This window comes from Lepisma saccharinum, chromosome 2 (genome assembly GCF_977018435.1).
Source record: "Lepisma saccharinum chromosome 2, izLepSacc3.1, whole genome shotgun sequence".
Lineage (NCBI taxonomy): Eukaryota > Metazoa > Arthropoda > Insecta > Zygentoma > Lepismatidae > Lepisma > Lepisma saccharinum.
The window spans coordinates 180,320,892-180,392,980 of NC_139230.1; the positions used below are offsets into that span (position 1 = coordinate 180,320,892).

General features: G+C 37.6%; 2 protein-coding genes across 2 annotated transcripts; one reads left to right on the top strand and one right to left on the bottom strand.

Moving 5' to 3' along the window:
• Positions 1 to 15,221: 15,221 nt before the first annotated feature.
• Positions 15,222 to 34,563, bottom strand: LOC145980737 (battenin-like). The gene is made up of 9 exons (XM_083113802.1): positions 34,401 to 34,563; positions 29,778 to 29,929; positions 25,250 to 25,383; positions 24,078 to 24,236; positions 22,502 to 22,645; positions 21,344 to 21,812; positions 20,314 to 20,463; positions 19,128 to 19,268; positions 15,222 to 15,949 (listed from the first exon to the last, which is right to left on the bottom strand). The coding sequence occupies exons 1-9, from the start codon at positions 34,420 to 34,422 to the stop codon at positions 15,821 to 15,823; spliced, it is 1,500 nt and encodes a 499-aa protein (XP_082969928.1). The 5' UTR covers positions 34,423 to 34,563; the 3' UTR covers positions 15,222 to 15,820.
• Positions 34,564 to 36,339: 1,776 nt separating this feature from the next.
• Positions 36,340 to 36,789, top strand: LOC145983775 (protein GVQW3-like). Its single transcript, XM_083116824.1, has one exon. The coding sequence runs from the start codon at positions 36,340 to 36,342 to the stop codon at positions 36,787 to 36,789; it is 450 nt and encodes a 149-aa protein (XP_082972950.1).
• Positions 36,790 to 72,089: the final 35,300 nt, after the last annotated feature.

The following is a 72,089-nucleotide window of genomic DNA, read 5'->3' on the forward strand; positions in this document are numbered from 1 at the left end:
GACAAAGTTGCAATAATTTCTGCCACTGGTTTCCCTGTCAAATGATTGATTTCTGGCGATGTAGGGCTAGTGCGATAGCAGTGCCGAAGCGTGACATTTTTACCTAGTCATCGCAAGACTTGCCAAACGTCAGGGTCAATCTCTCAACCAGGGCGAAGGGGGGAATTCCCACATTGATACATGACGTGAAGTAGAGATGACCAAATCCATTTTTTCCCCTACGGAGTATATGATCATAAAATAATGAAGACAAAATTTTCTTAAGTCACCTCTCTTTTCTGCCTCTTCTGCATTTTGTTCTAAGTCCTCTACCCATTTCCTCTTATCTCTCCTCACACACTTCTTCACCTTGTTATCTATTTCCGAGTGCTTTGTCTCTGTTCTAAGTAGCGTAACAGGTTCCCCTGATTAGAGAAAAGTAGCAAGCCAAAAGCAATAACCTTCTTTGTCAGCCGTTACTCTCTCAAGCATTCAAAGAATGCTAGGTCAGTATCAAATCAATCCTCCTGGTTGATTGGAATTAAGTTGCTGATCAACTGGTATTTAGGGGGTAATAACCAGGTGGTGGATGAAAGGATAAGTTAGAGTGTAACGGGCAACGTGGGGGGTCTTTTGCTTTGGATCGAGGAACGAGAAACATCGGGGAGCTTGAGCGAGCCTGCATAGCGCAATTCTAAGAGTCTTCTCTGAGAAACTCTTCATCATCGAATAGACAGGTAATATCCTTCTCTAACCATGTTGATCTAAACTAGAAGATATAAACCCAAATTCTTAGTGTTGTGCCATTTCATGTGTAAAAGTAACCTCTCACCCATTACCATCAAGTTATCTGCCAAGGGCGAGAGCTCACCAGTGAGGGTGAATGAATGACAAAGCTACATCACCCAAGCATAATGGTTAAGATTCTTGGTAAGATCCCACGAACACAGAAGTTTGTTACGTGGATGGAGGTGCTGGAATTTTCATTCATTTCAATTTGAAATAAATGAAAATTAAGAATCTAGAACCAGGATTTCAGTCATATATTTTTTTTATTCATTCTCGTCTGATCAGTTATGCTTAATCAGGACAAGAATGGATGAAACTCATGATGAAAATGTTAAATCGTTTACTGTTTACGTATGCATTTAAAATAGAGAATTCATAGGGCGGCATGCATTTTTTTTTTTTTTTTTTTTGTAATGTTAGAGGTCAGGGAAAATTATTTTTGTTATGAGAAATGTTGAGTTCCAATTGGAAGATGAATTAGCCACCCGCAAAATGTAAAAATGCGGAGGAAAAGAAGGTAGGATGTTGTCCTCAGTAGCCACGGGAGAGCAGGGAATAGTCCTGTGCCCTAGTTCCATTGCAGTTATCCACGTCGGGCTTGCGAAGTGGTATCAGGGGTGCCCATCATTCCACATGGCAAAAGGTTTGATGGTGGATTTTAGGGAGGCCCATTCCATCTAAAATGTGGTCAGTCCCGGGACGTCCGTGGACTTGTTTTCATCAATTTGCTCCTGGTAGCGCTGTGGTTCACTCGCGAACCCGGTACCCTGGCTATGAAAGATCAACCATCTGGAAAATTTTCACCATTTCCAGGATTTAACTTAATTTTGAACAATGACATTAGAAATTACACAGTGATTCTGGTTTACTTTTATGTATTTGATTAATTAAATTTTTAATTAAAAGATGGATAATAAGATTATTGCTAAAGACGAAAATAACTTTAGTCTTGACTCTGACTCATTTGCACTATGTATTCACTGAGTCCAGCAGCGAGTATGCTAAGTCAAATTTTGTTGTTATTTATTAATTAAAGTTCTAAAAGTTTTAATTTAAATTTTGTTTAAAACTGATTGTAACTTGTAAACGATTCGAATGCATGAGGTATAACTATTAAGTTTATTGCAATGAGGATATTAAATTTTAATAAATATAGTTTTGGGAATGAACAAGGTCCTGTGGTCGACACATTTACACTCCATATGACTGAAGTCTCCTAGCACCTCAAGAAGGGAGCTTGTATTAAGGAGATAGTCGAGGAATTCACGAGTCAGTCATATTGCCTTATGTTACCCTAATTAAGAAATAAATTATTTACTATCAAATTCATGTTAACATGTGAAGAGATGAAATGCCAATTATATTTCTAGGAAAGTGTAGCAATTATGTCCGCTACTGCGCTAAGCGTAATAATGTAGTAAGAGTGGCGCTACCAATCATATAGAATTTAAACCGCTGATTAATTAAAAGTTCTAGTTTAGGAATAATAGGTGTTTTAGTGGCATTCATAAATAGGCCTTAGTGACGTCAAAGAGTTTATACACATTATATATATATATATATATATATATATATATATATATATATATATATATATATATATACCGTGCGTCCATTTCGATCTGCAGCCGAGAGATCGTGAGAAACGTGGCGGGCGGCGCTGAAGGAGGTGCCGACATTTGCGGCCTGTAATGCCCGCATATTTTTATGGACATATGCAGACATTTATATAAATATTGCAAAACTAGCACTAACCTGTGTTATAAGAGTTGTTCAAAGTGATGTCCACCTACATTCACACATTCCTGGCATCGTTTGATGAAATTTTGATTCACACGCAAAAGTTCTTCTTCCGTAATTCTTCCTAGTTCTGCCCTTATATTGTCTTTTAGTTCGTCGATGCTATGAGGGTTATTTCGGTAGACTCTATTTTTCAAGGTTCCCCACAAATAATAGTCACACACGGTAAGATCTGGCGAACGTGAAGGCCATAAACCTCTTGAAATTATTCTGTCATCAAACACCTCCCTTATAGCGTCCAAAGAATCAGCGGCGGTATGGGCTGTGGCCGAATCTTGTTGAAAATACCCATATTGTCTCTCATTATCTGATAACAACTGAAAAAACGTCGCGAGTATTTGTGTGCGGTACCTCTCTGAATTTATTGTGTCTTCAAAAAATATAGGCCCTATTATTCTTTTGGCACTTACAGCACACCACACACCAATTTTTGCATCGTGTAACGGAACTTCGTGTATTATTCGGGGATTTTCAGTGCTCCAGTATCTATTGTTCTGTGAACAAACATGACCACGCAAGTGAAACCATGCCTCATCCGAAAAAAATATTAACTGTGTATCAACAATACCATCTACAATATTCTGCAAAACCCAATTACAGAAATTTACTCTACTTACGTTGTCAGGGGGCCGTAATTCTTGCACTATAGAAACTCTGTACGGTTTTAATTTTAGTAGCTTAGTGGCTGTATGTGCTGATGATTTTGACACGCCCATCTCCTGTGAAACACGACGTAGAGGTTTGTTTGGAGAACGTACTAACGCTGCACCAATTTCATCGAGTTTTGCTTCGGTTAGAATCCGTCGTTTTTGCTTAGGTGTTTTAAAATTTAACGATCCAGTTTCTCGTAATTTAAGGACAAGACGTCTAACCGTATCTCTATGTGGAGGTGAAACGCCTGGGAATTTCTGTACAAATTGCCTACACACGTCTCGACACGAGTCTGTTTTCACGTAAGTGTCATACATAAAAATTCTTTGTTCTAACGTGAACCTTGCAGCTGGCATTCCAATCGTCTGACTGACACAACACACATACACACTGCAATAACACAAACAAGTAACGGCAAGTAACCAAGAATAACACTCTTACGCACAGTACGAAATTAACACGCTCTTGGTTTACATCTGCCTGCCAGTATATTCACTGCTTTGTAGTCGCGAAGGAACAAAAAACTTGAGCTAGGAGATTTCGGATTGCAAGGAAGCTCACGAACACCATTAGCTTTTAACGGTTCGTCTGCAGCGTAATCTTGATACAGTGTTGCACATTCGAAACCTCCAAACGATCCCCATCGACACAAAACTCTTTCAAGGATATAAACTTAAGCAGGACGTTACTGGTCAAAACTATGATTAAAATGTTTTACAGAGTATTATCTGTGGCTCTTAATATAATTTCTAAAGCGTATTTATTTGTGTATATAAGGGTGGAACTTGGAAGAATTACAGAAGAACTTTTGCGTGTTATAACACAGGTTAGTGCTCGTTTTGCAAGATGTCCACAAAAATAAGCGGGCATTACAGGCCTCAAATGTCGGCATCTCCGTCAGCGCCGCCCGCCACATTTCTCCCGATCTCTTGGCTGCAGATCGAAATGGACGCACTGTATATATATACAGGGTCTGTATTTTAAGTAATGAGAATAAATCCAGAAAACAAAATTTATTACAGATATCGCTACAAATCTTTAGTAGTCTTCAAAGTATGCCCCTTGAGCGTCAACACACTTCTGCAGGCGAGTTTTCCACGCGTCGTATGCTCCCTGTAAGCCAGCAACTAAAACAGCCTTCAGAGCACGCGTGCAAGCCGCTTTGACAGCATCCAGGTTTCCGTGGTGGTGTCCTTTGAGGGCTGTTTTCACTCTGGGAAAGAGGAAAAAATCTGCAGGGGCAAGGTTGGGGCTGTAGAGAGGCTGAGGAATCGTTGTAATGCCAGATTTCGTCAGGAACTCTCTAACCACGAAGCACGTGTGACATGGCGCATTGTCATGATGGAGCTTCCAATCAGCGGAAATTTCTGGTCGCACTCGGTTGACCCGTCTGAACCGAGCGGTTGTGCAATTGCTCGTTCGTCAAAACTTTCGGGACGAGCTTGGTGCAAATTTTTCTCATCCCAAGATCCTCGGTGATGATTTTGAGAACAACCATTTTATCGAGTCCTAGCGTATCCGCGATAAACCGCACACTGACACGCCTGTCCGCGTTCAGCAAATCTCGCACACGTTGTCTCTGGTTCTTGAGGTTGACGGGCGCCCTGCGCGGGGTTCTCCACGCTCTCCTGGCCTTCTTTGAACATTTTGTGCCACCGAAACACTTGCGCTTGTGATAAACTGTCACTGCCGTACGCTTTCCGAATCATTTCCATCGTTGCTGCACCAGATTTTCCAAGGCGCACACAAAATTTGATCGCGTACCGCTGTTCCATGCTTTGCTGCATTTTGCTCTTGCACACACTACTTTGCAGACGTCCACGCCACGCGTGATCATGCCTCAACGGACGCCAACAGGTCACACACCCCACTACCAACTCCAACCGGTCCCAGCGGGCTCTGACGTCTAGTCGCGGCAGAAAAAAAATACTCTCATTACTTAAAATACAGACCCTGTATGTATATATATATATATATATATATATATATATATATATATATATGTGTGTGTGTGTGTGTGTGTGTGTGTGTGTGTGTATGTATATATATATATATATACATACATATGCTTAAAGCACCTCAGTTAGGCAAAGCCAACTTAATAGGATAGCTACATAAAATTAAGAGAGCAGTATACACGGCACGGATGTTTCTCATATGTTAACAGAATTAATTTTTTTGTGTATTATTTATATTCTTTTTCTGCTCAGCTATTGTATTCATAGCTTAATATCCCTGTTTAGTTTTTATAGCTTTAAATTTTAAATATTTAAACTTTATCTGTTATATTTTAAACCTTAAAATATAAACATCGCAATTATATTTCAAGTTATGGCATTCACTAATATTAAACAGGTCCTACATGACTCAAGTGTGCATAAAAAAAAGTTTTTCTTAAAGGCATTAGTTTATTAATTTATTTAAATGTTACAATATGCGATAATATATTTTTAAGTGGTATAATTTATACTACTTTAGTCATCACATCACAAAATTATAGTTTTTTTTTAATAGAAGAAGGCAAACCTTCATACTAGCAAAGTTTTGTATTTAGCGCAAAGTTATTGAGAATATTTATTTTTATGTGAATATGTATACATATATGATAAGATTTTATTACGCCCAAATAAGTATTTTGCTTTGGATATTGGATCCGGACCAATTCTTGGAAATCCATTTTGCTATCGCAGAATGTTTATGGTTAAACCACTAAAGGTTTTAGTTTTAAGCTTTGCCAGAATAATATGCTAAGCATATTTTAGAATGAGTTGAGAGAAAAAATAGATTCTCCAGTTTTAGTGATGTTAGTATTCAAATGCATTTAAATATTACATAAGTAATAATTATTATTTTAGTTTAGGTAGTCAAGAGTGAATTAGTGTTATTGTTCATCACCTTGTACTTAAGTACAGTTTGACTGACCTTTTAAGCAAGTATAAATAAAGATAACATTTGAGATTAAATAAGATAAGTTTGCAGTAATATTAAAATATGATAAGTCCATAAATAGTGCTTAAAAATAAGGGATAAATAAATTATATTAGTTAAATAAATTCAGCAGATAAATTGTGCCTTGTAGAAATTTATTGCTGAATCCCGATTGTATTTCCATGTAAAGTTTATTAGCTTTTATTCTTGCTTGCATTTTCTCGAGTCATCGCTTTTGCAGAAGCACGGGGAAGCATTTAAGACTTGCAACCGCTCGTTGTATGCCCGTTAACCCCCTCCCACCTTTTTGCCATGTTTGCATTTCAAGGTCCTTGGCATTCAATCCGCCCAGCCTAGTTTACTAAATCTTGTCCATAGTAAGGGAGGTTATTTCAGTCGTTCACCGCCAGCGTGACGGCCGTTCCGCGGACTCTTCATGCAACAGGTCGCGGCAAATTGCGTTCAGGAAGTCCGTAACAGAAACCGCTTGTTTTGTAATGTTTCCACTTTTCACAATTACAGTTACAATTACAATTGAAATAAGCACGTACCTTGTCGCACGGATGCAGGAAAAGGTGTCCTCCCAAATACAAATATTTCCGGCACCTTATTTCTGACATCTAATCTTAGATTAGACATCGCTACTTTATCCTCAGTTGACAGAAAGGGAAGACAGCATCCCGGCGCATAAAGCAAACCGAAAGCGTAAAATGATATTTAAAAGTAATAATAATGATGATCACTAACCTCCTGTGTTATAAGAGATGTTGAAAATGACTTCCTTCAACAGCAATACAACACGTTTCTTAGGTTCAAGAGATCCTGTCTATCGTAATCCCTGACCACTTTTCTGCAAGAATTCGTTTTCACGTAATTATCGTACATAAAAACTCTATGTTCAAGACTATATTTGTTTAACGACATAAGTAATGAATGAATAACAATTAACACACAATAAAGCACTGGCCACGAGTAAGCACATTACAATAACACAGTATAAGCAACACGCGTACTGATAAATGAACAGAATTGAACATGAACGAACACTGACGTCTGGTAGCCGACAGTGTTGCTAACCATTTTTCGGCAATGTCCCTACAGACGTAGTCAAAATGTCCCTACAACTGACCAAATGTCCCTACGCCAAGTAAAGTGACTAAAAAAAAAAACACCTCATGAGCATGCAAACAGAAGATAAAATATACACATTTACTTACCAAATCTTTCTGCTCGGTGCTTCCACAATTAATGAAGGAGCGAATTTACAATACAGGACCTCTCCCCGATTTTTTGTAATATTTCGCATACTCACTAATTGAGGCCTCCTAATCACGAATTTGAAGTTAAAATTTGGGGGGTCACGTGTAGAAATTGCAAAATAAGTGACATTGAGTGGTCCGCGATCGGCACGATTGCTTATTATTTACCGGAAGATTTTGTGTTTCCAATACTTAAAAAACGAAATATACATTCCTGATATTACTACGACCCCAAATTTTAACTATGTTTGCCTATCCTAACCTAACCTAACCGTACCTGAATGGTTCGTGGGGCTATCCGTCAATGGTTTGTTGGGCTACCCGTGCATGTTTTTTTCGAGCCCAAATTTTAACTGTTTGCCTAACCTAACTTAACCTAAACTTACCGAGAATGGTCAGTGGGGCTATTCCTGAATGGTTTTGCGGTAATTGTGATTACGAACCCATAAAAAATATTATTTTCGTAGCACTTTAACGGCAAACGTTCATCATCGAAGACGCCATTTTCGTATCCTGCAATTTTATGATTGATGTACTGTTGCCAAATTTACCTGTAATCAAATCAGTTCTTCTACATCGTGATTGTCGCTGTCACATGTAAGCACGTTCTTTGGGCAATATACTGAAATCCATAAGTTTATTAATTAGCCCACAGCCATCCTCCTGCACACTCCACCTAACAATCTGTACAACATTAACAACTTTTTTACTGTTCTCTTCCGCCATTCTTACACGATCCATGCTCTCCAAGTATGAAATCAACAGTGTGGCAACGCTGTAGACAGCGTAACTAATTTTAATTTGTTCATATCAACAAATATGGCTACCATACTTGTATACGGAGAATCATTGCGAGAATTGAAAGGCTTATTTTACAACTTCTACACGTTAATGAACATTTTTTCCCCCTCACCACAACATGTTAACTTGAGATAAATAATCACGAATAATTATTTCGTGAGTATAAGACGTAGCATAGAAATTACAGAAGGGTCCGGTATTGTAAATTCTTGCCTTAATGAATAATAGGGGTGTGCTGGACAGAATTTTTTGGGTCGGGACGGGATCGGGACGGTAATTTTTTTAAATCCCGACATTCGGGACTGAAAAATTTGCAATTTCCCGACCAAGTCGGAAAATTTTCTGGACGGGAAATGTTCGAAATTTCCCGAAGCACTGGAAATCTCGAATTTTACAAGTCATTTTCACTTTAAGTGATTGTTTTTGCATTTCTAGAATAAAAACTTACAACTTTCGATAAGTTCCAGAAACTTACAAGGCAGAAAACGTCGAGAATTAACGACTTTTTAAAGTAAAGAATCCAGCACACCCCTAATGAATAACGTTGAGTCGTTTACTGTTGATTATGTTATTTGAAGTCATACATGCTGCTGCTGTGAAGAGATAGATGTTGGTTGGTGATGCTGTATTTCCTGCATTCTTTAACAATTTTGGTCCCATTTTATTTCCCTTTTTTGTTTTTGTATCACTTAACATTGAAAATATTCTTTCCGTTTCCGCGTTAGAATGCGGCAATGTTAGCACTATTTTCGCGAGAGTGGAAATGTTTTCAAAAAGGAACTTGCCTTGAAAGTTTTTGGTAACCGATAACATGTTCCAAAATTCTGATGGAGATCTGTTAGTTAGTTCTTTTTTCTCCTCCTCGCTAAAGTATCCAGATAAACTAATTCATAAAATGTAATTTACCAAGATTGAAAAAAGTACCTACGTTTTCCCTCATTTGGCAAAATCTGTCCCTACGTTCCTACGCGGGCGAAATTTAGTGAAAAGTCCCTATGCGTAGGGACATGTCCCTACGGTTGGCATCACTGCCGACACGTGCAGTATGAAGCGCCCTCTCGCGGCTGACAACTCACCCAACCCCCGATAAGCTGCAGGCGCTGTCGCGACAACTGAGAATAAAGTAGCGATGACTAATCTAAGATTAGATGTCAGAAATAAGGTGCCAGAAATATTTGTATTTGGGAGGACACCTTTTCCTGCATCCGTGCGACAAGGTACGTGCTTATTTCAATTGTAATTGTAACTGTAATTGTGAAAAGTGGAAACATTACAAAACAAGCGGTTTCTGTTACGGACTTCCTGAACGCAATTTTCCGGGACCTGTTGCATGAAGAGTCCGCGGAACGGCCGTCACTCTGGCGGTGAACGACTGAAATAACCTCCCTGTAGTAATGTCAACATGTACGCGTCACGCGACGCTTCAGCAAATCCTAGCCAACTTTCTGCCCGCACTGGCCAAAAAGGCAAAGATCTTCGGGAACGATCGGCCATCTTCAGGAATTGTCGGCGCAGCCACGGAACGAAAAACCTGCCTTAGTTTAAAAGGCAAAATTATATTCATCTCGAAGCGGCCGGACCCGGAATTTGCTATGTCAGCTTTACAACCCGCGCTCTCCGTGCATCGGATTAAGTACCGACAAGCGGATAATTTCAGTCTCGGGAGACATGTACTTTCTCAACAGAAAGACACGGGACGAAAACACAATTCAGCAAATTCTTTATGTGGCACAATGGTGCCAGATTTTAAAAGTGTTGCCAATTTTAATGTTCAAATTCCGAGAACTGTCTTTATGACACAATCTTGCATCCACGCAAAGGGAGCATTAATACATGCACGAAAGAATATTTATAAACGACAACACTATTAGCATCACTGCATCTATATATATAACACCAAGGGTTATTTCCTCTGTTATTCTTCATAACTTGAGCGAGTTTTAGATAAATTTAATGCTATTAGAAATCAATAATAATTAGGAATTTTAGAATGATTTATTCACAATCTACGGCAATTTTACTAATTATTTTGTGACAATGTTGATTATAATTAATTAACTCTAATTGACAAATCACTCGAGACTATTTTTTTAAGGGGGCACGCAGAGTCAGCAACCCCCCCTTTCCTTTAACGTTATTTTCAAGTAAAATTATGGTCAGTTCATATTTTTTATGTCCATTGGCGAGCACTTTAAGAACAATCAAAATAAATTTCCATCTAAATGTTCAACAATTTTAATAATTTTCGGTGTGGCAGAAATTTCAAGGTTTTAAAATAAGCAAGCAAGTCAAATTCAGGACACAACAGCATCACTTCCATGCATACGGGGTAATCGATATGTATTATCACATGTATTTGGACCAGCAGTGAACCATCACAAATAGGCACCGTGACTAATTGTTACGATGTTTTAAAGATCACAAATTAGCACCTTTTGGCATGTCACTAAATAAATTCACTTTTAAGGTATACTCATTTTTCTATTGACAACAAGACTTTTTTCATAGCATGAGGGAAATAATGTAATAGTTTCGAAAAAATTTAACAAATATTTCATTGGTTTCTTTATGAATTCTCACATAAATGTGACAAAACTGATTTATTATAAGCTTACCCATATATTTTATTATTCTAATAGTTATTAGTCCTTTTTAATTTTGCATTTTCATGGTAAATTATAAATGTTCACACAAGGTATGGCACAGCATTGGAATCCTGATGGTTTAGCTTTCCAGGAAAATAGCATGCAACAGCCATGTGAGCCAGCCAGCCAGCCAGTATTTTAGTACATGCAACAAACCCTTTCCACCCTTTCTATAAGAAGAAACTCCCACGCCGGACAAAATTCTTCAGTCCCTTTCCCCATCAATGCTTCCGCAAAAGAACAGAAGAGATGCAGAAAAGAAGAACAGAAGACATGAAGAGGGAGCAGGGAAGAGAGCAGAATATCAGGGAGAAGAATGCACACCTTAGTTTTGTCCCCACAAACTACACACAATATGCTTCTGTTCCGAAAGTGCATTGCTTTCCACAAATATCATGCTACTTCCATCAAAAGTGCAGTTTGCATAATCCAAGTCATCATTATGTGTAAACTTTCCCCCAAAATCTGCCAGTCTTTATAGATTTTACCCAATGAAGAATTAGAAATTCATCATGGAAGTATCCTAGTGTTTCCACTTCTCACCTCTGTACACGTGCATTACAAAATGTGCATGACCCCTCCTACAAGGTCATGCCGCAGTGTTTACAAAAGTGCATTTTATGTGACACTTAATAAGTCACATTCAACTCTACAACTTTCATGTAAAGCAGTTTTACACCCACAAAAAGAACCTTCCAGTGTGTGCAACCTGTCTTTTACTGTCATGCACAGGATTGTACTTAATGAGTTTCAACGCTTCATGTTTCATTCACTTTTCCATAAATGCACAAACTATGCTTATCAACAGTGCAATTTTACATGGTTTAAGTGAAAATGTTGCATGACAAAACTCGTGTTTCGTCAGTGTCTACAAATTTGTTGACAGTTTTTTAGTTCCTTGAAAGAACTGTTGAAAATCAAAATCTGTGTGCAACCAGTTGTGTAACTTTTGCACGGGAGTATACCATGCAAAAAGCTTCAGAAACTATTTATTCATCATTAAGTGCACCGAACTATGCTAATCAACAGTGCATTTAACACGGCATATATCTCCATACACCCATAATAACACAAAGTTATATGGTGCAAAACCTTACATGCCCTTGTCAATAGTTTTCTTACCAGTTTTGAAGAAAACATCGCAGTAAAGTTATCAAGTGTATCAATTTCCAAAGGGAAATCCCACAGTGAATCAATGGCAAATTTTCACTCACAACAGTACGTGTGTGTTTCCTGGATACAAATAAATCATACTTACTTCTGTAGTTCCAGTTAGTGCCTAAGCGATCCTAGGAACCTTTGTGATCAACAAACTATAGTGACACAACACTTTCTGCGAATACGTGTGTTTTATAAAACTACTGTGTTAGCTCCAGTGTGGATTGCACTCATCACATTGTTTCAATGTTATGAAATACAGTTCCTTCACAACACGTAATTGTGTAAACAGGCCGTTCGCCTATGGCGTGCCATCGTGAAACACATGGGACATCAAAATTCTTGGGGACAATCACGTGACTAGTGGCCATCTTTGTGCACCTAGCCACGCCTAAAATTGTGTCCATCTTTGTGTTATCAAGTGATAGCCATGGCAGCGATTACAAAATAGACGTTGGGCTCCGCTTTCCAGTGATTATGACACTGACAGACTGATTACGTGCGGAAAACATTGCTTACGCTAGCCAAAACATTTTTTCTCTCTTCAAAAAACATGTGCGCTTGTTTTGCTTACATTGTTTTTATGGCCAGTTATATAAACAGTTAAGACTTAACAAATTACTTATGGCCTGTTACTGCATCTGCACTTGATGTGTTCATACAACTTTAATTCTGTTAATTTTGGGTTTTGGCAGGGAAAATATGGTTTATTTTATTTTATTTCCTTTTCTACGTTTTAATAAAAAAAACCTCCAACTTCTAAGGATAGATCAACATGGATTTCTTGAATATAAATTTCAATTTTGGAAATTTATTCCCAAGGGAGGTATCATAACAGGTTCCCCTGATTAGAGAAAAGTAGCAAGCCAAAAGCAATAACCTCCTTTGTCGGCCGTTACTCTCTCAAGCATTCAAAGAATGCTAGGTCAGTATCAAATCAATCCTCCTGGTTGATTGGAATTAAGTTGCTGATCAACTGGTATTAGGGAGCAATAACCAGGTGGTGGAAGAAAGGATAAGTTAAAGTGTAACGGGTGATGTGGGGGGTATTTTGCTTTGGATCGAGGAACAAGAAACATCGGGGAGCTTGAGCGAGCCTGCATAGTGCAATCTCTTCTCTGCATAGTCTCTTCTCCGAGAAACTCTTCATCATCGAATAGACAGGTAATATCCTTCTCTAACCATGTTGATCTAAACTAGAAGATATAAACCCAAATTCTTAGTGTTGTGCCATTTCATGTGTAAAAGTAACCTCTCGCCCATTACCATCAAGTTATCTGCCAAGGGCGAGTGTTCTCCAGTGAGGATGAACGAATGACAAAGCTGCATCAACCAAGCATAATGGTTACGATTTTTGGTAAGATCCCACGAACCTCGCAGTTCGTTACGGTAGATTCTCTTCACATTATCCCAATTTGTTTCAATATCTGGTTCATGCTGTGTACTTTCCGAGAGAGCTTGGAATCTATTATTTATTTCTAATATAAATTCCTTTTGTTTTCCTTTCTCTGTCAATCTTTGAACATTAATTTTCTTTTTTCTTCCTTCAAACTTCTTGGATGCTGACATTATTTTTAGTTTAATTTAGCTACCACAAGATGATGGTCACTGGTTACATCCATTAGCGATCTCCTAAACTTCCTGCTTATTGTTATATGGACTATATTTGGTTTTCTGTAATGCTATCTGGTGAGCTTGCGTCAGCTGCGGTTTCTTGTTTTTTCATGGTAATACCCACATCTTGCAATCGAGACACTACACTAGTATGACTGAGATCAATTAAAAGGACTGTTTGCAGAACAGACGCAATTTGGTGGAAACTCGGTCCTCGATTTGTCAATGCTGTTGTTTCTATTTTGCGATCTGCCCTAGGTGATGTTTTCTTCCTTCTGCCACAATGTCAGAGAGACGATTTATGATGTTCATTCTGTTCTTTAATAACTCTGCCTGCTTTTCAATTATGAATTATCAGTATTCCACCAATCTGTCTTAGGGATTTGCTTTCACTATGCAAAGCAAGGATTTGCCCTTGCTTACAAGGTGAAATGTCACATTTTATACCCATTTTGGCTCATTCACACTTTCCAGATACTAACAATACTATCACGTGACACTGTTGAAACAATACACAGTCACTGCACAAAACAATAAAAAGTCACCATGCGGTCAGTTAATGCAGATTAAAAAAAAAAAAAAAAAAAAACTCCTCACACAGACTTCTTACACCTTCACAGTAACTGCTTTCTCAGAAAATTAATGGATGTACGATTTCAGCATCATCTGGAGGTTGTATTAACAATACAGAAACAAGCGACTAGCACCGCTCATGGGGGATGATGTCCCATAAAACCCATTAGTATTCTGCTTTCATTTGCTTCTTATATGCCTGTGTTATGTACAGATATTCATGAAAATTGCTGTGAGGATGATGTGTCGCTATTATTTCTTTACAAACTGTATTTGTTACAACATATTTCCGGTTATATATTGAATGAAATTTGTATTATATGATCATAAGCTTAATGGTGAAATGGAATCATTTTCAGCTGCTTGCCTAAACCCAAATGTCACCACATGCTCCTGTTTCCTATGGTGTCCTGAAGATTAAATTGTAAGAAGTATTTTTAAAATTATATTTAGATTTTTTTATGATACTTGGTGTAAATGATTGCACACACACACAACAAAGTAAAGTTTCAACATGTGAACTTACTGTTTTTGCACTGAACGTACTGTCATTCATGCCATTTACCTACTTAATGTTATTACAATTTTCCTTGCCTATGATAAACCAAGTGTTTTCACATTTAAAAGTCCACTTTTAGAAATCCCCATTCCATCACCACAATAATCAGAAGCAATTTAAAGGGTGATGGCATCTGAACATAGAAACTTCTGTTTTATAGATCATTATTCTATTGGTCTCTACAACAGATTTATTATGTAGCAATGTAATGGAACACAACTGTGTGTGGATTGAACAAGAATGAAACAGCTGACAAATTTATCGAAATAATAAGTTTTAATAAGATTCATCTGAACAACAATTTTGCTTCAACACAAAACCATATTAATTATTATCACATGTTAATAATATGACTTACATTTTCTTTGATACACATGAAACTTTTATGACTTAACATGAAGAGTTTGGATAAGAAAAACTTCTTAATTTTCTGCCAGTACTTAAAATGCTGATAGAAAGGCTTTAAGAAAAATATGTTAAGTACCACTCAATAACGTTTCTGAATATGGAATGAGATATGCCAGTACCAGCCAAATAATGTGTGTGTGTGTAACAGACTAGATTTATTTGAACAGTTTTTCACTTCTAAAATCTTATATCACTACTATCACAAAGTTTCTTTGGTTTCATTCATAAATATCACACTTGAAATCTCCCATAATACTTAATATCATTCAGGAAAAATGAATTTTATTTAATATACATGAGTCAAACAAATCCAAAAAAGTAATTGTATCACCTGACAAAAATTTCTGTTTATAGCTGTATCTAATAAAAAATGTTCATCGCTCTAGCACTTACAGATCAATAATTAAAATAAATGTGATAGTTAAAGAGTCATTGTTTCAAAATATTTAGAAAAACTCTCGGAACTGTCCTTTAATATTTTGGAAACAAGAAATCTGAACTAACTACATATAGACAACACCAATTTAAAATCGTAGGTGGTTGACCACATGAACACTTAAAAAAAAAAAATTAGAATATTGAACAACATTAAACATTGAACAAATCTTCGTATTGAAAATATAAAGCTTCGTTACTGCCAGTTTCCAGAATGTTCTTTATTGAGGCTCTGGCAGGGCACACAATATGTTATGAACTGGGATAGAAAGCAATCCTGCCAAGGTAATTCCAATAGCATCTGCAACACAGGTTATTCCCATAGAGAATTCTCTCTTGTCTTCTGGAATCTAGAAAAGAGAAAATACATCAATTTTGCTCACACTATATCTTCACTACACTACCATTATGAAGTGGTGTGTGTTCTATATTTGATTGAGGGTTTATGAGCATCTATGTTACTTGTTGTACAGTTATATATCCCTAGAGAGGGATGACTTAGGCACTCACCCAAGGCCTTGCACATGAGGGGACCATTAACCAGATATAAATTACTTGGGTCACAAGTTTGTAGGACACTGGCACTTCAAACTGAGAAACTAAGATCTTCATTTTTTCCATGCTGAAGGACTTCATATGAACCAATTTGTTGGTCATAATTTCTGTGCATCCCTGGCCTTTCAGTGATTCTTCCATGGTGCATGTATTTAAGGGAGCTTTCAGACAAAAGCAGCAGGTGATAGGTGACACAACCAGTGACTCTGGGATTAATTACACACCTTCATTGTGTAACTGAAGCGAGATAGGCCTCTTTAGTCTAAAGCAAAACATTTATCATGCATGTGTGAACAACAGACTGAGATGACACAATGCACAGTATTGAGAAAACTGCCCAGAGACATGCAAGTGACATGTGCAGCTTGTCATGTTCCTTGTCACCCACCCATCACTCCTCTTAAGGTTACCACATTTTGTGAAGTAAAAAGAAGAACATTTCTACATCAAGATGTTTGTTCATACTTTATTACATCTTTTTTATAACAACTTTCTACTGTAACTATAAAATGCAATAACAAAGCACACTAAATCATCTGGATGCCACGTGATACCGTGTTTAAATCAATGTAGTAGTTTGAATCTGAGACGAAGCAACATGAGAGATGGTTTGTGAAGGTTTCTGATATTGTCTTATTGGTCACTATCAATGATATCTGAGAATTAAATTTAGTGATGATTGTATTCAAGTTTGAAATACAGTACCATGACATCCAGTGAGCATGTTGTGACTTGCTATGCTTATTTTTAACATTATAAATTTTTGTTAAGGGTTTGTAAGAAATCCCAGGTATTTTTACTCTGAAAAGAAAATCCACCTGGTTGACCCTTTTATTATCTAAGAAGAATTATTTGGGGAAGAGAGAACATATGTTAACACATTGGGGTCTCATGACGGGCATAGCCCACAGTGCACTTAAAGTCAATATTGATGAATGACGGGCATAGCCCATCCTGCAGTATGCCATCGTTTTGCCGATTGAACTACGGGCTATGTTCGTACTTCGTCTCATGTGCATGTTCATTCAAGCCCCTCTGTTGAAATTCCGACTGCTAGGTGACTCATTTTAACTCATATTAACATTTGTTACACTGTTGTACTTTTTATTTTTTCACAAAACATTGTTGAAAAAATATTCAAAAATGTCTGAAAATGAAAATAAAATTTAACAAATTTTTGTTCATTGAAAAGAGGAAGTTTTGTAGATTTAAGAAATGTGTGGTAAATAAAAACGAATTAAAAATATTTTTTTCTATTATTTTTTTAAAAACAACCAAAAACCACAGTCCAGAGGTAAAAATGCTGTATTATGAGGCCAGACCCGAATGTGTTAACCTTGGTGTATTCTGTAAATGAAGACCAAAAGAGTTTAGTCAAAGTTTGTTTGTTTAAAGACCACATGCTCAGAAAGGCTCCACAAGGCTGGATCCACAGTTTAAAGTGGGGTCCGAACCACTATGCAATGTACCTCCAATGGGGATCAAACCCAGGACCTCTTGATTACAAGGCTTCAGCATTACCACTACATCATAATTCCAATTGACTTGATATATTTTTTCTTCACATTTATGTATTTATAGAGGCATGCATATTTCGATTTTGATTAAAACACGAAATATGAAATAACACATTGAAATGATAATTTTTCATGTTTCAGGAAGGTGAAACTAAAACAGGTGCCCTGTCTTGTCAAGAAATGAACTGCAAAATGCGAAATGGACTCTTAAAACGAAATTTAGTGTTTATTTACCGACGCAACACTTTCTGAAGTTTGAATTATCCTGCAAGTTATGCAATTCACGGAAAATTTATTAATTTTGCTGTAAAAATTTGAGAAGCAAAACTGACCCCTTTATACACGAATAAACTTAATACTCTGTTAACTACATAAATGCACTATTAGAAGGGATATGTTTATTTTGTGTAATAAGTGCAGTGCAAATTTAGGATTATACTCACAATTTTCAAACCAAAATCTCATTTTTGGATACTGCTTTTGATCCGATATTTCACCACTAAAATACCAGAACTTTATTTTATTTACCGCTTTATTGACTTTGTTTTTGTACCAAAATTTTGCTTTCTTCATTTTCCAAAAATATGTGCATCTATGTATTTACATATTATTTTAATTTTATTTCAATGAATCTCTAAAGTTCATAAGTACTGAATTGGTAGTGATGGCAAGCTAACACAGGAACACGTACTTACAATTTACAACATAAATTGAATGTTAATTAAATTTCGTACTATATATTATGACATTTCCATTACATAAGATATTTCCATGTTAAAGACTGGTTGGTCTCTTGAATTCACAGTAATATATTTGGCAAAAGTTCCCTTGCACATTTCTGACCCTGCAAAAAAAAAAACTACTTTTTTTTAAAGAAAAATTACCTTTGGGTACAAGTAGAAAATGTATCCCCCTTCCCTCTCTCCTCAGTAATTGTGAAAGGAAAAATGAACAATAAAAAACAGTGTGAACAAAGGCACGCTATGTGGCTTTTTCAATGGGTCAAATATGACCATAAAATAATTCAGTTCTTCAGTTAAAATTTCCAGTTTCCTTGGAGTTTCATAGTCCAGCACAATACATCAGTTATAACAGGAGGATTTCCATTTATCAAAAGCAGTTATGCTAATTCAACAATATTTAAAAAAAGATACAGTAAATCTTATGTTATGAGTTAAATAGGAATCAAATGCAGAATTTAAGATGTATTTTGTTCCCCTTGGAAAATGTGTGATATGTTCCAAGTTTTTAGAAAATTCCAATTTGTTTAATTTACAATTCTTCTCTGTTTGCTTGTTATGTTTTGTTAATTTAGAATTCACAATGTTACCTGGTTCCTGTATATAACTAATGAAACTAATATCTAATTTTCAATAAAAACATAACTACCGTAAATATAATGCTGTTTCAATTTATTACCTATTCAAGTTCAAAGTAGCTGGTGTTATATACTTACACTGTACAAAATTTTGTTGTATGTGTTAACATACGCAGCTCCTCCGAGCAGGCCTTCCCACAGGATTAAACCAAAAACAATCCATATCACTGGGATGTATTTGTAAATCACTTGCAACGTAAACATGCCCACATTTATTGCCTGAAAAAAAAATTAGAAACTTACAGATATAGCACATTCTACAAATTGCTTAAGGCTGAACTTCCACCAAATTATTATTATAATTGACATTCATGATACAATTGATCTCACTTAATTGATTTAGTTTATTTTACTATGCTTTTCTGCCACTTTGAGCTAATTGTGAAGACGAGGATGAGTGATGATACAATGAAATTGAATAAGGGACACTCACAAAGAACATCCACACCCTGTCCAGGATTTGATAGTAGGACCCCTGGCAACATAGTACACTGCTCTAACCACTCTGCCATGGAGGTCAGCTACCTCACTTGAGGATGAACTTGTGGCAAGCTTTACAATGCTACATATTAAGCATTTCATTAATTATATTAACCTGTCACATGCAAAGAATAGTCCTTTTCTTTTACTCTGGAGCTAACAGCCTCCACAATCAAACGGAAGGCATTCAAGATTGGTGTATAAAGCTAACAAGGAAATGGGTACAATATGTTGCTGCACAGATAAGATTCCTCTGCCTCTCTAGGCTTTCATGATAATGATAATGAATCATGTTTAGACGAAATTGATGAAAGGATGCTCACAAGGGAATGTCCATGCAAGACCTGAACATTGAATGTTAGGTGGCAATATTTTGAGTCAAGTACTCAATGTGCCATCAAGGTGGCAAAATATACATTTCATTTGATTTATGTTATTTAGTGCCACTTTTGACTAATCACGATGATGTAGATGAGTGATATGATGAAATTGATTAACAGACACTCACAAAGAATGCCCAGGCCAGGATTCGAACTCAGGACCTCTGGCAACATAGCTCCCTGTGCTAACCACTCTGCCTCACAGGCAGGTGGCAAAACATACAATCCATAAAATATATCACTGCTATGGGCTATAACTAAAGGAGATGCTGGCTTTCAAATGTCAAACATGAATGAAATGCATATATAATGAATGAAATTATTATTTCCATTTGTCAAAGATGATAACAACAATTATCATGTAACACATGTAACACAATAGAGTAGGCACATGACATAATTACCTGCCATACTGATAACACCCACAGACGGTCAATAGTGCAACAATTAACCGATGATCGAGACAAAAAGACTCCAATCTGGTATACAACTTGAAACCATCTGTACTGTTCTTGGTGGCTTATCGAAGTGTTATCAAAGTAGATCAGTTCAAACTAAATGAAGGAAGAAATAAAGAAAATAAATATATAAAACATGAAAAATACAACGTCACAGATAACAGGTTTGTAAAGTAAATTTAACAAGTGTAGAGGAATCAACATAAAATAAATTAGAGAAGGAAACATAGAAAAATTAGAAAGAAAAGCTAAAATATAATTTTAGTCAAATAAGCGTCTCCTGATCATACCTTGAATTTGCGAGGATGGTGATATCTTGAGAATTTTCATAATGCCATTTGCAACATTACATTTTTAATCACACACATTCCTAACAATCCGTCTTCACCTTTCTTTCCTCTCTGAATGATTTAAAAATTACTATGCTGTCTCAATGACAGTGGAGTTTGCGGCGAGCGAGAAGAGGCAGTTGCCTTCATCTGTTATGGTTTTACAAAAACTCCCACTGATGTTCAGCAAAATACACACTCACAGAAAAATGTGATCATGAGCTGCAGTCACAATAAGAGAACCTCTAATTTTCTATTTGTCATATTCCAAGCAGAAATAGGAAAGGACTCATCGAGTCTCTGATTTAACATTATTTTCTCAAGATTTTCCAGGTGACTGTAATAGATTTTACCTTACTTTGAATTTTTGTTTTAAGTCTACTTTATGCACATATAGGCTAATTGGGACTAGGCCTACAGTTTAAAGTGGGATCTGAACCACTATGTGCCTCCACTGGGTATCAAACCTAGGACCTCTTCATTACAAGATGATGGCGTTACCACTAAATCATTGGGGAGGTCCCTGATTTTGCCATACAAAAACAAACCATGTATCAAAACAAAAGTAGAGTACATGAATTACATGAAAAATAATTATGATAATTTATATTAATCTATAATATAAACACATTTTGCATGCAACTTACCAATCCCTGGTTGATGAAATATTCAAACAAGAAGACTGTTCCCAGAGCAAGCATGTAGTTAATTAGCGCTGGCACAGACTTAAGCTTGTCCACAAAGTCAGAAAATATATTTCTACTCAAATCAGCACTTTCGGATGGAGGAGTGCCTGGTGGACTGCCTGCTGGACTGCCTGCTGGACTGCCTGGTGGACTGTCTGGTGGACTGCCTGGTGGTGTGGGTTCGGTTGATGTCTCCACATCGCTGGGCATTTCAGTTTTAATTTCAACGCTAGCTCCAATGGGAAGTTCAAGATTAATTTCCTTGCTGGAAGATTCAGTTTCAATGGTCAGGTGAGTAGCAGCACTAGCAACAGTGCTAACGGCAGCACTGACGGCAGATTCAGGGCGCACTGCAGATGTACTTTTACTGGCAACCTTTTTTGGACAGCATGCACCTTGTCCTTCTGGATGCTTAAGTAAGCACCAAAATCTATGGACAGAAAGAATATAAAAGATGAAGTTAAGTTGCAGTGTAACAAAATGTTGAAATACTGAATAAAGTCTAGCACCAAAAAGTTCACTTGCAGGGAAAATATTAACAAAATAATATATTTTTCCTGTAAGGCCTTTTCAGTACATATCCATTAAGGTAAGGATTGACCTCTGTGGACTGAGTACATTTTTCCGATGGGGACTTTTTAGAAAACCCCACCTAAAAAACACCAAAAATGCACATTTTTCCAGGAAACTTTTGCATCATCATGATAGTAGTCATGATTAGTGAACAGATTGGGGTAGAATTCTGAAAACAAGGCTTAATAGAGCTTCTAATACCTCCACTGAAGTAATGGCTCTTTTTTATACAGATAATTTTCTGCATTTAGTGTTGATTATACTTCACGAAGGTTAGTGTTTTAAAAAGTTTGTTTCAAGTTGACTTAATGCTCAAATAGGTTAATTGGGGATGAAAAAAAAGGTAAAGGTAAAGTGCTCCCCTGTGCATAGCACAATGGCATGAAGGCATATAGGGGGTGTGGGGGTAACGCCCCACACTTTCTTCATCCGGTCGTGCAGAGTGAGGGGGAGGGATTGTGGATGAGGGAAGTAAGATGCAAATTACATAACAAACCATATAAGCATACCAAATGGAAATGTTTTTTTAAAAAAGTATCCACTTACGTGAATGCCATGAGAACTTGAACAGACAGCATGAGCAGCAATGAATTCCTTGGTGAAATTCCTCCAGCCGTAAGCCAGGCATAGGACACAGCGGCTGCTATGCCTGCACCACCAGTACCAGATGACCACGTGGAAATGACATTTCTAATTTTGGGAAAAAAGCAATTATGTCTTAATAAATTAAATCAATGTGAAAGTAGCATGATTTGATCACAATAAAAGTACTTCCAGAACGTGATGAAATGGAAGTTATAAAGCTATAATGTATGGTATTAAGGTCTTTATTTCGCACAGAGAATAATCTGAATTAGATCTGTTCTAAATAGGACTGAACAATAGCCACACAAAGAAATCAAACATAAGACTTAATCCATAATGTATCGTGAATTTCCACATAGTTAAAAAAGTCTGGCATTTGGAATATTAATTGAATATAGGATACTTCAAAAGCTGATCAAATATTATACAAAACATGACATTGTATCATCTTCTACTGCCCTGTAAAGACGTTTGTCTGTTATATGGAAACTTAATTCATCTGAGATACGAGGGCAATTTAGAAAAAAAAAACTCAGTTTTGTTATCAATGACAGACACTCGTAGATCCAGAACTTTTATTATACACATTAGAAAAGTACAACATTACATTACTTTTCGACATAATCACCATTCAAATTGAGGCACTTGTCATAACGTTTTACAAGGTTTGAAATTCCTTCCACAAAAAAATTTCCCACCTGGGAATGAAGTCACTCTCTAACAGCACCATGCAGTGTAGTGTCCTTGTCGAAGCGGTGCGATGCAAGCCACTGTTTCATGTGCCTGAAGAGCAATTGTGTGACACTGTTAGTGTTGTGGACACGGGTGTCATTAGCTGGAACAATGTTGTATGTATTTGTTCAGTGCAAAATCTGGGCTATAAGGAGGATGATCATAAACATCCCAACGGAACTTCTCCAAACGTTCTTGTGTGTGTCCATCGGTGTGCGGGCGAGCATTATCGTGAACCAAAACCACACCGGAAGTCAGCATCCCCCGACGCTTGTCAATTTCATTGCTGACTACAGATGGGTGCCCATTTCTTGCCGCATCATGCACTTCAGTTAGTCCATCTTCAATCATACGACCATTCACGTATGACACCTTCACTCATCACGTTTGGTCCGTAAACATTGCACAGTTCACGATGAATCACAGCTGCCGAACGTTTTTTGCACACAGAAATCGTATTACTGCACGAACTTCACATTTGGCGGGATTTTCTATTGTAGCGTTCATTTTCAATTGTTGTAGCGGACGAGTCAACTGAAACACAACCTTCTCCTTTCACTTCTCACTGCCTGCTGAACTACTGCGCACAGCGCCACAAGACTGACGTCACTATCTCAAGCTATCTCATGCACATGCTCAAACAGAGGTTTTTTTCTGAATTGCCCTCGTACAATTAACTGATTTGTATAGCAAAGGAGACTGAACCAGTAGCTTAAAAATGAATAACTTCTTTTCAGATAGCGAAACAAATTATATTGTACATAAATATCATGTGAAATATATGAATTATTAAAAAAATAATCACCTTTCAAAAAAGGCGGAGTAAGATAAAAAGGTGCCTTCTCCCAAACCAGAACCCAAAGCTGTGCAAACTACACCACAAATAGCAACCCATCGAGCAGATGACAATGCAACAAGCAAAAATCCAGCAGCTCCTAGGATGATGACCATGAGCACCCTTATGCTAGAAGAAAGAACAATATTTTAAGTAAAAAATTCTCAACCATATTTTTTGCAAACACTTGAACATAGAAGTTATGTTTCTTGACATATATAATAAACAAGAAGAAAACAATTACAATACAAATGACTTGCAATGATTGTGTTGTTTAGTGTTACCTGATTTTCGTGCTTTTCCCATCATGAAGAAACCATCTGCACAAATTAAAAATATGACAAATAACCCCACATATTGTTATATAAATCTGATCCTGGCAAAATATGTGCTTATAAAAAAGTACATATTCTCCCACTTCTTTTGCAGTAGACATTTGTGAAGAAAATTCACTCAAACAAACATTCTCACAAAACTCCTGAATTTTACTAATTATAGAATACTCTCAATTCACAGTCTTTCCAAATTTCATCTCACATTCTACTGAAATACGCAATCTGCCTGTATGCCCCATATACTGAGAAAGATATGTTTTTATCTCTCTGAAATGGAAACCTCTACTATACTTTTAAGTCCCGCACCATGGCCATGAGTTCTAAGGTGCAAGCTTTGGGCTATGGGAAAGCGCAAGTTCAAATCTTTTGGAGGAAGTGTAATACATTTTCTGAGATTTCAGCCAGTGGTCATCCACCATGATGAGGAAATGTACCATAACCCAGTCAGAGAAAACCTACGATGAGAACTTGGGGTCGACCGACCACATGTCGCCCCAAAACTGGATGATCTAACAAGTCTGATGGGAGTGAGGCTGGCAGTCTGTAGGTAGGCACTGGCCCTCACAGGCTGTTATACCATGGGTTATTATTATATATTATTATTATACTGTTAAGCCTAAATTAGTTCTTCAGACATGTTACCTTCTCTATGGCCTTTCCACCCATCTGCATCTTCCCTCAATTTTTATCTTCTGAGTAGCTACAGCTTGCCATTTCAAATGTAGTTATTGTTTTTTACATGGTTGTTTTAATATTTTTAAAGATCTGCCTTACACATGTATGTCATATTTTCAGTCAGATACTTACTGCACTAGAAATGGGAGAAAAGGAGCTATCATCTTAATAGTAAGAGATGGAATCACATCAGCCAGCAGAATGGCACCAGTTGAGGTAGGGTTGCAGTCTCTTGAACCGTTGGTGACATTTTTAACAGTCTCCCCCTGCAACAAAAAAGGAAATCTGCTAATAAAATTTGTATTTTTTTTTCAGCATATCATGGCATTTTTCAGTTATTTGTTAATTATCCTTTTCTATTTCATATCTACCACAGCCAATCAGTTTTCATAAATTAAGGTTAACACCCACCGAGATGCCAGAAACGAGCCATCCCGAACCTCTGAATAGAAAATTACATGTGCCTTTCCAAGTTTCCAAGGGCAGTCAGTCCATATACTGTGACATCATACTGCGATGCGGAACATTTTCTACGCTCATCTGTAGCGGGGCCGAGCATGACACTTCCTGGAGCTAAACGAAGACATGCGGAATTACAAAAGAGTACAAAATAAATACGTAAATATAATCAAAACTTCCCAAACTTACGTGAGTGAGTGAGTATATGTTAATCCGGACGACGTTTCAAAGGTAAATACTTCCTCCTTATTCAGGTCTAACTGGAAGCCTAGACACTGGACATGGTGTCACGTGAAATAGTGTTAAATAGGAATGTGGTTGAAGGAATTGGTAAAAAACACTTAAAAATCCTAGTTATTAAAATGGTAAAAATCCCTATCCAGGTAAAACATTCTTAAAAATACTCATATTCAAAACTAAACACCAGGTGCCCACATGGCAGCCGAGTAACTCCCGTCCAGCAGTAAGGTGAAGTGCATAGGTAATGGTCTACACGCACAGAGTTGGAGATTACCTCCTCCCCACGGGACTGATTCCCCTCAACCACAACGTCACCAATCCAATGAGAATTTGCGTTCTTCCCCTACAACTCTCAAAACTTCAGAGGCAACATGAAAACCCAACTTAGCGTAATTTTTACCGGCATTATCCCATTTTCTAAGGAAATGTATCCACCCCTCTAGACCGGTGTCTAGACCTCTAGTTAGACCTGAAGAAGGAGGAAGTATTTACCTCTGAAACGTCATCCGGATTAACATATACTCACTCACGTAAGTTTGGAAAGTTTTGATACTATTTGTGTATTTATTTTGTATTCAATATTGAGTAATACGCACTTCCTCATCATGTTATTACAAAATAGAGCTTTTGGAGATGCGGCAAATGGAAAATTTGCACCCTAGAAACCTGCAGACATCTGGCACAGATATTCTGCACTTCGGTTCCGTGTGTTTCACTGTAGTAGGTTTTACACCATTTGATTACAATAGAAGCAGACAGCAGAAGTTCTGTTGCTGCATTTCTCCTTGCCTTAGTGGGCATTAAGTTTTAAACAGGAGCTGAGAACTACCTGTTGTAAATCTCACATTCTTATCTTGCAAACATGACTCGCACACACATGGAACTTGTAGCACGATACTATGGCAGAGGGTCTACCAATCCAACAGTCAATGCTTTCTTGGTATCTCTTAGAATTTGCACTGAAGCGACAAGCAACACATGTCACTTAGGATTTCACGAATCGAATGCAGGCTTGTGTAGCCTGTCATGCCATTATGGTGTGAAATGTTGCGGTTGATTGGCTCGTTCCCAAGCTACATGCATCAATGTTACTTGTTCCTTCGGTCTGAAATCTCCTTAGGTGTCCTGTGCATATTCCCTGAAACAGGTTTCTTGCACCTGGACCATATAATTAGATGTGAATAATTTAAATTTTTGAGATGCAGTTTTAGGTCCTGAAATGTGCATCTATCCTTTAGCATTTGAGCAAAATGGCTCCCCATCTTGTTCTGTGGAGGCATTCAGTGTCAGCTCATACATATCCCATTCCACTTGGAATTCCATGCATGTATGGGGCCAAAATTATTCACTTTGGGAAGAAATACTCAATACCAAGATTTAGAAAATCATAAATACTTGGTAGAATAAAATATTACATAAAATAAATCAGTATTCACAGCAATTTTCTCACATGTCTCATGAAATAAAATGGATTCTCTAATGAATCAAAGAGGAAATTGTGTATTCAGTGGTACTGAAGTTAATCAAGGAAGATCTATGCCCTTTGCAAGATGGTCAATGATTTTTTTTTTATGGTACAATTAAAAGGGTCATCTACTTGCCAATGTACACTACAATATACATAACTTTCAGGTGATACAAGTTCTGTTTGTCATATAAAAATGTCTTCTTCTGTTCAATAATACACAGGGTAATTCAAAAGTCAGTTACATAGGACAACTTCATTATTAGTGTACATAGCAAAACATGAGAACAGGCAGTGGCGAAGCATCCTAAGAGGCCCGGAGGCAGGGCCTACCCTAATATATTTGTCTGTTATGGATTATTTTATTACTTATAAATTTCATTAAACGACGCTTAATAAAAAAAACTGAAATTCTAGGTCTTCCGATAATTACTGCAAGTTTGCAACCCTGCCTGGAACCGTATCTGCGCATTCAGCGAGGCCCGCCAGAGAGTGCCTCAGCTGATCCCATAATAACCTATGTGATTCATGCGGGAAAACATAATTGCAGGGGCGCATTCGCCTGTAACATAAACTGAGAGGCCGGCCTCTTTTCTATCTCTCACCCTCTCTCCCTGACTTCCGAAGAGTGCCGATCGTGTACGAGTGCGGGACAAAGCAGACAGTGGACGCACAGAGCTTGTTGAAGGAGCGTTTCCATGGAAGATTCAGAGCTGTGCCGGGAGCGGAGCACACCCAGCTGCTAACATGTAGCGAAAATGTGTTGCTAGCACCTCTAAGCCTGGCCTCCTAACCTATCAAAGTAGGCATTATTAGAATTCTAACTGCAAATAATGCATGCAAGTTGTTTACCAGTGTTAAGTTTGGTGCTTTCAGCTCTTTTGAGAAACAGCTTTTCCTGAAGTGTTAGCTGCTGGATGTGTCTAACCCCCCCCCCCCCAATCTCGATTCAGAGAGGGAAAGTATTTTATTTCTTTGAGGAAAAGGGTATTGAGGCGAAATTTCCTTTTATGATTACTGACATAACTGAAAACGCGCTACTTTTAAAATGGAGCAAAGTACAATGTAAACGTATAGAAGAAATCCATGTAACTGAAATTTTCTGGTCGGTGTGTTACACAGAAAGGTGTCCGTGTTCTCATTTAGCATTTCATCATTTTCTAAATCACATTATAATTTTTAAGAAAATTCATGTGTTGAAGAAGAATTATATGCATAAAAGAGTTAAAAAGTAATGATTGATAGATTTAGTTTATTTTACTTGGCTCTCTGCCATTTTTGGCTAATTGGGAAGATGAGAATGAGCGATAATATGATGACATTGACGAAGGGACACTCACAAAGAACACCTAAGCCCAGGTGTGGATTCGAACCTGAGGCCCTAGTCGTAGCACGCTGTTATAACCAATCTGCCGCGGAGGTCAGCATCAATAAGAAATAAATGCTAAGTGACGATCCAGTGATGCATTTCTTTAATGCGAGAAACATTTACAATACTGTTATTGAAGTAGCAAATATTTTTTATGAGCAGCTTCAATATAAGAAATGTAAGAGGGCTAGGGCCTCACAGAACGGCTTTTTCATTGGATGACGCGTGGTCAGAACATCGAGTCCGATTGTCACTGTTTTCTGACCTTCGAGACAGAAGCGCCTTTATTCTCAGATATCTAATCGAGACTAGATTAAAGTAGAATCTGAACCAATGCCTCCAGGGGGAATCAAACCTTCTGCTTCTTGATTATAAGGCGAGAGCGTTAATCACTACATTATCCTTTTCAATCCCTATCCCGAGTTTCTCGAACAGCAGTAGATGAGATTCAGGCAATATTTTATATTTTATTTTCTAGGGGCTATATTTTAACATACTACTGTTAAAAAAAAATTACATCCCCCCCCCCCCCCCACACACACACAATCCCTGCTCCGTCCTGTGCCTACCCTTCCAGAGACAGCACGCTTCGCCACTGGGAACAGGGGAAAGTTGTTAACACTATGTGGGTTTCAATTTAAAGCATTGGGATTATTAACATATGCACTGCTGAGGCTGTACCCTGATATGAGACTCAATGGTAGCTGAAAATGCCATGTGAATCATGAACTGATGATGATAATCATAGGCAAAGTAAAAAGTGTGAACACGTGACATATGCACAGTCCCCTCCACCTGTCCACATCAACCCACAGAAAAGGAAAAACATGTACAAATTAAAATCTGGCTATATTACACTTGATACTGTTGGATGTCTGTGACTGGCAGCACAGTCCAATTTTCATAAGTGTAGGATGGGGAGGGGCCTGCATTTGTCACATGTTCACATCTTATTTTGCCTCAAATTATGGTTAAGGTATTTTGGATAAAGATGGCAACATTTTTTTAATTTTTTTTGCAACAATAATGGAGTTGAGTTGTCCTACAGGATGGGGCTCTTGAATTAGCCTGTACACCGGGAGAAGAAGGATGAATGAAAACATCACAATCCACAAATATATACATACGCCAGCGTGAAAATCAGAACTCAGTATGTCGTGAGCAGCACTCAGCATAACAACATATCCATAGTTGTTGCAAAGGCCCAGCAGCCAGTAGCCAAGCAGATTCCGTTTGTTACGGGGGCCTTCTCCAGATGCTGCTGTCATGGTGCTGCTACCTGTAAGGGAAGACAAGTGATATAAAATATACCAATGCCAATAGTATTTAGTCAAAACCCGAATTCAATAATAATAGCTTATGTGTGAAATGTGAAGTCAGGTGGTCACGAGCAGATTTACCTTAGAAAGAGAAATTATACATTAAAAATGTTGCTTGTTTATGTACACATAGGCTAATTGGGACTGAGCCTATAATTTAAAGTGGGATCTGAACCACTGTACAATATGCCTCCACTGGAGATTGAACCTGGGACTACTTGATTATGGCAGAGGCCGAAATTATACATTTAATGAGTGTACCAGGGTTATTTACAAAATAAGGCAACATGGAAATATTGCCATTGCTGTGCTGGGCTCACAATGGCATGCATACTTAACAAGTTTGTTGATTCTTTGGAAAGGCATGAATGCCATTTGCAGACATTCAAGCAGCATTTAAACATTGTGATGTGTGTTTGTATTGTTTAACCCTTCATCGGTCAGACCTGGAAAAGTAACACGATCAGTTGTGTTGTATCTGTGAAATACAGGTACAGTTTTATTAACATATCCATGATTAATTTTTAATTTTCACTTTATTTTATTTTAGTCTTACATATAATGATTCTTAAACATCTAAAAAATACTTCTTTACCACTACATATGATATTTAATGTCACTTAACAAGCATTTATATACATCACTCTGTTGTTCATCGTAATAATTATTACATTCCAGTTCAGTCTAGAAATCACCTTCCCTATCCTCTACATTATCACAATCGCCAACAGACCCATATCACTGATATCATCATATTACCTGCATTCACCACACTGCTGCACAGAATGGAACAAATGAGTTCAGTGTTTTTCCGGATCCTGACAGTCCTTTCTGCGAGCAAACTGTGATACCATTAACCCGACTGGAATCAGTCACTATGTATCTCCGAGATACAAAAAGCTTACTAAGCCCAGACATGAAGGGTGCCAGGCAGAGACCGTGGTCATCTGTATTCAGACAAAGAGGAAAGAAGCTACCGAGAAGCTTAGAACAGCATGCCTAATCATTTAGAAGAAAATGAGCAATTTTATTTGCATGTGCCTTCGGGATACAGCATGACCAATGGAGGATAAAGAATATCGAGGAATCTGCTGCATGTGTAAAGCAGTCTGTAATTTGTTTCTTGAATGCAAGGAACATGAAACCAACTTAAATTTGTTAACTTTGTGAGATGTATGGAGAACATGCCATGACTAATGCAATGGTATGGAGATGGGTGTGACTTCAATGAAGGATGTGGATGATGATCCATGGAGTAGCTAACTGTCTGTGGTGCATACAATTGAAAAACATATGAGAGAAAACAGACAACATTATATCACTGTCCTGTGTGATTAGCCATGGCTTTCATGTGCAGAACAATTTTTTCATCCCACTTCTATATGCTTCGGTGAGTAGGTTAAGCAGATCAGATTTTGGTGTTCATAGCACAATAATTAAGTACCTACAGGCTCATCACTATTTATTCTTATTAAGTAAGGGTTGTTTGTATTGAACTCACACTTTCCTTCATCTCCTGCATGTGTAAACAACATTTCTTTTGTAAAAAGAGTGCCTCCCTAATGGCATAGTAGTAACATCATCACCTTGTAATCATGATGTCCCAGGTTTGTAGGCCTGGTTCCAATTAGTGTAGCTATGCATAAAGTGGACATTAAACAAAAACTCAAGCACATGTGAGAGGAACTTTTTGGCAGAGGTGATCTACAAGCATGGTCACTTGCGCAATCTACGGTCCAAGTTCCTTTTACTTTATTGAGATTTCATCATGTTATGTATACAATTTTTACAATATTTATGTTGAAAAAAAAACATTTAAAAATTACCTTACGCAAGCATGCAATCTTCCCATGGACAATGTATTTTCCATTAACAAGCGACTGCATTTAGTGATTTTATTATAACGCTAAGAGAATCAAACCTGGCCTGATTAACCTAACTACAAAAGCATACATTGAACAAAATCTTATGTGTAAAATTTAAGTATCCCCGAAACATATTTCTTCAATCTTACAGGAGAAAGTACTTACCGAAAAGAGTTTCTGTATACTCTACGAAGGTTTCGGAAGTGTTTTCTAGCCTCGCTGAATGAATTTTTGTGGAAAACCATCTATTTTTCAACATTAATGTCTCTCTGATGCACGAAACCTGTTCCATTGATATCCTTCTACTACATGAACAAAATTTTGTGTGTGCTTGATGACATAACAACCGGTCAGTGTTTCCAAACATGCGGTTTTCCTACTGTGTAAGAGTAGTATAACGTAAATGAACATGTAACTGTGGGGCTATCCGTGAATGGTTCGTGGGGCTATTTATGAAGGTTTTTAACAATTTTGAAGATGACAATTTTAACTATGTTTGCCTAACCTAACCAAACCTAACCTTGCCGTGCATGGTTCGTTGGGCTATTTATGAATGGTTCATGGGGCTATTTATGAATGTTTTTAACAATTTTGAAGATGACAATTTTAACTACGTTTGCCTAACATAACCGAACCTAACCTTGCCATGCATGGTTTGTGGGGTTTTCAAACCTGGAAGAAAAATACAAAATCAGTAACTCGAAAGTAGATATTTTTCGATGAAGAAGGTTGTGCAACACTGCATAACCACTGATCATCGACAACACTAGTCAAGATTTCTCCGCCATATTGCGTGTAACACAAGTGAAAACGAACAAACAAGAATTACTCGATATGTTGAAAATTGAGATTATTTGCATGAAAAAAACTAAATGGCACCTTCAAGAAAATAAAGGAATTCCAGATGTTTCGGGGATACTTAACATTTAATAATCTTAAGTAATTGCTAAATCTCAGCAGTATGTGTTAACAGAAGTAAATCAAAATCAAACCATGTTAAAATTGCATACACAAAAAAAAAAAAAAAAAAAAAATGGGGGGAACTACTTGGGCCATACAATTTAGTTTCCCCAAACTTCAAACTTCCATCCACAATCATTTCCAGTATTATAAATATTGAAGTATTTTCTCTATCCTAGATATTTAAGTATCTAAATATTTTCCTTTACAAGTTGCAAAAATCATTATACAATTGGAGCAATGGTAAGTTTGAAAGTAGTATTTTAAGAGCATCACAACAGCTGTCCCCTCAGAAAAAAAAATATGCACATTTCGGTAACATTTTACTATACCAGAGATGGATTTCTTCAAATTTACAGGAGAAAGTACTTACGCAAATCATTTTCTGTATTGTTGTTGATGTTCGGGCAAGTAGTATTGATCCATTTTAATGCAAATGCATGTGGTTTTCTATGAAAATCTATTTCCGATGCTCTATTGCTGTGATGTTGTCCGTATATGCTAAATTGAACGAAAGGAGTGCTAATGGAACCTAACCTAACAGGCCTAACCTAAGCTAGTAGGCATACCTCGTCCCCGTGATGGTTCGTGGGGCTATCGTGATTTTTTGGGCATACGTCAATGGTTTTTGGGGCTACCCGTGGATGGTTTGTGGGAAATAAGGAACAACAGTAAGTACTCGTTAATGTAAGAAATCGACATTATTTTCGTTATAAATTCATTATTTCACCTAAAGAAATGTTCCGCAATGCAGAAGAGTACGTTATCAATGTAAACAATTGTGAAATAAATCATTGATAGGTGTCTCCGGTACCGTATAGTAAAGTAGTACCCACATTTCATGCTTCCAAATGTTCTAAACATGTGAGAAACACCACTGCTCCCAAAAGTACAGGTGTGGTGGTGGATCAGTAGATACAGTAGTTCCAATAAATATCTTTAGTGACAGGTCCATTATAACATGTTATTTCAGTACTATTATCTTGCTTTAATTTGAAATATGTTGCGTCTTTTACAAACGGTTCAGCCCTACTCAGAAAAATCTCTTGCCTACAGACCCATGACTACAATATTTTAGATGATTTTGCAAACTGTACAGAAAAAAGAAAAGCATTCACAGGATTAGAAAGTAGTATGAAAATATCATAGAAGCTTTGATGATTTCGAGGTAGTTCTCTTTATTCTTTATTTATGAGTGAAGTTCTGTCCTCAAGTACAGGTTTTTCGTTTGTTTTTGCATGCATTTTATGTTCAATATCCTACAGGAAAAAGAGAGTAGAAAAGATTCAAGCAACCAAATCTAACTGACCTAACTCACTCAAAACATTATCAAAAATTCCTACTCCATTTAGTTTAACCTACTACAATACCATATAACATTCAGTAGTTGAACCCATCTTACTTCCACAGGATGATTTTTATTACAACTATCGAACCTCACTGCATAAAATTTTTGTATTTTCAAGAATTACTAATACAATACACGAGAAACCACAACGGCTTAGTTTCATACGCAATGGCCTTTTCCATTTGTGAATTCATACTCAAAAAAGTATTACGGGCAAAAAACAGTTTGTTTAAAATTACCTTTATTTAACTAACTTACCATAATGCAAGAATTCAAGCATTGTCACTTATATTTGTTTATGCTTGTGTTTATTTGTTTAGTTAGTCTTCTTAGTCAGCTTCTCTTTAAAGCTCTTTCCTACATTCACAGACTACCACCATTCAGTTACATAAAATGGGTATTAAAAAGACTGATTTGTTCAGGTTGGAACATAAGCTCACTTCACGTCCTTTGAAAGCGGCCGCGTTGTAGCCAATGTCAGAGAGCAGGCAATGTTGTCGTCACAATTTCCCTTTTAAAGGTGAAATATTTCCCTTTTTCTTCCAATGTATCTCGTTTCATCCAAAATTTCCCTTCATCTTAGAAAAACCACTGGAAAAACTGATATCGCCATCACAACTTCATAATTTTTTATTATTGTCGCTAACATTACGATTTAGTAATAATAATAGAACTATTACTATTATTTCCACTTGTTCACAGAACAATTCGCAGAAATATTGAAATTGAATTATTAATAGATTAAAATAAGAAAGGAAAAAATGAGTAATGTTTATTATTAATTAAGCATTATTTATCAGTATTTTGTAAGGCAAAGTTCTCCGTGCATGTTGCACCGTACCATGCATGAAGGCACATTTAGAGGATGTGGTCAGTGGCGCAACCACAGAGAGGGGATTGCCCCCCAAACTTGGACGGAATATTATTAATGCATTGCAAATTACCAGAGAGAGAAGTAAGACCAAATATGTACTTCAGACTGTTGCTGCTGAACAGTTTAGTCTTAAATGCATTAACATGCGAAAGGCAATTTATAACATTATTATTGTTGGTTTGTTATGAGATGGACGAATTGATTATGTAATGTATTTAAGTAATATGTTTTACACACACACACACACACACACACACACACACACACACACACACAGGGCCGTACTTAGCATCTGTAGATCCCTAGGTTGAACCTGTGGTGCAGGCCCTACCGGGAGGAAATTATTTGAAAGTTATATTTTAATTTTAAAAATAACATAGCCCTACTGTAATTTTAAGTAAACATGTTACACAATTTTTTTGAAAATAATATTTCAATTGAAAATAATATTTTAATTTTAAAAATAACATAGGGGAGAGTCGTACAGTACCGGCCGTCCTACAGTATCGGCCAATTGTTAGTTCGGACATTTGACGCTACACAGCAGTAGTCCACGGGAGAAGGAGGGAAGGGTATGTATTCGTGTACGCTATAGTTCGGGGTCACCCGCTTTCACGTAGTATTGTGAGAGCTGTGCCTATGTTACTCAGGCCCGTAGCTAGAGGGGGGAAGGGGGGCAACTGCCCTCCCTGAGAGCCTGCTTTGCCCACCTGTGAAAAGTACAGAACACATTCCTACCTGGAATTCTCACTAATCTTTACAATTATATCCTGTATTACTAAGCAACATAACAAATACATTTATTAATTTTGTGATTTATGAAGGTGTGTGGAATTCCGTATAATGTCGTATCAGGATTAAAGGGGGGGGCTCCCCCATGGCGCAGTGGTAGCGTCATTGCCTTGTAATCAAGGGGTCCCGGGTTCGATACCCGGTGGAGGCACAAGTGGTTCGGATCCCACTTTAAACTGTAGGTCCAGTCCCGATTAGCCTTACTGTGCATAATGTGGACTGAAAACAGCAACTCAAACCAAACCAAGGATTGAGGGGAAAATATTCCCTTCCATATTCAGACTTCGGGAAATGATTTCGCAAATTTCAGTATCTATTAGCATTCATTCAAATGAAAAGGTCCATTTTATTTTTTTTTGAAAAAGCGTTTTATGCAAGACAGTAATTTCATGTGATTTGTATACCCACAGGCATATGTGACGTTTTAGTACTGAGGCATCTGCGCATACGCAAGTGTGTCCAGGTAGCACGTGGCCGTTATCTAATCACCTTCACTTTCTTCCCCCCAGGTTTATAACGCTGTGCTGAACAATGGAGCTGCCATTAAGAGACGTGTCCAAGGAAGAACAGCGGGGAGTCGTTCGGTTTCTTCATGCCAAAGGAGTACATCCAGCGGACATTCATACGAGAATAAAAGTTGTGTATGAAAAATGTGTATCGGACAAAACAGTGAGAAAATGGTGTAGGCGATTTCGTGGTGGACGAAACTCATTAAAGGACGATGCTCGGCGAGGACAGTGGAAAAATCGCATTCCTGATTGGACAGTGGCTGCTATTGACAACCTTATTCAAGAAGACAGACGAATATCCCTGGCAGCCATTAGCGAACAAGTGAACATGTCATTGGGTAGTGTGCATGACATTGTGAGACACAGACTGGCTTACAGGAAAGTGTGCGCACAATGGGTGCCAAAGTTTTTGTCAGAGGAACAAAAAATGTGCAGAATGGGAATGTCATTGGCTCATTTGATGCCATATTAAGCCACAATCTTCAACACACGGACACGACACAACACAACTTCCGAGGGAGTATTATCACGCCCGTAGCCATGAATTCTTAGTAGGAGGGGGCGAAGTCAATCCGGCAAATTTTAAATATTTTGTGTTGCATTGGAACATATAGCAGGGTACAGAGGGGCACTTGCACCCCTCCTTCAAAAGTGATAAGTAACAGGAAAGGGATGATATCTTGAAACTCCAACGAAGGAAACAATTTCGAGCAACATCAAATAACAATATTTCGATAATGAATTTTCGGACTACCAAAAAATACAAAGATAAAGTTTAACATAAATGGGCTAATCTGGACTGTATCTACTTTATATTTACAGGTTAATAATGTTAATAGACGATTAATATGTACCAACAGCTTTTGGCATCTCTACAGAACTCATTAAGAAAGTCAGTCCATTATAAATCGTGCTTCATAATGTTTCCCTCTAGTTTCCAGTAGGCAAGATTTTTACGCACAAAGGAATCTAACGATTATCCAACAACACAATTGTCTTGTGTTATGCAAGAAAAATCGAATTAATTAAATAATAATGGTTACATATTATCTACACTTTGATGAATTATGTAAAAATTTGTAATACATTTTTTGTAGGCCTACTTGCTAAAACATTAAAACATGGGTCCCTTATACTCCACCACGAATTCCATTTGCTTCAAATGAAAGACCCTTGCATCACTACAGACAATGTTGGCCTACTGGTTACGTTAACCATTTTGCAAAATATTGTGTTCTTGAAATACATGTGTTTGACACCCGACAAACAAATAGGAATCCCTTGATTGATCAATGAATTCTTGGCTTACAGTGTCATCAATCGTTAATATTTCATATCAAGTTTTATAGAGGGAAATATTGTATCCTCTTTACATTATGAAAAAAAATACCTTCCTTAATGACTATGGTATGAAACCGTACGACATTATGGACCTCCTTCGCCTTACCCCATTCCCGCGGCACGAGGTCTCTGAGCCGCTTATCGCCACCACTTTTTGAGTAGAAGCGTACAAACCCCAAATATCAGTTTTTTTACGCTGATACTGATTTCTGCCTGTCACAGAATGGCTTAAGATATATGAATAAAATTAGGAGAATCCACTCCATAGCAGAAGAGTTGACTTAAACTATCACATTTTCATCGTGTTTGATTATAATTTGAACCAGTAATCAGTCCTACATCTTTCACTAATTCTTCTTTCGATGTACAACATCAATGGTGGGATGGTTACATAACACACTACGAAGCCAGGGGTTCCAGGTTCGAGCCTGGACATGAGTGTTCTTTGTGAGCAGAGGCGAAACAACAAATTTTTATCTGTAGAGGGGGTCAAGTACCAGGACAACTGTGCCAACAATAATAATAGTAATATAGTGCTGGTAGTGGTAGTAATAATAGTAGCATTAAAAGATGTTATTATCGTCGTAAATCATGCAAAGGGGCAGAAGTTGGTGCTAAAACATTTGTGTTTGAACAAATGATTTGAAATATTTTTTTCAACACGTTCAATTTCATATTAGCTAATAATGGAAAACGAGCACAGAAATTGTAATTTTGAAAGACAGAATATGCATGACGAACATTATTCTTTTTGTACATATGATACGTATAAATTTCATGTAATATATATTTTAGACATATGCAACATGGAGCGACGTAAAATAAGAAATACATATGCAACATGTTAACGCTAAATTGTGTTTGTATACATATATCAAGTTTCTTTAAAATATATATATAATTTAAATACATTACATGATCAATTCATCCGCCAAATTGTCTCTCAAATGTTCATGCATTTAAGCAGCAACAATCTGAAGTATAAATATCTGGCCTTACTTCTCTCTCGGGTAATTTAAAATGCATTACAGAAAAGAATCAATCATATGGGGATCGCAGCGAGCAGGAAAATCTTTAGACCCAAATATTTGCAAACTGAAAACAAAATTGATTTTATAAAGAGCAAATAATTCCACGTGGTGCCATGGCATTCTCTTCAACATTTTTTTTTTCATTTAGATCGTTTTGGTTCCCAGGGCTGACCCCACCCCCTCCACTAGCTATGGCTCTGAACTTGGACTATAAGAATAGCAGATATTGCGGTTGCGAGCGAAGCGAGCAAGAAACTTTTACAAAATGTACTTTTATTTGTATAAAATTTGAAATCGAGGGGGCAATTGCCCCTCTGTGCCCCCTGCAAGTGCCTTTAACCGTCTGGAAGAAAAATGCAAGAAACACTTGAAAACTAATTCCATCTTGAGTATCTGATGGATATCTTGACTGTAATGCACAGATTGGTAAAGAAGAGACATTTAAACCCACGATTGGTAAAGAAAGTCTTCATGAATTAAGTAATGATAATGGTATAAGATTGATTACTTTTGCAACCTCAAAGAATTTAATTGTGAAAAGTACCACTTTTAAACATAAAGATATCCATAAATATACCTGGTCTTCTCCAGATGGTAAAACTCATAATCAGATAGATCATATTCTCATTGATAAGAGAAGGCATACTAGTATAATTGACGTTCGTACACATAGAGGTGCTGACTGTGCCAGTGACCATTATTTAGTAATTGCTAAATTAAGAGAAAGACTCTCAGTGATAAATCATAAACAACAAAATCTAAAAGTTCTAAAATTTGATACAGGAAAGTTTACTGATGAAAGAATTAAGAAAGATTACCAAATTAAACTGTCAAATAGATTTGATGTTTTGCAGGATTTAAATGATGATGAAAATATAAATGAAACAGACGTAAATAAGAATTGGGAGCACATACGTAATGCAATAGAATCAGCAGCTAAAGAAAGTATAGGATACCATAAACCGAGAAAAAGTAAGCCATGGTTTGATAATGAATGTCATAATCTAATAGAAATAAGAAATCAGGCTAGACTTAGGTGGTTAAATAACTCTGATGATACAAATCTAAACAATTATAATAGAATAAAGCGAGAAGTTAACCGCACGTTTAGAAGTAAAAAAAGAGATTACTTGAAAAGCAAAATTAACGAAATTGAAACAAACAGCAAAAATAAAAATATCAGAGATTTATATAAAGGTGTAAATGAGTTTAGAAAGGGGTGGCAACCTAAGGTAAACTTGATAAAAGATAAAGACGGTGATTTTCTTTCTGACCCAAGCGATATTCTAAATAGATGGAAGAACTACTTTAATGACCTTTTAAATGTCCATGTAGGAGATAAATCAGAAGTGAATGAAGTACACACAGCAGAACCTTTAGTTCCAGAACCTAACTTGACTGAAGTTAAAGATGCTATTAAAAGGCTAAAGAATAACAAAGCACCTGGCATTGATTTAATACCAGCTGAGTTAATTAAATATGGTGGAAATTCATTAATATGTCAAATTCATAAATTAATTTGTTTAATATGGAATAAAGAAGAAATCCCTCAACAGTGGAAAGAATCCATAATTGTTCCTGTGTTTAAAAAAGGTGATAAAATGAACTGCAATAATTACCGTGGAATTTCTCTACTCTCAACAACATATAAAATATTATCTAACATTCTTTTAACAAGACTAACCCCATATGCTAATGAAATTATAGGTGATTATCAATGTGGATTTAAACGCAACAGATCAACTACAGATCAAATTTTTCACATCAGACAGACACTTGAAAAAAAGTGGGAATATAATCAAAATGTCCATCAGCTATTCATTGATTTCAAAAAAGCATATGATTCGGTCAAAAGAGATAAATTATATAATATATTAGTAGAGTTTGGAATACCTAAGAAGCTTGTTAGTATGATAAAAATATGCACCAGTGAAACAGAAAGTAAAATTCGTGTGGGTATTAATATGTCTGACAAATTTAGAATTCATGATGGGTTAAAAGAAGGAGATGCATTATCTCCATTGCTCTTTAATTTTGCCTTAGAATATGCTGTTAGGAAGGTAAACGAAACTAAAGGACTAAAATTAAATGGTGTGACTCATTTGTTAGCATATGCAGATGATGTAGACTTACTGGGGGATGATGTGAATACAATTAAGAATAATGCTAAAATATTTTTCAAAACTGCTAAAGAGATAGGTTTGGAAGTTAACAAAGAGAAAACTAAATATATGCTTACAGGCCGAAACCAAGTGTTAGGTAATAATCAAAATATAATTATTGATAACAACTCGTTTGAAACAGTTTCCAAATTCAAATACTTAGGAGTAATATTAACAAATGAAAATTATATTAAAGAGGAAATAAAAAGTAGGCTTAATTCAGGAAATGCATGTTACTTCTCTCTTCATAAACTTTTGTCTTCTCGTTTAATATCTAAGAAACTAAAAGTTAAAATATACAAAACCGTAATTTTGCCTGTAGTATTATATGGGTGTGAAACTTGGTCCCTTACATTGAAAGAGGAACATAAATTGAGAGTATTGGAAAATAGGATCCTTAGGAAAATATTTGGACCTAAAAGGGATGAGGAGACAGGTGAGTGGAGAAGGTTACATAATTTAGAACTACATAATTTGTATTCATGTCCAGATATTATTAGAATAATTAAATCAAGAAGACTTAGGTGGGCAGGCCATGTGGCACGAATGGGAGAGGAAAGAGGAGTTTACAGGATTCTTGTTGGGAAACCTGATGGTAAGAGACCAGTAGGAAGGCCAAGACGAAGATGGAGGGACAACGTCGAGATGGACCTAAGGGAAATCGGTAGGGATGGAAAAGAGTATATAGATCTTGCTCAAGATAGGGACAGATGGAAGGCCTGTGTTGCTGCAGCCATGAACCTTCGGGTTTAAGGAGGCTAGAGAGTTAGTTAGTTAGAATCTTGAGTATCTATTTGTCCTGCTATTCTTAGATTCTGCTAGTCACAGTGGCGTACGCAAGGGGGGTGTTACGGGGTTTAACCCCCCCCTTGAGCTTGTGGAAAAAAATTAAATGGGCAATTTTTCACAGTCAAACATCTGGGACAATAGTATTACTATTACTATTTCTACTACTACTAATACTACAACTACTACTACTACTACTACTGCTAATAATAATAATAAAATTTGAATTATTATTTCCATGCAGCATGGAGAAAAGCAGAGCATTCCAAACACATGCGTCTTTCAGAGTGATGCCTTGAAAATAAACACGAGTTTATGAGGTTAGGTTAGGGTAACTATGATTTAAAAGAGAAAAAAGTTGTTTTTTATCTCAGTTGTAACAATGTTCAACACACTGGCGTACGCAGGATGTGAATTATCGGGGACATTTATGCGGGAAAAAAGCCGGGAAAATTTCACCAATTTCGGGAATCGAATCCGGATCTCCCGCGTGATTGTCACTTGTCAGATGCTCTACCGACCAGATCACCGCAGCTCCTTGGATGAGTTCCATACTTTGATTATTTCAACTTATTTTAATATATTTTCTTGTATTTATGGATCTTCTTCACCCTTGAAATGTCTCACCTCGTTGACCAGACAATTATTTCGTAACAAAGAAACAAAAAAATGCTCCCAGGATTTGACAAAAATCGAATGACTAGAAAGTAATTTCGTTCTATTGTTTTCATAAATACTATATTTATGTAGATCTCTACTACTTAATAGTAGTAGTAGTGGTATTAGTAATATTATTAGTATTAATTCAGCTAATTAATTAATTATAAGTATTATTAATTAATTGTGATTATTATTATTTAATTAAAGTATAATAAAACAATGGTATGTGAATTTGGAAATAAGTTTTAGAAATAACACCCCCTTGATGAAATCCTGAGTACGCTACTGGCTAGTCATGTTTCTTTACTTCAATGTTTGCCCCCCTCCCTAGATTGGACTTCCGTCTAATGCTTCTGCCCCCCTCCCCTGTAGTTGCAACACTGTTTATGAGTGTCTCTTCATCAATTTCACGTCATCATTCATTGTCACGATTAGCTAGATGTCGCAGAAAAGCAACGCTAAGTAACAAAAATCAAATATCCACTCCCTCTCTCTGTAACATGACTCGCTATTACCAAAAGGTAGACTTAGGAAACTAAAAAATTAATCAGTTCAAACTTCATGGCAACACATCCAAGAAAAATATCCAAATACATTAGGCACCTTTAATACAGGACTGCTCAAAATGTCACAACTGTTCTAGATACTGAAAATTGTGCAAACATTTCCCGAAGTCTGAATCTGGAAGGGAATTTTTCCCCCCATCCTGATACGACATTATATGGAATCCCATACACCTTCATAAATCACAAAATCAATAAATGTCTTTGTTAGGTTACTAGAGTAATACAGGATATGATTGTAAAGATTAGTGAGAATTCCAGGTAGGGATGTGTTCTGAATTTTTCACAGGGGGGCAAAGCAGGCTCTCAGGGGAGCAGTTGCACCCCCTCTAGGTACGGGCCTGAGTATTATACTGGCGTCAGTCTGCAACGTCAACATAAAGGAAAAGAGAGCGAAGGCAGGGAAAGCGAAAAAAGCAGACTGTAGCGTGCGACTGTTGCGGACCCGTTCACCGGGAAAGACAAGCGCTGACGCCGGGCCGCTTGCGCCGAGTCTCGTAGCGAATGTCAGGGAATGCTCTGTATATACTTCAGTTTGTTGCTGCTTAAATGCATGAATAATTCTTTTGAGGAAAAGGAGCGCGCACATTTGAGAGACAATTTGGCGGATGAATTGATCATATAATGTATTTAAGAAATATACAGAGCATTCCCTGACATTCGCTACGAGACTCGGCGGCAAGCGGCCCGGCATCAGCGCTTGTCTTTCCCGGTGAACGGGTCAGCGACAGTCGCTTATATTAAACCTCGTAAAAACGTTTAGAGTAACAGGGTCAGTTCTGAATAAAAGTGGAAAGAAAAATGGGGAAATATAAAAAATAAAGTATACAAAGACAATCCGCACACCATCCGTGAGTTAAAAGAGAGTTTTGTACGAAAAATCGGGAGAAATACAATAGACGAACTTGCACGTGTAAATGCCAATTTCCTTCGGAGATGCCAGCAATGTGTTGCAGCAGAGGGACATCATTTTTAACACCTTCTGTAGTCAAGGTTAGTACACAATATGAAAACTGTAATTTTAATAGCCGACTCTAGCGACTGTCGCTGACCCGTTCACCGGGAAAGACAAGCGCTGATGCCGGGCGGCTTGCCGCCGAGTCTCGTAGCGAATGTCAGGGAATGCTCTTTATATATATTGAAAGAGACTTTGAATACGTACACAATTTAGCGTTAACATGTTGCATATATGTATTTTCTTATTTTATATCGCTCGTGTAAAATATATGTTGTACATGAAAGTTATACGTGTCATATGTACAAAAAGAATAATGTTCGTCATGCATATTCTGTCTTTCAAAAATATAGTTTGTGTGCTTGTTTTCCATTATTAGCTAATATGAAATTGAATGTGTTGGAAAAATATTTCACCGACTTCTACCCCCTTTTGCATAATTTACGACGATAATAACGTCTTTTAATGCTACTATTATTACTACCACCACTATATTACTATTATTATTATTGGCACGTTTGTACTGGTACTTGACCCCGCCCCCTCTCCAGATTAAAAAATTGTGGAACACTCATACCCAGGCTCGAACCTGGAACCCCTGGCTTCGTAGTGTGTTAAATAACCATCCCATCATGGAGGTCGGCTAGTGAAAGATGTAGGACATCTTACTGGTTCAAATTATTATCAAACACGATGAAAATGTGATAGTGTTTCACATTCATTATTTCGGTTAGAAAGCGATAAAATTTGTAGTTTGATACGGGTTACACTAAGCATCCTATGGAGTGTAAATATCAATTTCAAATCTTATGAATCATTTCTCTATGCAAACGCATCAAATATGATAAGCAACATAGGTGTGCGTTATGATATCCATTTTATAAAGGAAAAGTTAAGTTTTAACCCTGACTGTTTGCATGATATCGTTTTCATAGCATGTTATATATTGCTCTCAGCATTTTAAACGGCAGTAGAAATAAATGACATTTGCAACTGCGAAGTTATGAATGGGATTGCATACATTAAGGATGGTTGCGATCCCAGAGACCTCGTGCCGCGGAAATGGGGTAAGGCGAAGGAGGCCCCTTATATCGTTCGGTTTCGTACCTTGTGCCGTATACAGGCCTAAGCGTATTCCATATACACAGTTGTCAATTTTAGAAGATATATTGACCGAAATGTATCCCTTAGTTAATGACCTTGTTATAGCTGGAGCTTTCAACATTAATTTCTTACATCCAGATTATGCTGACGTCGTTTACATTCAAAATTTGTTTAATCAATTTCAATTAACGCAAATAATCAATAAACCGACTAGAATAACCTCCACGACTAAAGCCCCTATCACACGGAACTGGATTTCTAGTTGGAATGCTCTAGTTGACGCTGGACTGGCTACCCATTCGCTAGTTTTCGCCTCACACGGAACTTGTATTACCGTACTTGTCGATAGTCTTTCGTTCCCATAATGGCGGCCGCGCTAGATGTAAACAACGTATCACTTCACACTTTTAAAATACGATAACTATCCAACCGAGAAAAATATCGCATCGCATAAAATGGTTTTAGGTAGAGAAGAACGGCGCTGTACACGTATGGAAGAATATTTTAGCTTTTTCAATTGTACACATGCCTTTCGTGTTGTATGCACTCGGAAGCCACAGACAAAAAAAAAGGCTACTTTACAAACTCACAGATTATCTTCATATGGCCAAACTTTGCTCTGATTGGCTGTTCCACAGAATCTAGTCGAAGAAGTTAGTAGCAATTAGAACATGTCCTATTCCTCAAAACCAGTCAAGCAGTCAACCAGGCGGCCATGATTACTACCCAGAAAGTCAGTTCATCGCCAACTAGGGCATTCCAACTAGAAATCCAGTTCCGTGTGATAGGGGCTTAAGTCATTAATTGATCTGACGTTTGTCAGCAACATGCAAAGTATAATCCAACATGGTGTCGGTGAGCCAGTCAGCAACAGCGATCATAGAATGACGCACGTTGTACTTGCGTATACCAAACCAGAAAGCGTGAACAGAATTATACCGCGTGAGGCACCTAAAAGTACCACCTGAAATAGCGAAGAAACCAGAAACAGTAGCGATGTGAGGTTTGCGGGAAACAATAATATCAAATGGGGCTCGTAAATCGGAGGTATGGGGTGGATCGAAAAATATCGACAAATGGGGCATCTGGAGCAAAGTCATATTTTTTTTAAATGGAACGATATACAATAACATGCATAATATAAAAGAGCACACGCAGAGAAACACAACGCCGTTGGTCTCATGCATCTACTGCACATAGGAACGAAGATATGGCCATGTGAAAATATGTAAACAAACTAACAAGTGGCCCACTTGACCGTCAGTACCACGGCATGTACAAGTATGAGATGTCGGAAGCCACTGGACAAGATGAAGACAGAACGTGTTAAAGGAAGAAAAAATACAGTAGACATCGTCAGCATCATGTATTTGACAGTGTTACAGCATAATGAAAATGACCATGACACTATGTCGAAGAACCACTGCGTAAGAAGCGAAAACCTGTCAAAGTGTGTGTTCAAAGTGCTGGCCGTCAGCTGCGATACAGGCAACGAGGCGCCCACGCAAAGATCGTTGCACAGAATGTAGCATCTCGTAGGGAATGTCCCTACACAGGCCCTCCACGTCCAATCCAACGATTTGGAAATGTATTTTCCACACATGCTGTAGCGCGTCTTGCACTGTGAGCTGGGCACCCGTCATGTTGGTACCACATTTCCCTCCTTGTCTGAAGTGGTATGTCCTCCAATAGTACAGGCAGTTCATGTTGTAAAAACTGTATGTATCGGTCAGCATTCAGTGTCCCTTGTATAAAAAAGGGCCAATGAGATGTTCACCCACTATACCACACCACACGTTCACACTCCATGGCGAAGCCAATGTGGATTTGTCACCGACCAATAGTGCATGTTCCTTAGGTTGACATTTCCATGATTGGTAAAAGTTGCCTCGTCAGTGAAGAGGATACGTGACAAATCGGGTGTGTCGTGTCGTAACATCCATGTGCAAAACCGAACACGGTCCACAAAATCATTCCCGTGAAGTTCCTGATGGAGGGAGATATGATATGGGTGAAACTTGTGTGTGTGCAGAATGCGCAATACACTTCGCTGACTCATCCCAGCATCCCTGGCAATTTCACGGGAGCTAACGTGCGGATTCACAACAACAGCGGCGAGAACATTTGTTGCACCTGCCTCACCTGTAGTTGGCTTGTTCCGCACACGTGCTCGTGGTGTTACACTTCCGGTGTCTCTTAATTTAATAAATAACTTACCAAACAGACGTCGAGATGGCTGTCGTCTGTCCGGATATCTCTCTGCGTACACACGGTAGGCTTCTGAGGCGTTCTTTCGGCATTCCCCATAAATCAGGATCATGTCCGCTTTTTCTATGTTTGTGAACACCATAATCTTCGCTCTTACCACTACGACTGCTTGCTATGAACTGACACGATCTCGTGGACCTGCTATCAAAACTTGCTCTGCGTAAAGGCAGTTCTGTCAGGCACCTGAGAAGTCTTACATGCCGTGGTACTGACGGTCAAGTGGGCCACTTGTTAGTTTGTTTACATATTTTCACATGGCCATATCTTCGTTCCTATGTGCAGTAGATGCATGAGACCAACGGCGTTGTGTTTCTCTGCGTGTGCTCTTTTATATTATGCATGTTATTGTATATCGTTCCATTTAAAAAAAATATGACTTTGCTCCAGATGCCCCATTTGTCGATATTTTTCGATCCACCCCATACCTCCGATTTACGAGCCCCATTTGATATTATTGTTTCCCGCAAACCTCACATCGCTACTGTTTCTGGTTTCTTCGCTATTTCAGGTGGTACTTTTAGGTGCCTCACGCGGTATACCACAGAAAATACGGTGATATTGATTATGATAAATTCGTGAAGGATGCAGAAAAAATTAACTGGGGAAAAATATATAACACTGATAACTTGGATATGAAAGTAGAGTATTTCAATGCCAACTTACTTGATCTCTTTGACAAGCACGCGCCAGTCCGTAAAACACGAGTTCGTAACAAACGTAGGCCTCCCCCATGGCGCAGTGGTAGCGTCATTGCCTTGTAATCAAGGAGTCCCGGGTTCGATACACGGTGGAGGCACAAGTGGTTCGGATCCCACTTTAAACTGTAGGTCCAGTCCCGATTAGCCTTACTGCGCATAAAGTGGACTTAAAACACCAAATCAAACCAAATCGTAACAAACGTATGCCGTGGATTACATCGAATGTGAAGCTGTTGATGAAACTAAGGGACAATGCGTTTCGTAAATTCAAGCGAACCGAAAGTGAACCTGCATGGAAGGAATACAAAGAACTGAGAAATTTCACGACATCCGTTATTCGGCAAGAAAAAAAGTGTTACTTTGAGCATAACATCAATAAAACACCAAGACAACCAAAGCATTTATGGAAGCAGCTGAAATCTGTAGACATTCGCTCAAATAAAAATGATCTCCCCTCCACGTTTGACAATGCGAACGAGATAAGTGAACACTTTATTAATTCAATTGATAGTCTAAATATCGACGAACGTCTGATATCTCAAGAATGTTTAAAATTTAGTAACCAAAAGTTTAATAATATGCTTCCCGAATTTGCTTTTAAAAAAGTGGATGACTATACTGTAAGAAAATGTTTGTACGAAATCAAGTCTACTGGTATTGGTACAGATGGAATATCAACTACAATGCTGAAGTTATCGCTACCTTTTATTTTGCCTATTATCACACATATTATTAACTTTTCGCTCGAGAAAATCGTACTCTATGTGATCAAAAGTATCCGGACACACTGCGAAACGTGTGTTTATCATAGAGGGCGACATAGTACTACCATCTACTGCGTAGAACACATAGTCATCGAACTCAGTAGTCTGCAGACAGTGTGAGACAGCAGTATGGGATGGTCTGAGGAACTCGCAGACTTTCAACGTGGTCAGTTGGTTGGGTGCCACTTGTGTAGGAAGTCTGTGTGTGAAATTTCCACCCTCCTATACATCCCTCTGTCCACTGTTTCCGATGTTATGGTGAAGGGATGTGTACAACCCAAAAGCGTGCAGGCCAAACTCCCATATTGACCTCCAGAGACCATCGAGTGTTGAAGAGGGTCGTACAGCATTATCGTCAATCATCCATCGCCACCATCACACAGGAATTCCAAACTGCATCAGGATCTACTCCAAGCACCATTACTGTTTGGCGCAAGGTGTGGCAACTTGGTTTCCATGGCCGAGCAGCTGCCCATAAGTCGAACATCACACAGACAAATGCCAAACGCCTCCTCGTGTGGTGCAAGGAGCGTCGAAACTGGACCATAGAACAGTGGAAAACCGTTGTGTGGAGTGGTGAATCACAGTACACAAATTGGCGATCCGATGGTAGGGTGTGTTTGTGGCGAATGCCTGGTGAACGACATCTACCGCCCTGTGTAGTGCCGACAGTGAAATTCGGAGGTGGCGGGGTTACAGTGTGGTCATGTTTCTCCTGGTGGGGGCTTGGCCCCTTGTTGATTTACATGGCAATGTCACGGTACAAGCTTACGTTGACATTTTAACAGCTTTCATGCTGCCTACCGTCGAAGACCAGTTCGGGGATGACCATTGTGTCTTTCAACACGACCGAGCACCCGTCCATATTGCAGGGCTTGTGGGGGAGTGGTTTGACGACAACAACGTCCCACTAATGGACTGGCCTGCGCAGAGTCCTGATTTGAATCCCATAGAACATCTCTGGGATGTTTTGGAATGCCGACTTCGTGCTAGACCACACCGATCCACATCAATACCTCTTCTCATTTTGGCGCTCTGCGAGGAACGGGCTGCCATTCCTCAGGAAACCTTCCGGCACTTGATTGAAAGTATGCCTGTGAGAGTGAACGCTGTCATTAAGGCTAAGGGTGGGCCAACACTGTATTTACTGCCAGTGTTCCCGATGGAGGGTTGTCTAAACTTGTACTTTATTTTCAGGTGGGTGTCCGGATACTTCTGATCATATAGAGTATTTCCCAGGAAATGCAAAGAAGCTTAGATAACACCACTCCCTAAGACGACCCGACCAACTAATGTAAACGACCTTCGACCTATTAGTGTTCTGTCTGTGTGTTCAAAACTACTAGAAAAAAAATCTATAAACAGACATTTAGCTTCATTGCCCAAAACAATATTCTTCCACCCTCACAGTCAGGATTTCGGCCGGCACACAGCACTGCTTTGCTGAAAGTCACAAATGACGTCCTCCAGGCTATGGATAAGAAATTCGTCACTGCATTAATATTATTGGACCTGTCCAAAGCATTTGATACGGTACAACATAAATTACTGCTCAGTAAACTGAAATATTACAGTTTTTCACAATCTACCCTTAACTGGTATTTTTCATATCTAAGTAACCGAAATCAACGTGTAAAACTGTCGCCTACTTTATTATCTAATAATTTATATATTTCATCTCGTGTTCCACAAGGATCTATACTGGGTCCTTTATTGTTTACGATTTATATTGCAGACCTACCCTCAGTTGTCAAATACTGTAACGTACATTCATATGCTGATGACACTCAACTGACCAAATCATTCAATCCAACAGAAATTGCCATAAGTATTGAATACATAAGTAATGATTTGGGTGCGATAAAAACATGGTGTGATGCTAATAATGCTAATAAGTCATGTTATTCATTTATTGGAACTCGAAATGCTATTGGTTCGGTCGAGCACACTAATACAACAATTAAAATAAATGATGATGTCATACCTAGAGCTCAAGTAGTTAAAAGCCTTGGACTGATATTTGACACTCGTCTATCATGGGATGAGCATATTAGCCGCCAAATCAATAAATCATTTGGAACACTTAGATTCTTGTTTAAATTTAACAAACTATTATCTTCAGAAATCAAGCAGCGATTAGTTGAAACACTTATATATCCATTTCTCGACTATTGTGACGTAGTGTACTCTGGTAGAATAAATAAAACTTTACGAGCAAAAATTCAAAAATGCCAAAATGCGGTTTATATTTTGCATTCCGAGGCGTGAACATATTTTACCTTCCATAAATAATAAGAATATCCTCAATATGTACCGTAGGCGACTACTGCATACATATTGCCTTATACATAAAATTATTACATCTGGAAAGCCGTCGTATCTGGCAGACATGTTGATCCCTCGCACCAGTATTCACAGCCACCATACAAGAAATAATTTCAAATTTAACCTTCCACTCTGCAACACACAGGCATATCAGTCGTCGTTTTCATATTTTGCTGCAAAAATATGGAGTGCCCTACCTAAGACCATGTCGAGCATATCTAAAATAGAATCTTTCCGAAATGAAGTAAAGAATTTTCTTTTGGCAGAGCAGAGATTGTGTTCAAATACTATGATGTAACTTGTATGTTTATGTTATGTATTTTGTCTACATATTTTTATTTATTTTTTATTCATTTTATTTTATTTTTATGTAGTTGTCTTTTCACAATTTTTGTATCATTTTATTCATACATTTATTACAATTACTTTATCAATAGATTTTGTAACTAAATCATACAGTTTATTGTACACTGTAATAAGAAATGTAAATTTAAATGTAATCGATGATACGGGTTAGGTGGCAGAACAGCCTCAGGCTGAACCTCGCCCACGCAAATAAAGAATTTGAATTTGAATTTGAATTTGAAGGAAGGTATTTTTCATAATGTAAAGAGGATACAACATTCCCCTCTATAAAACTTGATATGAAATATTAACGATGACACTGTAATACAAGATAGCGTTCATCAATCAAGGCATTCCTATTTGTTTGTCGGGTGTCAAACACATGTATTTCAACAACACAATATATTGCAAAATGGTTAATGTAACCAGTAGGCAAACATTGTCTGTAGTGATGCAAGAGTCTTCATTCGAAGCCAGTAGAATCCGTGGTGGAGTAAAGGACCCATGTTTTAATGTTTTAGCAAGTAGGCTTACAAAATTTTATTACAAATTTTTACATAATTCATGAAAGTGTAGATAATATGTAGTATTATTTAATTAATTCGATTTTTCTTGCATAGCACAACACAATGGTGTCGTTGGATGCTCGTTAGATTCCTTTGTGCGTAAAAATCTTCTGGAAACTAGAGGGAAACATTTTGAAGCACGATTTATGAAGGACTTCTTTAATCAGTTCTGCAGAGAAGCCCAAAGCTGTTGGTACATATTAATCGTCTAGTAACATTATTGACCTGTAAATATAAAGTAGATACAGTCCCGATTAGCTTATTTATGTTAAACTTTATCTTTGTATTTTTTGGTAGTCCGAAAGGTCATTATCGAAATATTGTTATTTGATGATGCTCGAACTTTTTGTTCGTTGGAGTTTCAAGATATCATCCCTTTCCTGTTACTTATCACTTTTGGAGGAGGGTGCAAGTGCCCCTCTGCATCCTGCTATATCTGCCAATGCAACACAATATATTAAAATTTTGCCCCCTCTAGGACTGACTCCCCCCGCCCCAATAAGAATTCCTAGCAACGGGCCTGGTGTTACTGCGAGGAGTCAAGTGGCTGGGTGAGATAAGTTATTTCTGGGGCCCTGGTATTCATGTTCGAGGTAAGTGTTTGATTTTGTTGTCAGATTCAGTTTATCGATATTCTGTAAGGATATGAAAACCTGTAAATAGTTTAGCAAATTGATTATAAACAAAGTGTAATCGGAACGTTTGTTACCACCTAATGATCGTACAGTATCGGCCAGCGAAGTGTCGTCCAGTATTGGCCACACAGAATTTCGTACGCACCTACTGCAGTCCTGCTTGCTTTTGTTTTCAGAGTTGATGGCAGACGAGGAGGGCAACAAAAGAGGTAACTGGACTGAAGAGGCCATGGAAGAGGCGGGAAATGACGTAATGACAGCAAGACAAGCAGCTAGTATATATTGTTTACCAAGAAGCACGCTAGGAGATAGATTGAGAGCAATTCAAAGTGGTATGAATGTGAACCTGACACTTCAGATGGGCAGATTTAAGAAGACGTTTGATGACGAAATGGAAAAACAATTACTTTCGTATATGAAAGACTTGGACAATAAGTTTATGCCCCTCAGTAAATAAGAAGACAAAGAAGACAACTGTAGAAACTGCACAATGCATAATTTGTCTAGAGTCCTTTGAGTAAGATTGGGTTCAGTGTACCGAATGTGGAGTTTGGCACATGTTGAATGCGTAGACCAAGAAAATATTTTGTATTTTTTTGACTATTATAAAAATGTGATTTCAACTCTGCTTTAACGGACTTTATTTCCACATTTGTTAACTACCATACCTTTGTACACATCGTTCACAGTTTCTTCATAAAACTGAAGTATTTATCAATAGTTACCACCACCTAAAATATTGACTGGCCGATACTGGACGACAATTTTTCCACTGATTGAAAATTCAGCTTTCCGTTTTTTTGTATATATCTTGTAGTTCTGAAAACATTTCAGAGAAATTAATGTCTCCCGCGTGACATTCAGATGTCCTACCGAGTTTCTTTTAACGAATACCCCTAAGCGGTAGTATCCCCGTATTTCACGTTTTCCACATATAGCCCTATCAATTTTCTCTATTTTTCTCTGTATTTTCTATGGGACAAACACAAATATACATGTCCGAATCTGGATTCGAACCCCGGACCCCTGGTATCGTAGCGCGCTGTGCTAACCACTCCGCCGCGGAGGGCGGCATTACTAGATCACAAGGGCGCCCGCAGGATTTTTCCTCACGGAGCAGAATCACAGAAACTTCTACTACTAGTACTATTATTATTATTATTGCTATTATTGTTTTTACTTTTGTTATTATTAATACATTACTATTACTACTACTTAGGTTTGTGGGAGGGAGACTGGCAGTCGGAAGATAGGCCAAGTCCCTTACGGGCTATAGAGCCACAGGTTATTTATTATTACTACTACTACTACTTATGTTTTTTAAAATTACATACATTTGTAATTTCCATATTCTGTATATCTATATATAATTCGGATAACAGTATACTTAAGATTAATTCATGTAGGACAAAAAGTTGTTTTTTTATAGTTAGATTATCAGTGTAAAATAGACTGAAAGCTTTAATGTTGTAACCATACTTCAAATAATAATAATAATAATAATAATAATAATAATAATAACAATAATTGTTGCTGTAACGTACGGCCTCCAAGTCACAGAAAACAATACTTGTTTTTATAAAATATCTCTACAATTTCACCATTCGAATTACATTAACTCTCTCCAGAAACCTCAGTAGGGCAAGTGCCCCCCTGCCACCCCCCGGACGCCCATACTGGAAAACGCTATTTTCATCCCATCTCTCTAGGGTTTCAGCGAGACGAAGTTGAATGATGGACTTAAAAGTAGGCAGAGAAATAAATTGCATTTATGTGTAAATAATATAATAGTAGTAATATGCTGCCCTCGGCGGTGGCATAGTGGTAACATCGTAGGCCTGTAATCAAGGGGCCCTGGATTTGATACTCGGTGGAGGCCCATAGTGGTTTGGATCATCAGTTCCAGTTTCGATTAACCTATCTGTGCATAATGTGAAGATTTGAAAAATAATGTGCATCATAGCTTTTCTATGTTGATTTATTTTACTTCGCATTTCTGGTACTTTTGGCTAATCGCGGAGATGAGGATGAAAGGACAATCAGCAACACACATGGGCAGGCCACATCACATACCCCACAGAGGATTATATACTGACTCTGAGTCCAGACGCCAGGTCCTTGTTAGTCTGCAAGAATGCAGTCGTGGGTGTTCCTCGTTGAAGATAATTTGGCATTTGGTGTCTTCAAAATGGGTCACCCCTTACACTTGGTGGTGTGCCCAGGATTTTTGAGGGGGAGGGGAGGGTTATGTCTACATTTTTGGTAGCCAGTCCTCATTTTGTCATCTCCTCCTTGCTTTGACGTTATTTATTTTAGGAATGGTTGGCCATAAATAATGTTATGACCCCCACCAACCCCTCTTGTGTACGCCACTGCTTACAACCCTGTTGTTCTAGCTGATGCAGAAATTATTTCGCATTCTGTACATCATAGTCAAAATAAGGAATGAGCTCTCACTAGCAACGAGAGTGAACCAGTGGCGCGCCCAGCATTCTAGAACGCTGAGCTAACGACTCCGCCACCGAGGTCGACACCGCTGAGCTACCGAGCCGGCCTGGCTTCGCCTTAGTTTTCGCTGTCGCTGTTTTACCTGCGTGGAATCGTCTCTTCGAGTGCTACCGCAACGGGATCTGTTGCCTTTGAAACACTAGACGTAGACGCTGCCTGGTTCCAGTAGCGAAGCGTAGTCTTACGAAGGAGGCAAGCGATGTTTCACTGCAACAAAACAAGTACAGTAGAGCGTCGATTATCCGAAGTAATTGGGGGACATGGGTGTTCGGAAAACTGGTTTGTTCGGATAATCGAACTGTACATGTTTATTTGCCAAAAAGAAGTACTGTACAGTAAATTTATTCATAAAAACAGGCATCTCTTTAAGTATGTATTACAAAGTAACGTACAAAGGCAACTTTAGTAGGAATATATAGTATGTGGTACAGTTTATTAAACAAAAATATGTACATATTACATACGCATTTTGCATGAACAATACACACAGTACACAAAATTAACGTTTAAAAAAATCCTTTATTTTGGTCTGTCTAAGCAAGCCTACACGCTTACGAGCAGCTAAGTCACGTACTTTTTTCATTACAGATATCTGAAAGTGAGCGAGTACACAGTTCGGTTAAGCGGTCGTTCGGTTGACCGACGTTCGGATAATCGACGCTCTACTGTAGTACATACCATGGCATGCGAAAAGGGGGGGGGGGTGTCGAGGTTTATAGCCTCATTGACACGTTGGCTGGATTTGACAAAATATCATAATGAAGTAGCGGTTAGTGTTGCCCACGAGACGAGACTTTGGCCTGTCTCGTCTCGTGGAAATGCTGTCTCGTCTCGAAAATATTCGTTTGTCTCATGACACATGGTCAATCTCGTCTCGTCTCGAATATTTAAAAGCCTGTCCCGTCTCGTCCCGTGGACAACACTAGTAGCGGTACTAAAAATAAACCATATGATCCGCAAACGTCACATTTACTTTCAAAATTCCAGGTAACGTTATTCATATGGTAGTAAACGTCTTGCATATGCAAACTTTCCGCATACGACTAAAGGTGTACGGAATTTCTCATTTATTTATTAGTACCCACTTTAAACTGTAGGTCCAGTCCCGATTAGCCTTGTTGTGCATAAAGTGGACTTAAAACACGAACTCAACAACAACAATAAAACTTAAAACGTGTTCTTCTGTACTGTGCACAAATAGCAATAGATAGTTCTTTTTCAGATAGCTTTATTTTCACCCCAAGTTCTATTCAAAAGCCGTCAATTTATTGAATGTAGTTGTAAAATTTGAGAAACAGCTCACTTGAATCACTGTGTAAATAATGTGGCAGTTTGCAAACACTGGTAGCGGTCAACAACCTTCTGACGTAATTTGAGCTGGACAGAGCCATCACCTTCTCAAACTTAACCAAATGCCAACATCTACCAAAGCATTCTAGTGCTTCGATAACATGTTCGTTATCGAGACTTCCATGTAATTTATACAAATATTCAGTTTCAAAGTATGCTTAAGGAAAGAAAACTATAGAACATAGCAAGATTGAGAAATATGAACATCGCTTTTCTGCCTCTTTAGGTTATTCGGAGATAATAGAAGACAAGTTGATATTTATGTTATGCATTGAAATACAAAGTACACACAAAAAGCATACATTTTAACCGAGTTATGTGAATAAGCAAACATAGTCATTTTCTTTAACTTGGGTTTTCTTGAGTGTATTTAATAAAATTCTGTACAACAAGTAAAACTTCAGCAAATCTAAAAGTTTGTAAGATGTCTATTTCGTTCAGATTAAATCTTTGCATATGTATAAATTATTTTGGCTCTACAAACTTTCATGTGACATTTTTTTTGGTATTCCTGAACAAAATGGTTGAGAAATTTTCACTGATGTTTGGTTATTGGAAAAAAACAAATCGCCAAACTGCTCAACGCCAAACTGTCAACCTAACCTTTTTCTTTAGTCTAAGCAAATATTTTTTTCCGCGTACCAATTGTAACCTAAAATCTTAAACCGTTTTGTAAAATGTATTGGTTCAATTTTTTTAAAAAATAAAGTATAGCTACTAAGTATTCAGACTTGCTGACGTCATATTTGATTTTTGTTATTTAGCGTCGCTTTTCTAACTATTTTGGCTAATCGCGACGATGAGGACGAATGACGATATGATGAAATTGATGAAGGAGCACTCACAAATATCACCGTCCAGGATTTGAACACGGATCCCCTGGCGTTGTAGCGCTTAGTGCTAACCTCTCAGCCACGGAGGTCGGCTCTGATATCAGGTGACCTACAGGAGAGAATATTATTTCCCCTTCAACAAAAGTATTACACGTAGGCTATACTAGACGGCAGGTTCAGTAGCTAAATACTGTAGATATGCATTGTTAATAAATTGGAAGAGCTTTCCTAGCTTGTTCATTCTATGCTGGTGAAAATGAATGTCATACCCGCCTGTGATCTTTCTACTGCCAATTCCTGGCATTGGAAACCCCACGTCATGATTTTGCTGAAAATGTTCATGGTAACCACAATTTCAATTCTCTTATAACTTAAGTTCTGATTGTATAAAGCAAGTACCTAATAGTCTACTTCATTCTTAAGACCCCACTTTACCTTCATGTTCCCAGTTATAATGACATTTTTCATTGTGCTATTTCCAGGTGTACCAAGCACATTTCAATACTGGGGACATTGAATGGAAGACTGTGCACTTGGATGACCGTACAGGAAAAGTCTTCAGAGTTGCTTTGGCAAGGCCTAGGATCCGTCCAGGTGCAATTACATCTATTTTCTCTGGATGTGCATCATACCTGTCTACTGGTACGCAAATGAAGATGTGCGAGAATGTCCAGAAAAGAAGAAAGAAAACAGGGAGGTAGAATCTTTAAGAAGAGCAATTGCAGACAGAATAGGGACAAGAAAAAGAGTATGACGCAACTCCCACATTTCAATCTTAAGTGAACTGAAGGGTCGGATCAACAAGATCCATCTTTCTTCACAGTGGGATATTTTGCAAGAGGAAAGTTGCATTATTTTCTTATCCCTCAACCTTTCTGAAAAACCTCATGCAGTTAAATATGTTGTTGTAAATGATTCACTCTCTTTGTCAATCTTTTATCGTGCAGTTGAAATTAATGCAAAGAGATTTTCACGTAAGGTTTCAACTATACACATGCTATTGAAGATACAATACACTTCCTGGAAATGTTAGACAGTGTAAAATCAGCATGTAATATCAGTGATGTTTTGGAAACTATTGAAATCCTTCTGGATAATGCAAAATACACTGTGCATGAAAGCAGAGTGTCAGTGCTTAATTTTATAAAATCCCAAATACGATTGTGAAATGTACGTAAAGAACGGCTGAGATATGATTCAGAGATTATTGTTTTCTCATCATTTTTTAATTTTATGTCTCCAAGTGCATATAGGTTCATCCGTGATTCAGGATATTTTATTTTACTCCATCCAAATAGTTTGAAGAAATTATGTTCAGATATCCGTGCAATTGCAGAGCAAAGTGAAGGTAATTTTCTGATGCACATGCAAGAAAAAGTGGTTCACCTTAAATACCATGAGTTGTACTGCTCATTGATATTGAATGAAATCCATATACAATCCTACATCGATTACAAGGGAGGTACAATTGTTGGCACTGCCTATGATAGTTGTGAAGCTGCAAAAAGTGCTCATGTATACAGGGTGAACAGAAACTATAGGGACACACTTCAGGAGGTGATTCCTGATAAGTAAAGGAACAAAAAAGTTCATATCAACATATGTCCGGAAACGAATATTTACCAAGGTACGAGAGCGGGCTGAAAAATAATGCCTCCTATTTTTTTGTGACGGTGTAAAGACATTTTGGATTTTGAGCAACCATGCATTGTACTTTTCAGACTTTCCCCCTTCTCCATTCCAAGTTTCAAACTTCTATCACCAGGGGTTGCTGAACTAGAGCGAGGAAAATGGCAGCATGTAACCATACTATGTCGGTGCACCTGAAACTGCATGTGGTGACCAAGTTTCTAACTGCAGAAAATGTGTCCCCCAATGGACATTTCCACTCAATTTTTTTTACAACAATTTAAAAAACTACACCCTGGAAAAATGACCCCTGCAAGTTTTCGCGTTTCTCTGCGTCCAGTATAAGGCAGAAACGAGGCTTCCAAAGTTGCGAGGCTAGCGTTGCGCTGAAAACACGCCGCCGCCATGTTACTACGTCACTCCTTAGGGAGAGCTCGTTTGTCGTCTGCTTCGAGCGTTCAGTTCCGGATGGGTAGTCCACGGTGAGCGAACACGTGCAGCAGTTTTACAAATCTGTACCGATTTAAATAATGGAAGAAGGAGCGATAGGAGAAAGGAAAGCTGTGCTTTGTAATGATCATTCTTCTATGAATATCCGTGCTGCTCACGTGCAAGATAAATGAAAGGGTTCAGCTGCGTGTGTCATGCGGCCATGCGAAAAATATTGCTTATAAAATTGGTTGCTGACCAGACACTCAAAAATATTTTTTAAACTTATATTTACCGTAACCTATGTAGTGCAAAATAGGTTTTCACATGATTCACTTTATTTATAAAACCTATTGAACTTTCTTTTCCATAAAGCAATTTCAGTTTGTGTTCCATTTCTGTTGCGCAAATTATAATCAAATATTTTTGTGCAGATAAGAGAAAAATACACTGAAAAGATTATATTAGTTGCACGGTACATATCTATACTTAGTTCATGTATAAGTATTACAAGGAAATAATGTGTATAACCATGGGCGTATTTAAGGGGGATTCAACAAGTCCAAACCCCCTCTTTTTTTTTGGTTCACTAAAATTATCAGTTTCCTTGTTCTATCCGCTTGTTCATAAAAAATTCATTCGGACTTATTTCATTCTCTTAAATTAGAGACGTATAGGACAGGATACGGATGGGAAGGAAATTTCGTAATTCCACACACCAGATGGGACTGCAGACCAATATCTGCAATTTCCTGACAGTTTCGGAATTTCTGCGATAAGAAACTGCATTGAGACTGTCAAATCAGTTATTTTTCCCCCCTCGAATCATATTAAAGAAATTTGGTTCTTAAAAACGTAGTGACACAAGATGAACAGAAAAGTATCAATACTAAGTAGCGTGACTTCCTGACTACAAACACACAACTTTGTCGGGTCCAACATCCCCTCCCCCCACGCTCCCCAACAAGCTTCCGGCCAGCAGTGTCGTGGATTTTCACTTACGAAATAAAGCAACCCTAATTATACCAAAAGTTGATCCATCCCTCCCTCCCCCCCCCCCGTGAACTATATATACGCCCATGTGTATAAAAATATCCCATACTGAAATGGTACGATATAATTATTTTGAATTTTGTATTGCGAAAAAAGACGCCTCATCTCGTTACCCCGAACGCATTAATTGGTTGGTTCACAATTTCACCACTAAGGATACTATCGAGACGAGACATGGAAGCCTTGGTCTCGTTCTCGTTGAGAGTTGTAAATGTCTGTCTCGTGTTTATTTGTAAATGTCTCACTGACAGTCTCGTCTCAATTTATAAACATCCGTCTTGGTTTGGGAGGGCAATTCTCGTTCTCGTCTCAAGTCTAAAAAAATATAGAATTAACAACGTATGCAAAGGCTTATCATTATAAATACAAAAAAAAAAACTTTCTTAATATTTTTTTTTATTATTATTTTTTTGACTCCTCGTTTCGACGGTACAGCCCTCGAAAACTAAATATTATCCTGCTTATATATGCAAACCAAACTGCAGATTCAGAATTACCAGGAATGAAGTGGCGTTGTAATTACTATACACAAAATTCATGATTTATCTGAGGAAGTTGCATGTTCCAGGTTTGACTCTCGACCTGGGCATGACTGTTTCCTTGTGAGTGACATTTCATTGAACTGGAAATTGTTACATGGGGGGATGTTTGCTCGAGACTTTCGGGACAGCTAGGGTGATGCTTCTATTGTTAATGTTAGTGTTGCTCACGAGACGAGGCATGTTCATGTTCCGTCTCGTCTCATAAAAGGAGATGGGACAAGTGAATGTTTTCGAAATGAGATGGGACAGAAGAAAAAGTTCTTCTCTTATCATGGCAGGTTGGGTGATACTTAGATTGTGCAGTTGGTGGTAGTGTGTGTGTGTGTGTGTAGGGGGGGGTACTCCTGCACCCCGACTTCGAATACTGCTTGTAGTTATTCATCTTCATTGTAGCGATTAGCCAAAAGTGGGAAGAAATGTGATGTTAGAGCTGAGACATAATAAATTAACCATGCGTTCTCATCGTTGCGGTTAAACAAAGTGAACGGAAAAGCTACGTAAAAGTAGGCTAAATACAAAAATTTGCAATATATATATATTAACTGAAGAAAACTGTCATTTACTGAAGGAAATTTAAAAACTCCCCGTACCTTTTTATACCGTATCACCTCTTATATTTCAGAAATTGCCGTGTAAACCAGTGTGTTCTAAAAGTATTATCTTAAAATTTGCGAAGAAAATATTATGACAAAAATAATTGTAATTCCAGAAAAGGCATTCCTATAACATTAAGTTCTTGCCAGTCAGAGCTAACCTACGTATTCGCAATGAACAAGGCTCTTCACGTGCTCAGCCATTGACTGTTACAAGGTTTGCTTTGTCACCCTAATGGGAAAACCCTCTACCGAGTGGCTGAATTATAGCAAATACTACTATACTGCTAGGGTGTAATTCATCTCCAAGAAATGGAGCACAGATTTTTGCACTGGAAGTTGTAAGATACTTGTTTTACACAGTAACAAGTGAATTTGATGTCGCTTCCGCGGGTAATGCTGATTTGACGGGACGAGCAGAAGCCCCGCCTGCACGCATTTCTAAGTGATGACGTCAGAGGACCTCCTGTCTGTGGAGAGGACGTTTTCAAATCCGTGACGTAGTAGGTGAATTTCGGCTGTGTTTGAAGGCGTGTTTCTCGAGAACCGAAACAAATATCGCCGAGATATTTTGCACATCTCATGTTTGTGTCATTATCTGTAAAATGAATGGATTTAAAACGTTTTTCATGTCAAAGTGGAAATGTCCATTGACATTCATCAGATAATGAAGGCTTTTTATGGCAATGAATGTGTAACGTCAGTATTGTATGATGTTGGGCTGTTCATGCTCACAATAAAAACCCCTGCTGAGGAACTCTCAACGTGTGTGACAAGGAACTTGTTGAGAGTTAAGAGTTCAAGTTAGTTGTTCAAGTTTTCAACCATACGGTCATTGAAAGTTTAAAGCAACAAGGGCCAAAACACAATTTGCCGAACTATGAAGACACTGCAGAGTTCATTAACATTGTTTTAAACTGGTGGGAAGTAGTCAACGTCAAGTCTCCGTGGAAAGGTGCGAGGTTAAGAAATATTTTACAGTATCCTCTGACAAACGAATCCTCAGATGAGAGACTCTTAGACTCTTATACTACCTACATAAATTCATGATAAATATTCATAAATAAATGATTTGTTGGAAAAGTGGGAAAGTTTGAAGGTCTCGTCAGGAAAACTAACCCGAGAAACTTCCAGTGCCCTGAAAATAACCACACATGGGCTAATTGAAATAACCAGATATTGTACAGAAGAGTTTGGACTGCAATACCTTTTACCAGGATCATTTCAATCAGACACACTTGAAGCAAGATTTGGCCAATACCGACAGTTGGGTGGTGCGCAGTACAACGTATATTTGAATCATATTTTTGAGAAAGAACAAAAACTGTGTCTTGCCAGCAGAATGAAGTCGAAACTGAAGTCACTAAAATATGGTGGCATATTTGCAAATCAAATTGACGAGTATGGTACATCTGAATTTCCCCTGGCAGTTACAGACTTGGCTATGTTTCAGAGTTCGAAAATTCGTGCTGCGGATATTGTGGAAGCAAAGAGAGATCTTCCTATTTTGATGTACCTAGCAGGCTATTGCTCTTACATTACAAGAAAAAATATTGAAGTGCGATGACTGTAGCAACATTCTAGTTTTGGACAAGATTATGCAAGATATTCCAAATGATTAATTGGATTTTATAAAAGGTTCGGATAGAGGTGGATTGTTGTGTCCTTCAGAGGTGGTTGTGGATATTGTGCTGATCAATTATGTTGTTGTCAAAAACTGATAAGCCGTGAATATGAAGTGGAATTCTTGAAAGCAGCAAACCAACGTTAAGTGGCAATCAATTTGAATCTTGTGAAGTTCAAAAAAGATGAGGATAAGTGGTTGGTGAGCTGCAATAATGGACACGAATGCGAAAACGTTTTGAGAATAATTTTGTGGCCTCAACAAATGCTTTGTAGAGTAAATAACTTTGTTGAAGGCCGACACAAAAGAAGAAAACTCTCCACACTCTAAACTTTTTATCTCTTTGCATTATTCAATTGTCGAAAAAGTGCTATGGGAAAGAAAATTAAATGATGATAATATTGAAAGTGCTAGCGATGTGTCTAAGAGTTTATTAATTTGTTAGGCAACTTGACCAAGTTCCTGTCAAAATAACAGGCGGTGATTAACTTATTCTATTTGTTTTATTCTTTTCTTACAAAAACTGTAACGAGTTTTATGTAAAACTTAAAAATATCACGGATAATATTTCATAAATACATGCATTTTTTAAAAAAAATTCCACCAGGAAGTTTGTAACGATTTTCAACACGAATTTGGGTTATAATAGAGATTTTTTGTGGTGGCTTCTTGAACGAAAATGTTGGTGTAAATATTCAATTTTTTTTTCTATCCCTTCTAATTATATTTACGTGGGGGTAAATGTTAAAATGTGACTTCCTATGAGATTCCAGTCATTAAAAAAAGAAACAAACGAACTGAAATTCTCTACGATGAAATATTGTCTTCCTTTTAGAGCGTTAAGATGATCGCCTCCAGATGATGACGTCAGGACTGAGCGCTGCGGCCTGAGCCTCTAAGATGGTCTTGACAGAGCAGGACTTACGGTGCAGACCAAGGTCCGTCGAATCTTCCCTCCCTCCCTGGGGAAACTCTTCACGGGGGTGCACATTCCACTTCCTGGAAACACAAACGTTCGCCCTTTGCCATCTCGCCCCAACTCCCAATGTCAATTTTTAATGCGTTTTACATTTCGCGAAATCTAAAATAATTTGTAATATAATATGATATATATGGAATTTAGGACAGTGATAATAACTTCTTTTAGTTATTTTATGACTAGAAATTATTATTATATTCGCGATTTTGTTTACGTGCCCCTGAAGTTTTTGCTGGCAATGTATCCACGGATGTATCCTTCTGCTTTCGGTTGAGCTCGGCTATTTTCGGGAATCACGCAAGCTCAGGAAGCAGAGCTTTTTGTAGAAGCATTGTGGACGGGTTTCCACCAGAATTTCACGCTTCGCCATGGGACTCCTTCGGTGCGGCCGCAAGCTTGCTACAAAGCGACTGAGGGAGTTTGCGGTCGTAATTTTTCGAGAAATCGAGTGCGATGGAAACTAAATAAGGCTAAAACATTAGTTACATTAAATGATATTCGAATAACGCAAGCAGAGCTTGCATTGCTTGTACTATATCTTCGCCTCTGCCTGGTTCCTCCCATGAGTTTCTCCCAGCGTAGAGATGTCAATTCCTTAAATTAGGCACACACAGGAGACGTACTACGTAGATATTTCAGAGGAAAATGCAGTCTTGGTCGAGCCTGCATTTTTCGATCTACGTAGTACATAGGGTGACCAGACACATACATGTAAAAAAGAGGACAGAGCATGGTGAAAAAGGAGGACAAAGTCATAAGAAAGATTCCACGCAAAAATTGGCAACTCATTAGCCATTACTCATAATTTAATCAATATAAAAGAAAACCTACCAAGACTTTGCTCACTTATAATTCTGATCACTTTTTAAAATAATTTCCTCTTACCTTTAAGCAACGAAAGCAATCTCCTAATCTATTATTTAACACATGACAATCATAACTAAGAATATCTATAGTTTGAAGCACACAAATTTTCTCCTTTTACAATTCTTGGATATTAGAATGTAATATCATTATAAGTGAATGCAAATGTAACAAGTAAGCTTCGCTTTAACTTATTTCCAAAAACCGAATTTAAATTTTAGGTACTTTAGATTGGGTCAAAAAAATATGATTTTAATGCCACGAATATTTCTAGCACTTTTTCAACAGCAGGGGAAAGTGAGAGCCACCTTACCTCATATTCGTTTCTTCCATTCTTTAAAAGCTGGATAATTTCTTGCAAGATCATTGATGAATTTATACTTTCGCTTCGTTATTTCATAATAGTAAATATGACTTAATAATCAAAATTCTCACTACGCGTTTCTGTATCGCGTATATTTGACTCTAAAATGAACTGGCCGACCTCTGTGGCGGAGTGGTTAGCACACCGTGCCACAACGCCAGAGTTCCCGGGTTCGAATCCCAGCCTCGGCATGGATGTTCTTTGTGAGTGTCCCTTCATCAAAATCATATCATCGCGCATCCTCATCTTCGCGATTAGCCAAAAGTGGCAGAAAAGTGAATTAAAATATACCATATCAGTCAATGAAAAAAAAACCTGCTCAAATTACATGTGTTTCGCAAGTCTCAGATTGCGAAGCAACGATTTAGAATAATACATACTAATGAGTAGGGGTGTGCGGGACAGAACTTTTTGGTCAGGATGAGGATATTTTTAAATCCCGACATTCGGGTGGGTAAAATTCGCAATGAGTGCCTATTCTCTCATCTTCCAGTGAATAATATATTTTTGATGTTGATGGGGATCGAACCTACGACAGGCCAGTTAACTCAAATACGTTAATCAGGTCTGGTTCTACTGAACACAGTAATATGTCGACAATGAAAATCGATTCTTTCGAATATTTTCAATTTTGCAACTGTTTCTCATAAGGAAATTACAGGGGATTTAGATACCAACTTCATGTAGCATTAGTGTTTCAATATTGTTCTACTTAGGAAACTACGAAAACTACAACTACAAAGATGAAACTTGGTGCACTGTCAGTATATCGAATACTCTGTTACGATATAAATTAGCCTCCTTGTTCGCATTGATACATACATACATTCATACACACATACATACAGACACACACACACACACACAATATATAAGCCAAGCCGTGATTATTGCTCATCAGGCATCTAAGTGACGCTCTAAACTCAGTATAATTCTCCACAGTGGCGCAGGAACGGGGGGGGAGTACAGGGGTACATTGTACCCCTCAAATTTTTGAAGGGGGTACTGTACCCCCTAAATCCGTAAATCGAGTTGTAACCCCTGTACCCCCTTCCCCCACCTTTGGTAATTTGACAGCAGACGCAAGGTGCTACTGTTAAAGGAACACACTTTCAATTCGCCCAATAAAAAAAAAGTGTATTTTGTTTATAACTTACAAGTGTTACCTTCCTTATCACAGAAATTCAAACCATTGTAAACTTGTTCTACTACATTGTGCTTACTACTAGTTAGTCCATTGACCTATGTTCTTGGAAACCTCTTTAAGGAGATGAAAATTGTTTAAAATGTGTGTGAAACGATTGAATCAGATTTGCCATCAAAAATCACGCTGCAGACGAATGCTCCTTTGGGTAAGGGGTATACACTATTCTAATGAAGTGGTCGCGTTGATTCGAAGATAAGATACAAATCTTCATGAGAAGAGTATATGACTGATCCCATTATCTTTTGAATATTTAAAATGGAAGTTCCCGAAACGAAATACTTACACGAACGAGACGAGACACGACAGACCAACTGGCGGGGGGGGGGGGGGGTTACAATGTATTCCTGTACCTCACACACATATTTTTAATAACTTTGTAAGAGGGTGTTCGGAAAACTATACTTAAATCTACATATTAAGACTTTTTTTTAAAATAGAGTCTCGAATAGCCTATCTGCATCTATAATAAGTTTTAATAACTTCAGAGTGGAAACCGAAACAAAAATAAGCACAAACAAGGATGAGAAAGACCTCACCACACAGGAGACGAGATGAAGCTGTCACAATTCTCGACTCATCGCATCGCGATATCATTCCTAGGTGAAATGAAACTTTTCCTAAACATTTAAACAAGGTGCAATTTGCGATTTTTTTATTTTTACCTATGTATTAGGTATACTTATAATTGGACATAAATTACTTAAAATCTAATTCTGATATCGAATGCAACACAAACCAGATAAATGCAGGAGATAAATGCATTGCAGGTACCATTCGTAGATTTTGGATTGGATTCACAAGGTCTTTGAATGAGATGGGAATGTGTGATTGATTTATTTCGTTCATTTACTTCGCATTTCTGCAACTTTTGGCTCTTCGCGAAGATGAGGATGAGTGATGATATTGATGGACACTCACAAATAACACTAATGCCAGGGCCGGGATTCGAACCTGGGACCTCTGGCGTAATAGCGTGCTATGCTAACCCCTCCGCCACAGAGGCCGGCGAGGTGGGAATGTGTTTATGGATTCTCTTTGTAGATGCGAAAATCTTTAACTGTGACGCGCACATGCTTTTGCTTATATTATAGTTTACCTTTTCACATAAACGAGAAATTGACATGCCACTCTAAAACACACGCATGTATCGGCATTTAATACCACTATATACGAAAAAAATACCTTGGTCGGGTCTTCACATTGTCCACCAAAGATTGAGATGGAAAAGAACTTTTTAGCGTATGGCTCTCCTTGCTTCCTTTGAGATCTGAAGAATTTCGTTTTTGTTTTGTAATGAGTAGTTTCAGTGCTTGAAGAGTGCATTAGGTACAGCTAATTACATAACAAATAAATGCTTTGTCAAATGTTTCACAAATATTTCAAAGTTAGACATCCTACGTACTTGTTGATCGGGAACCATATCAACTTACAAGGGAGGTTATCTAATAGTCCCACTCCGATTTCCATGAAACTTGGCAGGTGTATAGAGGGGTCCAAAGGAAGAAATACGTGTTTCTTTGTTTATGCTAAAAAACGGTTTTAGGGAGCAAAACCTCCCCTCAATGTCAAGATGAGGACAAATTGAAGTGGGGATCTGACCCCTGTGTCCCCCTCCGATTTCCATGAAACTTGGAAGGTGTATAGAAAGGCCCAGAGGAAGAAATACGTGTTTCTTTGATTCGGCTAAAAAACTGTTTTAGGGGGCAAAACCCCTCTCAAATGTCAAGATGAGGACAAATTGAAGTGGGGATCTGACCCCTGTGTCCCCCTCCGATTTTAATTAAACTTGGCAGGTGTATAGAGGGGGCCAAAGGAAGAAATTCATGTTTATTTTTTTGATTCGGATAAAAAATTGTTTTAGGGGTTAAAAACCGCCCTCAAATGTCAATATGAGGACAAATTGAAGCAAACACGTATTTCTTCCTTTGGACCCCTCTATACACCTGCCAAGTTTCATGGAAATCGGAGGGGTACACTTAGATAACCTCCCTTGTTAGTTTTATTTTTATTTTTTTAATACCACGGTCTATAGATGTCTGAGAAAATACCAAATACATTGCTTCTAAAAAGCATTGGATGTGGTACACATCTGCCATAAATTGTTTAAAGATATTTTTATGTGTAGCTATGGGACTTTATAAACAGAATGAACTGAACTGGACCTCTATTAAGTATGATATATTCAATAATGTGGTTTCTATATCCAGTGGGTGGAAGATGATTATTCCTGGTTGGGGTGACTCAAGATCCTCCTCACCCCCTATAATCTCCGTCGTCGCCTTGTAATCAAGGGGTCCCGGGTTCGATACCCTGTGGAGGCACATAGTGGTTCCGATCCCACTTTAAACTGTAGGTCCAGTCCCGATTAGCCTTACTGTGCCTAAAGTGGACTTAAAACACTAACTCAATCAGTCAATCAAACCCTTTAATCTCAACCTGCATTAAAATGAATAGATGTATCTTTGTTCGCAATTTTTACATTTCGAACTCCTGATTTTCCGTTCTGTTAAATCCAAATAAACCCAGAACGAGGTCGAGAGCTTTATATATTTCTGAATTGTTATCTGGTTTAAAATATGTTAAAAAAAATTCAAAGAAAAACAAAGAAAAAGTATTTATGCAAATTTTGCATTAAATAACAGGACATTCGTGTGTTTCTTGTTTTTATGCAAATCTTGGCGATATTAACTACACGTAAGCTAGATAATGAGGGCGTGCTGTTATATCTCTATTATTTACTATCTTTTACCTATTCATGTAATAATAACAAAACAGTATGAATTAATTTACATATTTAATTAATATTTTAATTTAATTAAATATAAGTATTCTAATTATTATTATTATTTATTTTGATTATTATTGCGACACTTGGTTGGACCCCCCCGAAATGTATTTCTAGATACGTGCCTGCTAGGTATAGGTACCTATATATATATAATATGGGGGGCTGAATTTTGTACCCCCCAAATGAAAAACATTCCTGCGCCACTGATTCTCCAGTTTAATAATTAAATAAAGTTCACTCAGAATTGCAAAGAAACCAGAAATAGATTACACAGTATTCCTGATGTGTCGAGGTGATCTCCCCAGTGGCGTAGTGGTAAAATTGTCGCCTTGTAATCAAGGGGTTCCGGGATTCGATACTCGGTGGAGACAACAGTGGTTCGGATCCCACTTAACCCGGGACAACTTAATGCGGTCGCGGTGAGTCACTGTGACCCACAATTATAAACTTTTCTATTTTTAACATATAAATTTTGTTCTTCGGATATTATTTTTTAACCTATTTGACAAATTAATAAATATAAATATATATATATGTTTCCTGATTTTTTTTTATTTCTAAGGTTATTTGGAATTACATATTGAATAAATGTAACATTTCTGTGATTGTAATCATCTCAAGTAATCACTAGAGAGCTTTAGAAAAAAAACAAAGAATTACAATTTTTTCAATAGTAATACAGTAAGTAAATATATACAGTACATTTTTATGTGAAATACCTTATAATTTGTTTCTTTCCAAACAGTCATCACAGGTTATTTTTCCATGTTTCTCGCAGATTGGCACCTGACAAAGCGGGCAGCATTGGGAAGTCTGATTGCCAGTTCTCGGACATTTTCCACATCTTTTTCTTTCACTTGAAGTTACTTGTTCCTGGTTATCACTAGGAGATGTTTGAACATGGTTTTTCAAAGGTTCGAGGATGTCAGTTCTAAGTTTTCTGCTGACCAATATTATGATTAAATAATAAATCGTACAGTGGGATGCACAAGTATTGGGTCAGCAAATTGTCCATAACGATTTTCATTCATATTTCTCTTGCTTCTTTCGTGTTTTTAGGGACTGACCTTTTATGTATGCAAGTGCTGGTGTAGAAATTTTCAGCAGCTTGTTTGACATTTTGTTTCATTCTTTTAAGCTCTCATTTCGTAAAACAAGGGCAATAAACATGGCGATGGACTTACTTTGCAATTCTTATGCATCTCATTGTACAACAAACCACATCCATGCTGACAAGAAGACTCAAACTCTGAATGTTTGGTGATTAAAGTATGGGTCTAGCACTAAAACCACATTGCCACTGACCCAACCACCTGTTTTATGCACTGAATTGATGTGAATATTTCAGGAGAATTAAAAATATTTTAACTACAAACTTAGGGCTTTTTAATTATTATGTGAAAGTTTGTGCAGTGTTCCATTCACACATGATACAACATACCTTTTGCCAAACTCCAATGTGTTGCATGCTTGAAATGGATACTGATATAGCATTCAGGAAGCCAAGCATTCTATCAATTCTTGCTCAATTGAAAGCATAATTTCCATGCATTCTATTAGGGACGATCCTGTAATAACAATAATAAATTTAAGAATCTCATTCAAAATATCAAATATATGAACAAACAAAAAACAACAATTTGCATTCAGTACACGGAAGGGTTATTTCAAAGAATGTCAATTGGCCCACTTTTAAGGAAAGCCCACTCTGACCTTAAATATTTACAGGAGTTTGTATGATAAATTGGCAGCATTTAACAAAAAAAAGTAGGCCCTGTGTGTTAGTATCAGTTCAAGTAATTGTTCAATTCCATGACCCACTCTTTCCACATACAGCCATTCACATGGAAAGTAAAGGTAAGGGGATTGAATAATAGTTGTCAGAACACAAGATTGAAAACTTTCAATAACCTTTACCATGATTTATTTTATTTATCTTTCAAGCTAACATCCAACCATTGAGTGAGTAACATTTCAAATTTCTTATAAAAGACTTATTGGATCAATTTCTAATGGGAGGAGGGGTGGGTATTTTGTTGCTTCAGGTTCTAGTTGAAAACATGAAAAGCAACTTACTGGTGGATCTTCTCCGAAAGAGGTTTCAATGCAGTTTCTGGGACCTCCCACAGAAATTTCACAGCTCACTACTCATTGGCACAATTCTTGGCATATCTTTTACTTTCCAGACTTAAAATCAGAATTTCTCATAAAAACCTGTAATTAAATTAATTTTGAGCATGAAAACCATAAATTATTAACAATTTTGTACAGTTTTAAACTTAATGATAACAATTAAACCATAAATTACTTAAATCTAGTGTATTAAACTTATATTGTGTCTTTGTTTTGATTACTGGAACTTTAAATCCAAATTTTGTCCAAAATTGTAATTCTTGCGAGAGAAAAAGAATTTTAAATCAGTCATAAGATACCTAATTACAGTTAAATATGCATGAATGATAATTGTTGCAGTCATAAACAGCTTAAACTTGAAGGGAAATACAAAATAACACCAAGAACTAACATCTTTCATGTCAGTACCACTCAGTTTTTATGTAAAAGTGTCATTCTTGGAAAATGCCGCAAAACCGAAGGAATTTTTAATTATTACAAAAATTTTGCTTTTACTTCACATTATTTGCTTAGAACTAGCAGAAGGATTTTGAGTGGATGCTCAATATGTTATGGAACATCCAAATAGTTAATATTAGTGAAAATCAGTGTTGCCATCTAATTTTTTTAGAAAATTCCTCAGTGTTCCGCAGATAAAAATTTCTAAGTTTCAATTTTGTTTTCACATACAAAG

Excerpts from the sequence above, each read along its gene's own strand:
- LOC145980737 (XM_083113802.1), bottom strand. The coding sequence starts at position 34,422 with ATGCTTGAATTCTTGCATTATG. Across the intron at positions 25,384-29,777 it reads GTTCTGATTTTCACGCTGGC|GGGGAGACTGTTAAAAATGT; the intron begins GTATGTATATAT and ends TTTTTGTTGCAG. Across the intron at positions 22,646-24,077 it reads TACTCCGCCTTTTTTGAAAG|AAATGTCATTTCCACGTGGT; the intron begins GTGATTATTTTT and ends TCCCAAAATTAG.
- LOC145983775 (XM_083116824.1), top strand. The coding sequence starts at position 36,340 with ATGGAGCTGCCATTAAGAGACGTGTCCAAGGAAGAACAGCGGGGAGTC.